At 47.0% G+C, this 72089-nt stretch overlaps 1 pseudogene; it reads right to left on the minus strand.

Annotated features, from left to right (window-relative positions):
- Positions 1-23286: 23286 nt before the first annotated feature.
- LOC147990435 (uncharacterized) lies at positions 23287-26557 on the minus strand (annotated as a pseudogene).
- Between the last annotated feature and the right edge of the window lie 45532 nt (positions 26558-72089).

A 72089-nucleotide genomic window follows, 5' to 3' on the forward strand; every position in this document is an offset into this window, starting at 1 on the left:
CTGCCGGCATTCTCCCTCTTTATGTAAACCTTGTAAAATAAGAGAGAATAGGCATAAGTATTGTGACATAATGTGTAATAACATCCCATAATGCAATAAATATTGATATAAAAGCATGATGCAAAATGGACGCATCACATCTCTTGCAGCACCTTTTTGTCGTCGTTGCTCGACGACCAAATGGAGACGAAGGCAAGGCGGCGACGGCTTCGACCTTAGAGCACTGGTGGAATGCACACGCACACACAAGGACATATGAACATTGGAGCACCGGCCAACCCCTTCATCGCCCTTGACATGCTCATGTTTTTATTGTGCTCGCTATCTGCTGCGGCCCACGTGCTCCTGCATGACATGCTTGGCGTCAATGCGCTCCTGCATGGAGTCCTACTCGTGCGTGAACCACTCTTGATCACTGTTGAGTATCATTGTTAGATTAGAAATATAGGATAGACTAGGAAATATTTTGACTTGCCGTGTACTCCAAGATGACCATGTACTCCTATATATATGGCCACGATGCTCAAGCAGTACAATCAACTATTCCACCAAATCCCTCTCTACCTTCTAACAATCACCTTGCCAGATCAGCCCCCCAGAGAACCACATCGCCTTGCCACCATGGGTCCACGGCCCTAGCTCCTGCTCTGCATCTTGTACCTCCTGCCATCGGCCGTCTAGTCCGTACCGTCATCATGTGAGTCCTAGAAGATCTCACCCACATCATCATCAGGCATGCAGCCGCCTTCACAGACAACGTGCACAGAAGGAGTAGAGGCGACTGGGGACACACTATGTCATGGGCACTCCGTACGTGCTCATGTGCATGCAGCGTGCATGCTTTTCCATTGGTGCTAGCTCTAAGGCTGAGGTTGCAGTCTCCTTCATCTCCGGCTAGTCGTTGAGAAACGACGACAAAGTGGTGCTGCAAGAGATGCGTAGGCGCCGTTGTGTGAGAGATTCACCATAGCACAATGAATCGGACGTCGCCGTAGATGGCGCACGCCTCCATGCAGCCGAGTGTGTGTGCATGCATGTGTTATTCACGTGCATTCAGCGGCCGAGTGCGTGCGCATGCATGTGTTGTGTATGTGCATTGTGTGCTCTATGTTGTGCACGTATGTGCATGAGTTAGTGCATTGGCGTGTGTTCATGTGTGGCCGCATGCGTCCTGTACATGCGTGGCTGCTTGTGTGGTTATCAATATAAAATATAAAACATCTTCAACTTAGCATCTTGATGTGTTGTCTCTAGTGGTTAGCAAATAGTTCATGTTCTTTTATTTGTTTATTCCGCTAACTGACATGTGGAACCACAAGGCAGAGAGAGAGGACATGCTATACTAGGCGCCACATAGACTGTTTGACTAGTCAACAAGTGCCATACAGATAGGATACCGAGCTATACGATGAACCAATGACTGTACAATCATCACAACTCGTATTCAGTGACCGTATTGAGCGTATTCTGAAGTCCGATGACCGTAGTGTGCTTCGGCCTCAACTTCAATTACCGTCGGTGTATTTATCTCATTTTCCTAGTCCTGCGTTTTAAGTTCCTATGAAGATAGACTTGTTTGGTTCAACCGCCTCCCTAGGTGTTTGGAGAGGATTTTGCCAGCGCGAGGCGGTTCTATAGGTGGGCAGGTGGCAAAAAATAGGGAAAACGTGCAAGGTTCCTTGCACACGCTCCACCGTGAGGTTCCTTGCTCCTTCTCAGTCGTCAGGAATATATATTCTTCCACTCTCTTTTTGATGTGAGCTTTGTTCATCCTTTTACCAACACGCGAGACATCTAGCATCAAGGTGCACATGTCATGCAAGAAAATGGAGATAATCAGATAAGCAGTGCGTAAGTGAGTCGTGCACTTTGATGGCACCTACTACGCAATATTTTTTTCTCCTCGATGGCACGTGAATAGTGCACGTACTCAACAATGGAGCACGGGATGGTATCCATGACATGGTCAGCCTTTTTTGGAGAGAGTACCTACTAAATAACTTTGATGTGTCCCATCAACTCGTAGAACGATGAGAAGCTTGCTTACTACGCCTTCTCTCGCCAACGCGTGCGTGGTGGCTCGTAGCATGAGTAGAAACTTTTGCTTACAAGCGGTGAACGTGTAGCAGTTCATTTGATGTCAGATTGCCAGAAGTACTACTGTAGTATCATCATTATTGTTCGACTTCCGGAAGAGGCGAAGAGCCAAGCGCAAGGTCACCTACTAACCTTAGGCTAGCCATAGTGGGAGTAACATAAGTAGGAGTACCTCCTTTTTTTATTCTAGAAACAACCACACGCGAATATTGGACAATAGCAGCACAGCAACTGAATCAATCGAAACCAACTAATGAACTACTACTACTCGTGATCCTTTGCTAGTATCATGTACTCCGTCTGTCCATGTATATAGGGCTTAATGTGTTTTCTGAGACTAACTTTGGCCCTGTTTGGATCCATGGGTTAGAGTTAGTTTGAACTAGTTAGGGCTCAAATAGCCCTAAAGTATCCAAACATGAGGGTTAAATTGGAGCAAGTTTCCCCAAACCCACCAAAAAAACTATCCCACCCAAGAGTCGCTAACACGTGATGAGTTAATCGACCTCAATAGACGGCAAAAACGCCAGCCCACCGCACTCTGAGAGAGACGAGGAGCAAGAAGCAATACGGGCTGGTGGATTACTAGAGCTAGGTGTCGCACGGAGGCCAAGAAATACGGTGATAGTGTGGGTTAGCCATGTATGATGTAACTACACTAGGTTGTCGTGTTTCGTACTCTTCCGGTCTACTATGGAGATGATTGGTTGATTTTATATCGCTAAACAATATAAAATATTATGACTGCAGACGCCCCACCACGAGGTTCCTTGATCCTTCTCAGTCGTCGGGAATCTATGTTCTTCCACTCTTTTTTGACGTGAGCTTTGTTCATCCTTTTGCCAACACGCGACAACTCGCAGAACAACGGGAAGCTTGCTTACTATGCCTTCTCCCTCGCCAACGCATGCGCGGTGGCTCACAGCACGAGGAGAAACTTTTGCTTACAAGCGGTGGACGTGCAGCAGTTCATTTGGTGTCAGATTGCCAGACGTACTACTGTAGTACCATCATTATTGTTCGACTTCCAGAAGAGGCGAAGAGCCAAGCGCAAGGTCACCTACTAAGAGCAAGTACAATAGTGGGCTTATAGCTCGCTTACATGGCATTTTTGCCTATGTGGAGGAGAGAGATGTGAAAAAGTAAGGGGAGTGGGATCTCATGCAAGAGCCTAGCTATATACGCATTCCTAGGTAAATGCAATAAATGTGAAGAAAGAGATAGAGAGAATATGGAAAAAGTACTAATGTAATAGCCAACCTTATAGCCCACACTATTGTACGAGTGCATATAGATGATGGCTATAGATGACATGGCGGTTCCTTGTACCCATTAGTTGGCTATATTAGTAACCATGCTTAGTCATAGTGGGCAGTAAGTTAGACTAGTAACATATGCATGTTACTAGTTTATGTTACTATCATCATAGTGGGTAGTAACATAAATGTAGTGTCATGCAAGCCTTCATTTATTATGTTGTAGACTCATTTTGCATTGGGGTGTGTTATGTTACGGTAACATATTATGTTACTACAAACACCTCTCTCCTCATTAACTCCATGCCACATAAGCATATATGTCTTGGGATGTGTTATGTTAAAAAAACCTTTGATTAACATGTGTTCAAAAAACAAAAAATGTCAAAAATTACAAAACAAAGACCTCGATATTAACTAGACAGATGGGTCACTGCAAAGGTTTATACTAAACCTTTGCAGTAACCCATCCCTCTAGTTAACATCGAGTCCACTTCCCATCCGGTCACCCATCTCATGACTACACCAGCCTCAGCACAGTTAACTTGGGAGTTCTGTTAGATGAGCTATCGGTAGGGAAGTTGGTCCTTGCTGATATAGGATGCCTCTTCGTATCCTTTATGGCATACCCAGATGACTGCCTGTTGCCGCCCAATAGTGCCACGTCCTGTGCGAATGTAGAAGCTTCCCTCCCTCGTCTAGCTGGTTCACGTGTTTTCCCCTATTCTTAGCCGCCTGCCCACCTATAGAACCTCCTCGCGCTGGCTAATTCCTCTCCAAACACCTAGGGAGGCGGTTGAACCGAACAAGTCTAACTTGTTTCTAGTGGGTACATTGACGTGACATCGGAAGGGTGTGATAGGTAACTCTGGCAAAATAATTGACTACCACATTGGCATACATGAGCATGGGGCCCACTTGTCAGCGTGCTGGACGGAGGAAGGAACGCAAGACAAAAGGAGCACGGAAGGGTGCGAATCGATTGGCTCATGTGTGATGACAACTGGAGCAATCCACTCAGATTGTACTATGTTAGAAAATTCGTGCAAACACGGCCGGTTATACTGTGAGTAGGTGACCGTGCGATTGGCTCTTAGCCTCTTCCGAAAGTTGTACAATGATGATGGTACTACAATATAAGATACTTCTGGCAATCTGACACCGAATGAACTACTACACGTCCACCACCTATATTAAGCGCACTATCATAAAGCAAAAGCTTCTCCTCATCCTGCGAGCCACGACGAACTCGTGAGCGAGGGAGAGATCGTACTAGTACTAGTAAGCAAAGCTTCTCCTCGTTTGCGAGTATACCAAACACATCAAAAGTAGTGCATTAGTCTCCAAAAAGGGTTGACCATGTGCATGGCTACCATCCCGTGCTCCGTCATTCAATGTGCGCTTCTCGTCGTTCTCCGAGTTGACGGGACACATCAAAGTTAATACGTATTTAGTACTCTCTCCAAAAAGGACCGACCATGTCCATGGCTACCATCCTGTGCTCCATCATTGAGTACGTGCACTATTCACATGCCATCGAGGAGGAAAATATTGCATAGTACTAGGTGCCATCGTAGTGCACGACTCACTTACACACTGCTTATCTCCATTTTCTTGCATGACACATGCACCTTGATGCTAGATGTCTCGCGTGTTGGCAAAAGGATGACCAAAGCTCATGTCAAAAAAGAGTGGAAGAACATAGATTCCCGACGACCGAGAAGGAGCAAGGAACCTCGTGGTGGAGCGTCTGCACTCATAATATTTTATAATATTCTTCGATATAAAATCAACCAATCATCTCCACAGTAGACCAGAAGAGTACAAAACACGGCAGCCTAGTGTAGTTATACATGGCCAACCCACGCTATCACCATATTTCTTGGCCTCCGTGCGACACCTAGCTCTAGTAATCCACCAGCCTGTATTGCTTCTCGCTCCTCGTCTCTCTCAAAGTGCGGCGGGCTGACGTTTTTGCCGTCTATTGAGGTCGGTTAACTCATAACATGTTAGCGACATGCCAAGAGCATTCTAAAAAAATTATTGTACTCTATTATTATGCCAAGAAGAGGAAACGCTTTGACCGATGGACCAAACGAGACAGGCGTGCCGTGCCGTGAGTGGGTCCAGTTTCTTGTTTTGAACTTGTTTGGTGTAGTAGTAAGAGCATCTCCCACAACTTGTCTATAACATCGTCTAAAGTAGATATAGACAACCAAGGCCCAAAAATGCGTCCCAGCAGCTCGTCCACCATGTCATCTATACGTTCACATTGTCTAAAATTTCCTTCACATCGTCCAGACTTGGACGTCATCGAGGCGTCGTCCAAAGCCCAACCGCTCGAGCCGAGACATCTTGCGCCACCATCGGGAGTCGGTGAAGAGTAGGAGCGCAACACGCCACCAACGCGAGGTCGTCGTCGCCCAGAGGCACGGTTCCTTTTTCCCAGAGAGAGAGAGCGAGGGTCGCCTATCACCTGGTGCTGGATCCTACCACCGCACTGCACCTTGTGCCGGATCCGACCACCGCGTCGCTGCCTGCCATTGTATCATGCAGCTTGGTCACCCTGGTACTGAATCCTGCGGTTGTCGCGCATCGTGGCATGGTTGGGCTAGGCGGCTGGCAGCCCAGTGCGGGAGGGAGCAAGAAGATGTGGTGGGAAGGAGGTATGGTGCTCTGCTCCGTTAGTGGATATGGGGATGAGGTTGGCAATTGGGCGATTCCGAAGAGACAACTATGATTTGATTTGAGGATGGGGTTACAAAGGAAAAAATGCACTATTGTAGTGATTCCTGCAACTATTACTTATTCAAAGGAAAAATGCACTGACTTTTGGTTCCTTTGCTATGAATGCCGTGTGTTTATATGACTTCGACACCAACCAAAGAGGAAAATTTCCTGAGCATGGTAGTTAGATCGGCAGTTATAGGATAGTATTAAAACGTAACCATTAGGATTAACCAATGCAATTATAAATCCTTTGAATTGTTGTTAAAATAGTAGTTGAATTAGTAGTTACAAAATAATATTAAAATATAAGAGAAAGAATATAGACATTCTGCTGCAAAACTGAACGTGTATACGAAGGAATCTTTATAGACCATTGTCTATATGGATATATAGACAACCAAATATACACATGCTGTTGGAGATGATCTAACACTTGGTTTTGACTATTGATAAGATTTTATATAGGGCATAATGTATTCTTCGAGGTTGCCTTTGACTATTGATAAGATTTTATATAATTCAAAAATTATATCATTCGAAAATCCTTTCACGTCCCGTTTAAAAAAAGATCCTTTCACGTACGAATTTGACTATACGCTTTGAGCAACTTGCATGTCCTATACTACTCCTATTTGGATACTCTAACTTAGCTAGAGGTTAGACTAACTCATGACTAACCCTGAACTAACTATAGCCAAAGAGGTGTTTGGATGACAGGGTTAGCACTGGTACGCGTCGGTGCTATAAAAACGGTTTTTAACCCCTTTCCGCGACGGCATTTGGAACCGTCGCCTAGTGAGTGACGGCGATAGGGGGTCCCTCCCACATGACCCAGAAACCGTCGGGGATAGGGAGCCCTGATGCATACAGTTGTCCCTATATAACCATTTCCGATATGTCGAATATCCCAAACGCTTCATCCTTGCTACTCGTTTGTGTTCGCATTGCCATCGCTGTCGGAGTTTTGTGGTTTTACCTAAAACCAGGCAGATTCCAGGCACGGGAGTTTTATGATGCCTGGCACATCACAAACAATTCATGATTATAAACCGTGCACGATAGGTAGACAATCGCACACATTTAGTTTTCCCGCACCGTATGTGATAGTGTCTAACATCACACGCGCTTTGCAAACGGCAACTGTGTGCATGCTTGCACATGTTTCCTCTCTGTGAACCATCTCAGATTATGGTGCATATCGCAAACGTTTGTGTTTTACCAACCGTGTGTGCCGTAATGACCTGCACACCGTAATTTTGCCCTAATTGAATTGCTGCTATTTAAAATTGTACCTAATTTAATCTTGAAAGTAGGATATAGCTTTATTCATATCCATCAGGTTCAAACAACCAATGCATTATTCGACTCACAGGTACATATGTTTAAGAATTACATAAGCACCAAATAAAGAATGATGAACCAGGGTTCTATACTTGTAGTATTACAAATGGTAAAGAAAGAGGTGACTGACATTCAGGTTGCTGAACAAGGTGAAGCGGAATGACCCTATTGTGCTCTCCTGGATGTAGAAGGCATGCAGGACTCTAGTCCAACCCCTTGTGATGATCAGCCGCTAATCAAGTAGTTTAAGAGGTAATCTTGAGTAAACTGCTTCAGGATCCATTACAAAAGAAAAAAAGATTCATGCATTGTCATGTAACACAACTCATTACGGGCAGTAAAAAGAAGGCTACAGGGTTCTTACTTACCATCCTGCAGTTCACTATTGTCTTGCATAAAGTGTAAACAAATAGTTCAATTGACATCTTTTGACCCATTTTAATAACAATATTTATTAGTTTCCTCACTTGATGCTGGTTCATGAATATCTCATTGCCCCATACGCAGAAAGGGTCGAAGTGTGGATCTTTGGCAATGATATATGTACCTAAAAGCACGAAGTTAATATTAGAAGCTAAACAACAATTGAAAAATGATGTAGTACAACACTCCCTCCATCCCATTATATAAGATTTTATTATAGGTATATCTAGACATCATCAGAACATTAAGGCAACACTCTTCCTTGTTGCTATGTAGCCTGGGATTGCATATTTAGTCATTCAGTACAATGCATGTTGCTATGTAGCCTCAGATATATTAAATATGGCCCTAGTTAACCTACTGATAAATGGGTTCAGATATATTCAGTGAAATGTCCGATTCGACGATTAATCCCTTATCAGCCCCAGGCTATATGGTACTAGCTACGGATATCCTAAACAGTGAGTACATATAAGCAATGCGATGAAACTAACCTCGATGGAAAACAACAGTGTTCTCAGTATTGTCCTGCATGAGTACATATAAAGGCATGTTAAGCACAACATGCTAAACATCAACCAAATATATCCATGGTAGACAACATAATCTACAAATAATAGCTTCAGTGTGCAGGCTTAAGCACACTAGTTAAACAAAACAAGAAGTGGAAAGGTGTCTTAACTGCATCAGGCATAACATTTAAAAACAAGCAAATAGTCATTCAAACTGGTATTGTGCAGGTCTACAGTACACTAGTTATTGTTAAAAAACGAAAAGGCATGTTAACTGCAATATGCTTAACCGCAACCAAATATCGTAATTCATAGTGGTATTGTTGAAACTGTTATTGATGAAATTGAACTGCACGACAAATAGTTGCACATATAGAGCATCACATTGTGAAGAACTGAAATAAACAAGTCATAAACTTCAATTTTTGCCCTTTTCTAGTCGATCCCCTAAACTTAAGGTTGTAAACTTCAATTTGATCAAGTTCAAAGCAGGTTCAACCGAAAGTAGCATGATTTCAAACATAAACATAGATAGTTTTGCATAATCGAACATAAAACATAAATTTAAACTAAGCTAAACTACTTTCGGTCGAAGTAGAGGTCGAGCCAATCCTTCCTTGTCATGTACGGTGTGCCGCAAGCCAGGTTCGGGTCGGTGCCGTCGTCGGGGTCGTTGGGGAAGGCACTCCTGCAATCGTCGATGTCGATCTCCACGTCCTCAGGGCCCACCTCGACTCCCTCCGCGCCGCTGTAGCGGCCGCCTTCGACCTCGTCATCGGAAGAGAGCATGATAACCTCGCCTCCCTCCACACCGCCATCCTCGCCGCCTTCGACCTCATCATTGGAGGAGAGCGCGATAACCTCGCCGCCCTCCACACCGGCAAATATCACCTGCTCTGCCTCCACGAGCTATGAGTGCTGCCGGCGGAGTGATACGTCTCCAACGTATCTATAATTTTTGATTGCTCCATGCTATATTATCTACTGTTTTGGGCAATATTGGGCTTTATTATCCACTTTTATATTATTTTTGGGACTAACCTATTAACCGGAGGCCCAGCCCAGATTTGTTGTTTTATGCCTATTTCAGTGTTTTGAAGAAAAGGAATATCAGACAGAGTCAAAACGGAATGAAATCAACAGGAGAAGTTATTTTTGGAAGGAAACACACCTGATGGAATTGGACCCCACGTCAGAAGATACGGGAGCTGCCCACGGGGGTGGGGGGCGCGCCCACCACCCTAGGGCACGCCCTGTCACGACCCGATTTTTCCAGACATTGATTTCCAGAAAATGACCGTCGTGCTCACCAACCCCAGGATTACTGTTAGCTGATGAGGCACCAACTTGATGCAGAAATTCCAAGCAAAAATACAAAATATGTAGTACAAGACCATTCTGGCCTGTGAGTACAACAATTGGGTTTCTAGTGGTCGATGGCGGAAGCGGTTTGTGAGTCATCAGTGTCTATGGGACTCCATTTCCCACAGGAACAGCTGACCAGGTCAACTCCTATCTTCGCGAGGCTGCTATCACCGTTGCTTAGTTTCCGGGGCTGTCACCGCAACGCTCCTCTCCAAGCAGAAATCTGGCCAAGACAATAGCCAGGGACAAGCCAGTGAGTACTTTGAATGTACTCGCAAACATTATGAACACCGGGATAATATAATTGATAATCATGCACTGAAAAATTCTATGATCACATCGTTAGTCATAAATAAAACATCTTTTATGCATGCAAGTAGGTTGTTTATATGCAACATGAATAAGCAATAATGGAGTGGGGAATAAAATGCCACAGTCGGGCGTCTGAACGACACCACCTAAAGGGCTTATAAAGTAAATAAATAACAAGCAATGCCACAGTCGGGTGTCTCAGCGACACCACATAAAGGGCTTATAAAATAAATAAATAACAAGCAATGCCACAGTCGGGCGTCTCAGCGACACCACATAAAGGGCTTATAAAATAAATAAATAACAAGCAATGCCACAGTCGGGCGTCTGAACGACACCACCTAAAGGGCTTATAAAATAAATAAATAACAAGCAATGCCACAGTCGGGCGTCTCAGCGACACCACATAAAGGGCTTATAAAATAAATAAATAAATAACAAGCAATGCCATAGTCGGGCGTCTCAGCGACACCACATAAAGGGCTTATAAAATAAATAAATAACAAACAATGCCACAGTCGGGCGTCTCAGCGACACCACATAAAGGGCTTATAAAACAAATAATCACAATGAATATCCAGGAGGTAGAACCGTCCCAGGGATACTCAATGATATAATGGGTTAGTCCAAAATAATAATAACCATAATCTTCACAAGTCACAATCCAAGTTCTGGTTTTATCAATTTTCTCCTCCGAAGACCGACACTAAGACCAACCCTTGACCCATCCCAGACTGTAATCCTTAACCATGGACACGGCTATTCGAATAGGTTTAATCTCTGCAGAGGGTGTACTCTTTACCCATGAGTAACGGATTCCTTTAGTCCATCGGGACTAATTCCGTCTATGGCCTTTTAGTTGAAAACATGCCTAACTTGCACACACCAGCTTAACTCATCGGTGTCTGGAATCACCCACGACACTTGTTAAGCAAAACTCTAAGTGGGGAAGCTACAACCTCGCGTAGCATGGGATCAAATCTATATCGCGCGCTCTAAGGGGTGGCCTTCCCTCTTGGTCCCAACCGGAAACACCCATGCCCCCTGACCAGGTGGCATGCCTACCGGCTACAACCGACATCTTCCACCATGGCCTCTCTGTACGGTGTGTGCTGGAAAAGGGGTTGACGACTTACTGAACCGTACCCTACCTGCGGCAGGGACGAGTGGTAGTACGAGGCAAATATGGGGGTTACTGGAACAAGACTCGATCTACGGCCGACTCTGGAGGCTTATAAGTTCCCTGCATGACATGTATATCAAATATATTTCAACCAACGAAATCACCACCCATTATACCTTACTATGCCATACCGGACATAACCGTCCCGACGGGGACCGGCGACAAGCTCACTCCTACCCAAGGCAGAGGCTTTCCTGGATTCCTTTCCGGCATGCATGCAAGGCACATGAGGATGATTACCATCACAAGTATATTCATTTCCAACAGCAAGAAAATCACTAATATGCCTTCATGCAAATGATCACATCGCCACATAAAATAACGAGTTCTCCGAAATGAGATGGTGTTATAAACGAGTCAACTAACACACCAAAAATATTATGCCGGGGTTCAGAATGCTTGCCTTCATGGTGTGGAAGGGTAGGGTGCACTCCAAATCTTTTGAAAGCTTTCTTCTCTTCCAAAATCCTATTTTCAAAAATATGCAAGTAACACATATTTCAAAAACAGTACAAAAAAAGTTGTTTGGAAAATTTTCAAATAAATCTCAAAATAAACTAGACATAATTTGAGGGATGTAGGAAAAAGAATCAACTCATTTGGAGTTGTATTTAAAAAGTTAGGCTCAGTCAAAGTTTTGGTCAAAATCTGTTATTTAAAATTAAAACAGAAAAAGAAAAATGTTTCTAATATACGTACACGTCGAAGGCGTATTCTGGAAACGCGCCTCCACTTATCCAGCATGGACCGAGCATGTGTCACTGACAGTGGGCCCGCCTGGCCCACTGGTCAGGTTTGACTAGTCCACCTTCCCACCTCTTCCACTGCCCGAGAAGGGGCGGAACTCCGGCGACGCTCGCCGGCGAACAGCGGCGCCGTTCGAGAAGCAGAGGTCACCCGCGGGCTCAGGGGTCTGAGGCGGTCACTCCGGTGGTCACTTTGGTCTCTGGGGTGGACGGAGCTGCCGGCGGCGAGCTCCGCAGCGGACGGTGGCCGTCGGGCGAAGTGAGTTTGGGGCTACGGTGGTTCCCGATCAAAATCGAGTAGGGGGATGGGTTCACGGGAGGAAGAGAGAGCTCCAGGTGAAGAGAACAGAGGGGGAAAGGCTCTGGTAGCGCCAGAATGGCCGGGGCAGTGGCGGCGGCTGCGGTTGCCGGAGATGGGGAAGGAGACCTCCCCGGGTCGATTGGCTGCCAATGGGGGTCCTAGGGAGATGGCTTGGGACTGCCTGCGTGCGGAGACGAGCTCGGGGCTCCTTAAATAGGCGATCGGGGTCGGTTCCGACGGTGGCCGCGGATAAGGTCGCCGGCGACCGCCATTCTGTAGCTAGGGCGTCGTGGCGGTGACGAGCGCTAGTGGACACACTTGTGGATGAGCTCGCGCTATTCCAGGGGCCAGGTGGCGAGCGGGAGAGGCTTGGGCGGCGTTGAACTGAGCAGGGGCTGTCGGCGGCCGTGGCGGCTATCTCCTGGCTTGCCAGAGCCGTGGCGAGGGGCTCTTGTCGCGTTGCGGTGAGAAGGGGAGCGCGTGGCGCGGCTCTGCAGATCGGGACAAACCCAGGGGCGCGACGCGGCGGCTCGGGCGCGGCACGTGCAAAACGCGTGCTCTGCTCACGCCTAGAGCACGCACGGAACGTGCTCGACAAAATGCCATGGCATGCTAGAGGTATCGGGTGAGGTTGGGGTTTAACAGACCTAGGTTAAAGTCATCTAGAGGCTTAGTGGACAGGTTAGTTTGATCAGAGGTGCAAGTTCACAGTGCAAATGACAAAATTCATGTCAAAGCTGTTCATGCACTCTAGGTGTTTGACAAAATGCCACAGGCACCTAGGCATTTCTTGGAGTGGCCAAAACTTCCAGAGTGGGGTCTCTTTAGATGAATAAGAGGGTGGTGAGGTTAGTTTGTGAAAAGCACAAACTTGCTAGTGCAAGTTTTGCAAAAGTGCAATTCTGGACAGGAGATAAATGGCATTATTTCATGAACCAAAAATATTCAAATGGGTGCATGCTCCTGGACTTAGGGGTCTTGTAGGGTTGACTACAAGTAGGAGAAGGCACAAGGTCACTGGAGCAAAAATAAATAGGGTTGTAGTAGAAATCACAAGGCTGGACCAGAATGAAAATGAGGTTGATTCACTCAAATTTTTCAAATAACATCACTGGGTTTTTGCATAAAGTTGAATCATATGCTACTACCAACATCCCATAATTTTGGTGGAGGCCAGAAAGAAATATTTAAATGGTTTGTAGTGCAAAATTGCACTCTGGACCAGAGAAGAAAAATTGATGCAGAGCTCAAAATATCTCATGAATAAAAGATATTTTTGTATAAAAGTGATTTAAAAATATCACATGACAACTCCAAATTTTGGTTGGAATTTTAAGTGAATTTATCAAATGGTTGTAGTTCAAATATGGCCATGTAACCTTGAAAAACCATTTTTCAAGAAAATAAAGATCAAGCAAATTAATTATGTAATTAGTTATACTGATAAAAGAAAAGTTTTTCTTGAGAGGTTAAACAAGTCCAATAACATATTTGAAAGGTTTTCACTTTAGGGAACAACTCTATGATAATAAGAAAGGGAATGTTTAAAAAAATCAAAAGGGAGTCCAAAAAATCAAAGTTTTAATTCCTGGCAAAAAATTTAATTTAATAAAACAAGGCCAAAAAAAATTTTGGGGTGTCACAACACCACCACCTTTAAGAAAAATCTCGTCCTCGAGATTTGTTCAAAGTTGTTTTAAGAAAAACTATACACAATAAAAATGTGGCTACAGTGAGAGGGCAATAAGTGGTGAAAAACCACAGTGTGAATACTGGTGCTGCGTGGAAAAATCTACGGTTCGGGACAAAAATGTGAGATTTCTACGCTGGATATAAATTTAGAATAACTTCTAAATTTAAATATACGCTGGTCGTACCCGAGAGCACAGTGCTCTCTCTGGCCGACAGGTGGACCCGGGGCCCACTGTCAGCCTCTTCTTCTCCCTCTGGTTCTCTATTCTTCCTCTCTCCCGCGCACTTTCCCGCGCTTTCTCCACCGGCGACGCCTAGCGCGTAGGGCATCTAGGCCGTACCGCGGTAGTGCGCGGCGTGCTAGCTGCCGGTGCAGCATGCACTCACCTCGCGGGCCAGCGCGCTGTCGGCACTGCTCGCGGATTCGTCTCCGAACACCGGCGATCGGCCACGAGCGGCGTTGGTGGACTTCGCCCACCGTACACCGAGCTCGAGCTATAAAACAGCCGGGGTGCCCCTCCCTTCTTCCTCACACCTGGCCTCACTTCTCCTCCTCCTTCTTCCTCCATTACTGCTTACAAAAGCTCGGGTTAGGCTCTTATGGCGGAGGCGATGCCGGACTGGTTTGCGATCCTGATATGCGGAGGGCTGGCGACACTGCTGGGGCTCTCCGTGCTCCTGTGCGCGATGATCCTCGACGATCGTCGCGACGCTGCTACTCGGGTGTTGGCTCTCCGCGGTGGTGGTGATCACGAGGAGTATATGGGGTGTGTCGGGTGCTAACTGTTGTTAGGGGGTGATTAGCTGGATGTAACACCGTTGCAAAGTTTTGCAAACAGTGTATGTGTTCAAATGATTATGGTTGTGAGTCTGCTGCCGTGGTGCTGTGTGAAATTAATTAATCCACGACGTGAGAAGGTGCAGATGTAGCAACTCAGGGAAAAGAAATCTCACTCCAGGATTTTGCGAGGGAAAAACAGTTAATTTAAAGGAGCATAAACCACAACAAAAACTACACACATTAGTAGAAGCCAAATAATTGACTCGTCGTACAAACTCAGGGTATCACACATAAGTCACACACATAAATAAATGTTGCAATAATGAACACCGCAGCGACGTCTAAAATGGAAATGGTAACTGGACGGGGTCCCTAGAAAACGTCTCTGGTACTGGGATACACTCCTCTTCTATCGGGGGAAGTGGATTGACCAGTCGATGCACGTGTCTCTCCTGGTCGGGCCTTAGTGCTCTGCCGATGGCGATCTAAGGATTTAAATCTGCGAGGCTCTGGAGATAACCCATCACACGTTGGGTTAAACGCTCTTGAGCGATGACGTACTGGACAAGGTTGGCCAGGACTGGGTCTCTCTCAATTCGTCCACCGGGAAAAGATGTCACTCCTCCGGGTGCTGCACGGCTCGGGAAGTAATAATACCCTCGTTCGCTGGCATAGGGTACCGCGAATCGAAGGCGAGCAAGCGCTTCGTATGCAATAGCTTCTATGGCCATATGTGGGGTTGGCATAGATTTCCCCACGAAGGAGACCTCCGTTGGGTCTTGGTTTGAGTTTACGGGAGGGATGTGTACTGCTGCCCAATATCTCGAGGTGGAAGGGGTAATTCTCGATTTGAACAGCTCGTACTGGGGTGGCTGGGTAGCGCCCATGGTACTGCAGGTAAAATCCTACAATATCTTGACAAAACTACCCGGGGTTGCATCTGGGGTTCTCAGATAAATGCTGGGGATCGGCATGGCAAGAAATGGTTGTGAGGGTGGTGCACAAGGTGAGAGGTGCTTGGCAAGGTCACGCGGTGGCCTTTTTATAGCACCGGAGCTGGGTCATTTTTACCGTGGTGAATGGTAAAGAAAATTTTCAGCTCTGTTCCAAGGGTCGGGGTCAAGCCACAGATTCACACATTTCACTATAGTGATATGTTACTGTGGGGGTTGTCGGGGAGATTTTTGGTAACTGTGTCTGGGATAGAAATCTTACACTGCATACTGGCGTATCCAGGCAAGGCTACTATTAAAACAGAGGCACGACAACAGGCGGCATTTAATTACAAGGCCACACGATTACAAAGCGAGGGTACACAGGGACTCGATACGACTCAGGTGACTTAGTCTACCTCGTTTACATCCAAGCGGGCATGCCTTGTGGATGTCGAGGCTTCTCCACGGGTCTCACCGTCGGAATTAGCTGGAGTGGGTTGAGGGGCTGCAGGCTCGGGGTAGCGATGAGGACCATCTCGGGGATTGTTGGCCACAACCCCGTTGGAGTGTGCTCCCAATATGCGACGAAGCACTTCTGGGGTTATCGCAGCACCTTGGCCGATGGCTGGGGCAGGCCTCAGGGACTCGATCGGGTGTCCAAACAGCACGACTAGGTTGTCGGCGTTGGGCTCGTTCTCTTCTCTCGTCGGGGCTCGACGAACCAGCTCTCCACGAGCTGCGATTAGATCAATAGTGATTTGATCGCACAGTTCCTCTAGTGCACTTACATAGCGCACTAGGTGCAACAATGCAGGATCTGTCTCGTGATCTCCGTTGGCAACTTGGGGTGGTCTACCATACCCTTCACGTCTGGGGTAGTAGTGGAACGAGCGACAGTTAACTCTGGGCGACAAGTGCCGGAGATGAACTATAGCTTCTCGAGCAGCTAGTTGGATGGCTTGTGGCTCAAAGGAAGTCGTTCTTCCGGTGAACCTGTAGGGGCGTTCGGGTGCTAGACCCCTACCGTAGATGTGTACAGTGGCCTAGAATTGACGGTTCTCACCGCTCATGGGTCCTTGGTACACAACATATTCTGGGGGCTCTTCTAACGCATAGGCACGACGGGTGAGGTTTGCGAGTATGGTCACAAAGCCTCCAAGGTTGGTTGCCGTGGTCTCATTGTGCACGACAGGGCCAGGCATTGTAGCTTGGTTTGGGGTAGAGGCTGTGCTGTGCTGTGTTGGGGCTAGCGTGCCCCTTTTTATAGGAAAAGGGGATGGAGTCTTCCTTCGCACGTTTGCGAGAAAGGACTATTTAGGATTCGGTCACTGGCGCATGAGCGACAGGTTAGGTTGATGGGTTGGGCACCGACTGCCAAAAGGTGTTGGGTCACCGTGTGGCTATCTTGCACGAGAAGCTTGGCTGGGGTTTGGTTATGGTTTGGTGGGTTGGTTTGCCTAAGTTTATAGACCCGGCTAAGATAGGATTAGCCAATGGTCAGCCTGGCTCTGATACCAAGTCTGTCACGACCCGATTTTTCCAGACATTGATTTCCAGAAAATGGCCGTCGTGCTCACCAGCCCCAGGATTACTGTTAGCTGATGAGGCACCAACTTGATACAGAAATTCCAAGCAAAAATACAAAATATGTAGTACAAGACCATTCTGGCCTGTGAGTACAACAATTGGGTTTCTAGTGGTCGATGGCGGAAGCGGTTTGTGAGTCGTCAGTGTCTATGGGACTCCATTTCCCACAGGAACAGCTGACCAGGTCAACTCCTATCTTCGCGAGGCTGCTATCACCGTTGCTTAGTTTCCGGGGCTGTCACCGCAACGCTCCTCTCCAAGCAGAAATCTGGCCACGACAATAGCCAGGGACAAGCCAGTGAGTACTTTGAATGCACTCGCAAACATTATGAACACTGGGATAATATAATTGATAATCATGCACTGAAAAATTCTATGATCACATCGTCAGTCATAAATAAAACATCTTTTATGCATGCAAGTAGGTTGTTTATATGCAACATGAATAAGCAATAATGGAGTGGGGAATAAAATGCCACAGTCGGGCGTCTGAACGACACCACCTAAAGGGCTTATAAAGTAAATAAATAACAAGCAATGCCACAGTCGGGCGTCTCAGCGACACCACATAAAGGGCTTATAAAATAAATAAATAACAAGCAATGCCACAGTCGGGCGTCTCAGCGACACCACATAAAGGGCTTATAAAATAAATAAATAACAAGCAATGCCACAGTCGGGCTTCTCAGCGACACCACATAAAGGGCTTATAAAATAAATAAATAACAAGCAATGCCACAGTCGGGCGTCTCAGCGACACCACATAAAGGGCTTATAAAATAAATAAATAACAAACAATGCCACAGTCGGGCGTCTCAGCGACACCACATAAAGGGCTTATAAAACAAATAATCACAATGAATATCCAGGAGGTAGAACCGTCCCAGGGATACTCAATGATATAATGGGTTAGTCCAAAATAATAATAACCATAATCTTCACAAGTCACAATCCAAGTTCTGGTTTTATCAATTTTCTCCTCAGAAGACCGACACTAAGACCAACCCTTGACCCATCCCAGACTGTAATCCTTAACCATGGACACAGCTATTCGAATAGGTTTAATCTCTGCAGAGGGTGTACTCTTTACCCACGAGTAACGGATTCCTTTAGTCCATCGGGACTAATTCCATCTATGGCCTTTTAGTTGAAAACACGCCTAACTTGCACACACCAGCTTAACTCATCGGTGTCTGGAATCACCCACGACACTTGTTAAGCAAAACTCTAAGTGGGGAGGCTACAACCTCACGTAGCATGGGATCAAATTTACATCGCGTGCTCTAAGGGGTGGCCTCCCCTCTCGGTCCCAACCGGAAACACCCATGCCCCCTGACCAGGTGGCATGCCTACCGGCTACAACCGGCATCTTCCACCATGGCCTCTCTGTACGGTGTGTGCTGGAAAAGGGGATGACGACTTACTGAACCGTACCCTACCTGCGACAGGGATGAGTGGTAGTATGAGGCAAATATGGGGGTTACTGGAACAAGACTCGATCTACGGCCGACTCTGGAGGCTTATAAGTTCCCTGCATGACTTGTATATCAAATATATTTCAACCGACGAAATCACCACCCATTATACCTTACTATGCCATACTGGACATAACCGTCCCGACGGGGACCGGCGACAAGCTCACTCCTACCCAAGGCAGAGGCTTTCCCGGATTCCTTTCCGGCATGCATGCAAGGCACATGAGGATGATTACCATCACAAGTATATTCATTTCCAACAGCAAGGAAATCACTAATATGCCTTCATGCAAATGATCACATCGCCACATAAAATATCGAGTTCTCCTAAATGAGATGGTGTTATAAACGAGTCAACTAACACACCAAAAATATTATGCCGGGGTTCAGAATTCTTGCCTTCATGGTGTGGAAGGGCAGGGTGCACTCCAAATCTTTTGAAAGCTTTCTTCTCTTCCAAAATCCTATTCTCAAAAATATGCAAATAACACATATTTCAAAAACAGTACAAAAAAAGCTGTTTGGAAAATTTTCAAATAAATCTCAAAATAAACTAGACAGAATTTGAGGGATGTAGGAAAAAGAATCAACTCATTTGGAGTTGTATTTAAAAAGTTAAGCTCAGTCAAAGTTTTGGTCAAAATCTGTTATTTAAAATTAAAACAGAAAAAGAAAAACGTTTCGAATATACGTACACGTCGAAGGCATATTCTGGAAACGCGCCTCCACTTATCCAGCGTGGACCGAGCATGTGTCACTGACGGTGGGCCCGCCTAGCCCACTGGTCAGGTTTGACTAGTCCACCTTCCCTCCTCTTCCTCTGCCCGAGAGGGGGCGGAACTCCGGCGACGCTCGCCGGTGAACGGCGGCGCCGTTCGAGAAGCAGAGGTCACCCGCGGGCTCAGGGGGCCGAGGCAGTCACTCCGGTGGTCACTTTGGTCTCTGGGATGGACGGAGCTGCCGGCGGCGAGCTCCGCAGCGGACGGTGGCCGTCGGGCGAAGTGAGTTTGGGGCTACGGTGGTTCCCATCAAAATCGAGTAGGGGGTGGGTTCACGGGAGGAAGAGAAAGCTCCGGGTGAAGAGAACAGAGGGGGAAAGGCTCTGGTAGCGCCGGAATGGCCGGGGCAGTGGCGGCGGCTGCGGTTGCCGGAGATGGGGAAGGAGACCTCCCCGGGTCGATTGGCTGCCAATGGGGGTCCTAGGGAGATGGCTTGGGACTGCCTGCGTGCGGAGACGAGCTCGGGGCTCCTTAAATAGGCGATCGGGGTCGGTTCCGACGGTGGCCATGGATAAGGTCGCTGGCGACCGCCATTCTGTAGCTAGGGCGTCGTGGCGACGACGAGCGCTAGTGGACAGGCTTGTGGATGAGATCGCGCTGTTCCAGGGGCCAGGTGGCGAGCGGGAGAGGTTTGGGCGGCGTTGAACTGAGCAGGGGCTGTCGGCGGCCGTGGCGGCTAGCTCCTGGCTTGCCGGAGCCGTGGCGAGGGGCTCTTGGCGCGTTGCGGTGAGAAGGGGAGCGCATGGCGCGGCTCTGCAGATCGGGCCAAACCCAGGGGCACGACGCGGCGGCTCGGGCGCGGCACGTGCAAAACGCGTGCTCTGCTCACGCCTAGAGCACGCACGGAACGTGCTCGACAAAATGCCAGGGCATGCTAGAGGTCTCGGGTGAGGTTGGGGTTTAACAGACCTAGGTTAAAGTCATCTAGAGGCTTAGTGGACAGGTTAGTTTGATCAGAGGTGCAAGTTCACAGTGCAAATGACAAAATTCCTGTCAAAGCTGTTCATGCACTCTAGGTGTTTGACAAAATGCCACAGGCACCTAGGCATTTCTTGGAGTGGCCAAAACTTCTAGAGTGGGGTCTCTTTAGATGAATAAGAGGGTGGTGAGGTTAGTTTGTGAAAAGCACAAACTTGCTAGTGCAAGTTTTGCAAAACTGCAATTCTGGACAGGAGATAAATGGCATTATTTCATGAACCAAAAATATTCAAATGGGTGCATGCTCCTGGACTTAGGGGTCTTGTAGGGTTGACTACAAGTAGGAGAAGGCACAAGGTCACTGGAGCAAAAATAAATAGGGTTGTAGTAGAAATCACAAGGCTGGACCAGAATGAAAATGAGGTTGATTCACTCAAATTTTTCAAATAACATCACTGGGTTTTTGCATAAAGTTGAATCATATGCTACTACCAACATCCCATAATTTTGGTGGAGGCCAGAAAGAAATATTTAAATGGGTTGTAGTGCAAAATTGCACTCTGGACCAGAGAAGAAAAATTGATGCAGAGCTCAAAATATCTCATGAATAAAAGATATTTTTGTATAAAAGTGATTTAAAAATATCACATGACAACTCCAAATTTTGGTTGGAATTTTAAGTGAATTTATCAAATGGTTGTAATTCAAATATGGCCATGTAACCTTGAAAAACCATTTTTCAAGAAAATAAAGATCAAGCAAATTAATTATGTAATTAGTTATACTGATAAAAGAAAAGTTTTTCTTGAGAGGTTAAACAAGTCCAATAACATATTTGAAAGGTTTTCACTTTAGGGAACAACTCTATGATAATAAGAAAGGGAATGTTTAAAAAAATCAAAAGGGAGTCCAAAAAATCAAAGTATTAATTCCTGGCAAAAAAATTAATTTAATAAAACAAGGCCAAAATTTTTTTGGGGTGTCACACGCCCCCCTGCCTCGTGGGGCCCCCGTGGCTCCCCTGACGTGCTTCTTCTGCCTATATAACTCCATATACCCTAAAACTTCCAGAACGGACAATAGATCGGGAGTTCCGCCGCCAGAAGCCTCCGTACCCTCCGAAAACCAATCTAGACCCGTTCCGGCACCCTGCCGGAGGGGGTAATCCTTCTTCGGTGGCCATCTTCATCATCCCGGTGCTCTCCATGACGAGGAGGGAGTAGTTCTCCCTCGGGGCTGAGGGTATGTACCATTAGCTATGTGTTTGATCTCTCTCTCTCTCTCGTGTTCTTGAGATGATACGATCTTGATGTATCGCGAGCTTTGTTATTATAGTTGGATCTTATGTTTCTCCTCCCCCTCTTCTCTCTTGTAATGAATTGAGTTTCCCCTTTGAAGTAATCTTATCGGATTGAGTCTTTAAAGATTTGAGAACACTTGATGTATGTCTTGCCGTGGATATCTTTGGTGACAATGGGATACCACGTGCCACTTGATGTATGTCTTGGTGTTCAACTTGCGGGTTTCGTGACATTGGGAACCTATTCATAGGGGTTGGCACACGTTTTCGTCGTGATTCTCTAGTAGAAACTTTGGGGCACTCTTCGAGGTCCTTTGTGTTGGTTGAATAGATGAATATGAGATTGTGTGATGCATATCGTATAATCATGCCCACGGATACTTGAGGTGACATTGGAGTATCTAGGTGACATTAGGGTTTTGGTTGATGTGTGTCTTAAGGTGTTATTCTAGTACGAACTCTAGGGCTGTTTGTGACACTTATAGGAATAGCCCAACGGATTGATTGGAAAGAATAACTTTGAGGTGGTTTCGTACCCTACCATAATCTCTTCGTTCGTTCTCCGCTATTAGTGACTTTGGAGTGACTCTTTGTTGCATGTTGAGGGATAGTTATGTGATCCAATTATGTTAGTATTGTTGAGGGAACTTACACTAGTGAAAGTATGAACCCTAGGCCTTGTTTCAACACATTGCAATACCGTTTACGCTCACCTTTATCATTCGTTACCTTGCTGTTTTTATATTTTCAGATTACAAAAACCATTATCTACTATCCATATACCACTTGTATCACTATCTCTTCGCTGAACTAGTGCACCTATACAATTTACCATTGTATTGGGTGTGTTGGGGACACAAGAGACTCTTTGTTATTTGGTTGCAGGGTTGCTTGAGAGAGACCATCTTCATCCTACGCCTCCTACGGATTGATAAACCTTAGGTCATCCACTTGAGGGAAATTTGCTACTGTCCTACAAACCTCTGCACTTGGAGGCCCAACAACGTCTACAAGAAGAAGGTTGTGTAGTAGACATCAAGCTCTTTTCTGGCGCCGTTGCCGAGGAGGTTAGTGCTTAAAGGTATATCTTTAGATCTTGCAATCGAGTCTTTTATTTTATTGTTTTATCACTAGTTTAGTTTATAAAGGAAAATTACAAAAAAAATGGAATTGAGTTTGTCTCATACGCTTCACCTTTTTAATATCTTTCGTGAGTATGATGGAAAGGATAATTGTGCTCAAGTGCTAGAAGAAGAAATCTATAAAATGTTTGGCACTAAATATTTTAATGATGAGCATGATTTCAATGTTGTTAGCATGAACTCCTTGAATATCCATGATTCTAATGATATGCAAAGCCACAAGCTTGGGGAAGCTATGTTTGATGAAGATGATATTTTTTGTCCCCCAAGTTTTGATGAGCAAATTTATTATGATGAAAGCATGACTTCTATCTATGATGATTATTGTGATAACACGTATGCTTTAAAGAATAATGATAACCATGAAACTTGTCATCTTGATCTTAATTTTCAATCACATGATAGTTATTTTGTTGAGTTTGCTCCCACTATTATTCATGAGATGAATTTTGCTTATGTGGAGAGTAGTAAATTTTCTATGCTTATGCATCATGAAAGTAATTCTTTATGTGATAGCTATATTGTTGAATTCATTCATGATGCTACTGAAATTTATTATGAGGGAGGAATATATGCTTGTAGCAATTGCAATAATATCAAGTTTCCTCTCTATGTGCTTAAAATTTTGAAGTTATGCTTGTTTTGCCCTCCTATGCTAGTTGATTATTGTTCCCACAAGTTGTTTGCTCACAAAATCCCTATGCATAGGAAGTATGTTAGACTTAAATGTGATAGTCATATTCTTCATGATGCTCTCTTTATGTTACAATTCTTATCCTTTATGTGAGCATCATTGAAATCATCGTGCCTAGCTAGGGGCATTAAACGATAGCGCTTGTTGGGAGGCAACCCAATTTTATTTTAGTTCCTTGCTTTTTGTTCCTGTTTAGTAATAAATAATTCATCTAGCCTCTGTTTAGATGTGGTTTTATGATTTTAATTAGTGTTTGTGCCAAGGAGAACCTTTGGGAAGACTTGGGGGAAGTCTTGTTGATCATGCTGTCAAAAACAGAAACTTTAGCGCTCACGAGAATTGCTTCCATTTTTATTTGGAGAGTTCTATTTAGTTAATTCTTCTTGCAGGTGATTAATAGATAAATTCCTCAGGTCCAGAAATTTATTTGAGAATTTCATGAGTTCCAGAAGTATATGTTTGATCCAGATTACTACAGACTGTTCTGTTTTTGACAGATTCTATTTTCGATGTGTTGTTTGCTTATTTTGATGAATCTATGAGTAGTATCGGAGGGTATGTGATGCGACCTTCAACATAAAAATGAAGGCGCGAATGCTTTCCCAATCTTTCACGGTACGGTGTCACCAGGAACGATGTGGCACTCGCGATCGGTAGATGCAATCACCACGGAAACAACACGCACACCCAAGAGAGGAAGTACGTGGACGATCCTCCATGGATCAGCAACAAACTAGAGACGGCATCTCTAATCCCTCGCCAAAAACACGAAGCAATAATTTAAGCTCCTCGATAGAAGCACACGAATTAACTCTCTATGGGGAGATACCCCGGCTTGCCAGCCTTTGTTCGACAACCAAAAATAAAACTGCCCCCTAACGATCCGATGTGATAGCTATAAATACTAGTCCAGCCGGCCGGACCGATCGGAACCGACTTGTACTACCTTCTTCTAAAAATCCTAACCGAACCTATTCTTGCTTAATTACAACCGGACAATTAGGCACGTAGGCCAATTAACCTTTCCTAAGAAAAACGTGTACATGCTGGAGTCCTTTGCTTGGACGCACACGTTACATGCATGTAGGTTTCTCTCGGTAGAAATTAACATACACACTTTTGGACCCAGCAAACGTACGGAGGCCAGGTAATCCCTTCTGCAGTTTACCTGTCCATGTTGTACAGTCTGACAATCTCGTCATTTTAACTTGTGGACGCAGTGCAGGCACAATATACTTCTCCTATCTTCCTGGCTTATTAACAAGATCAGTACTGACAACACAAGGGGTCACATCATCCTCCCTACCTTGAAAGAAAACCATCCTCGGTTTCGTCCTATACTTTGCAGATTTTTTTTGAAGACCTCGACAGTGCATTTTATATCCTTTGCATCCTTAGGAAGAATAGTGCAAAACTCACCTTTATGCATAAAAGTGTACCTGTTTGTTCACCCGTGATGAAGAGCATTAACATCATGCTGCCACGGACGCCCCAAAATAAGGTGACAAACATGTAGTGGCATGACGTCGCATTCCACCTTATCAACATAGCCATCAACAGAAAAACGAACCTTCACCTTGTGAGTTACCTTCACTTTGCCCACATCATTGATCCACTTCATATAGTATGGTTTTGGGTGCTCCCATGTTGGCAAAGAAAGAGACTCCACCACATCCTTGCTAATCATGTTGCTAGCACTGCCGCCATCAATTATTAGTTTGCACACTTCTCCCTTGATGGTACATGCAGTTTGAAAAATACTTCGCCGTTGTCCTTGTTCAACAATGGTCTTGTCATCTCGCTGGACCTTATGTGCTAGCAAACTCTCCATATCAGGATCATCTTGAGGATAACATAGTATGGTATCACCATGACCTCTTTCAATTTCATCCTCTAACTTAGGCATCTCATCTTCAGATTCTGAAATATATTCCGCATCAACAAGTAGAACCCTGCGTTGATTGGAACATTCATGCTTCATGTGTCCACGTCCTCCACACTTGTGGCAAATAATATTACGGTGATGCGATGACGTCGCACTAGATGAAACCTGAGAAACCTCCTTTGGCGCAGCCGCCACTTTGCTCTGTTCAATGCTCCCGACTTATAAGAAGGAATCGGTTTAGCACTAAACCCACCATCAATAGGAGAAGAACCATGTCGCCCACTATTGTAAGTTGGACGAGTCTCTGAAACTTGCTTCTCCAATACCCAACGTTCAACACGCTCCGCTTGATGAAGTAACTCATGGATATCATTATATTGCATTAAATCAACACGGTCGCGAATCTTTTCTTCTAACCCCTCAAAGAAACGTACCATGGTCGCCTCCACAGACTCACGCACAGCTGTATGGATCATCAAAACTTGCATCTCCTTATAGTACTCATCAACTAATTTTGTACCTTGCACTAGACGACGGAGTCTACTATGAAGCTGGCGAGTGTAGTAAGCAGGCACAAAACGTTCCCTCATGATTCGCTTCATGTCAGCCCATGTCGCTGGTCGCTCGTGAGTATGGTTCTTATTATCCCACCATACAAGAGCATACTCTGTAAATTCCATAGATGCAACACGAACCTTCTTCTCTTCGGAGTAGTTGTGACCATCAAAAATCTGATTTACGCGCATCTCCCACTCCAAATATTTCTTCGGGTCAGCACAACGTCCAGAGAATTAAGGTATGGTTATCTTGATTCGACCCAAACCATCATCCTCGTGGGCACCATTGCCGCCATAGTCACGGCGCCGCCCAGCATGGCGGTGAGCCCCAGCATCATGCCGTGGTCGGTGAGGTAAGCCTCCACGGGCATCAGAATCCTCAGAAAAATCACCATCATCGTCGTTGTCGCGGTCACGATGTTGCCGTGGTGCCACATCTCTCGCCTGAAGGCGCTGAACTGCTGCGGTGAGCCGATTAAGACTCTCAGTCACCACCCGTAGACTATCAGTGCGCTGTCGGTCGCTGGCAGTCAAACGCTCGTTCAACCTGTCCTCGACGCCTACAATATTTGCAGACAACTCCTCCACCCTTGTCCCAAGCTTCTTGTTGGCTCCCTTGATCACCATCAGATGAATACGCAAATCATCACTTATCTCCAAACCCTCCGGAAGCTCATCGACCTCCTCATGATCAGATTTGTCATGCTGCGAGTTCACCATCTTTCAAAAAGTTGAATCAAATAGCAGGATTTTTTTTTACCGTGATCAACCTTGCTCTGAATACCACTTGATGCGACCTTCAACAGAAAAACGAAGGCGCGAATGCTTTCCCAATATTTCACGGTACGGTATCACCAGGAACGATGTGGCGCTCGCGATCGGTAGATGCAATCACCACGGAAACAACATGCACACCCAAGAGAGGAAGTACGTGGACAATCCTCCACGGATCAGCAACAAACTAGAGACGGCGTCTCTAATCCCTCACCAAAAACACAAAGCAATAATTTAAGCTCCTCGACAGAAAAACACGAATTAACTCGCTACGGGGAGATACCCCGGCTTGCCAGCCTTTGTTCGACAACCAAAAATAAAACTGCCCCCTAACGATCCGATGTGATAGCTATAAATACTAGTCCAGCCGGCCGGACCGATCGGAACCGACTTGTACTACCTTCTTATAAAAATCCTAACCGAACCTATTCTTGCTTAATTACAACCGGCCAATTAGGCACGACAATTAGGCACGTAGGCCAATTAACCTGTCCTAAGAAAAACGTGTACATGCTGGAGTCCTTTGCTTGGACGCACACGTTACATGCATGTAGGTTTCTCTCGGTAGAAATTAACATACAGGCTTTTGGACCCAGCAAACGTACGGAGGCCAGGTAATCCCTTCTGCAGTTTACCTGTCCATGTTGTACAGTCTGACAATCTCATCATTTTAACTTGTGGACGCAGTGCAGGCACAATATACTTCTCCTGTCTTCCTGGCTTATTAACAAGATCAGTACTGACAACACAAGGGGTCACATCAGTATGAACCATAGAGAAGTTGGAATACAGTAGGTTTAACACCAATATAAATAAAGAATGAGTTCATTACAGTACCATGAAGTGGTGATTTATTTTCTTATACTAACGAAGCTTACGAGTTTTCTGTTAAGTTTTGTGTTGTGAAGTTTTCAAGTTTTGGGTAAGGATTCGATGGACTATGGAATAAGGAGTAGCCCGAGCCTAAGCTTGGGGATTCCCAAGGCACCCCAAGGTAATATTCAAGGATAGACAAGAGCCTAAGCTTGGGGATGCCCCGGAAGGCTTCCCCTCTTTCGTCTTCGTTCATCGGTAACTTTACTTGGAGCTATATTTTTATTCGCCACATGATATGTGTTTTGCTTGGAGCGTCACTTTATTTTGTTAGATTTTTCTTGCTGTTATTTAGAATAATGTTTTGCATATTTTATTTCAATAAAAGTGGCATTGATAGCCTTTACTATGCCTATGTTATGAGTATACATGTTGCTGTTTGAAAACAGAAAGTTTACCGCTGTTGCAATAATTCCCTAGAAAAGTCAGAATGTGATAAAATGTTGAAACCTTTTGCATATTAATATCTGATAAATTTACTACAGTGGGAATTTTATTTCATAATTTTTGGAGATAGGGAAGTATGGATGTTGCAGCATTCTTTACAGACTATCCTGTTTAGGCAGATTGCTGTTATGTTTGCATTGTTTGCATATGTTTGCTTCTTTAATGATCCTATTTGAGGATATGACTATTAAATATGCAGAGGCATTTAGTATACAATGTTGAATAATAATTTTAGTGATTTGCTACAGTAGTGTATGATAAGGTTTTTGCAATGGTTTATACTAACTTATCTCACGAGTCCTTGTTGAGTTTTGTGTGGATGAAGCTTTTGAGATTTAGGGAGACCGTGATATGAGAGGAATTAAGGAGACACAAAAGGTCAAGCTTGGGGATGCCCAAGGCACCCCAAGATAATATTTCAAGAAGTCTCAAGCATCTAAGCTTGGGGATGCCCCGGTTGGCATCCCACCTTTCTTCTTCAACAATTATCGGTTAGTTTCGGTTGATCCTAAGTTTTTGCTTCTTCAAATGATGTTTGCCCTTCTTAGATGCCATTTTATTTTGCTTTTCTTGCTGCTTGAATAGAGTACCAAGATATTAAATTATTAAATGTTAGAGAGTCTTCACATAGTTGCATAATTATTCGACTACTCATTGATCTTCACTTATATCTTTCGGAGTAGTTTGTCATTTGCTCTAGTGCTTCACTTATACCTTTTAGAGCATGGTGGTGGTTTTATTTTAGAAATAGATGAACTCTCATGCTTCACTTAGATTATTTTGAGAGTCTTAAATAGCATGGTAATTTTCTTAAAATCCTAATATGCTAGGTATTCAAGAATAATAAAATTCTCTTATGAGTGTGTTGAATACTAAGAGAAGTTTGATACTTGATGATTGTTTTGAGATATGAGGATGGTAATATTAGAGTCATGCTAGTTGAGTAGTTGTGAATTTGAGAAATACTTCTGTTGAAGTTTGTGATTCCCGTAGCATGCACGTATGGTGAACCGTTATGTGATGAAGTCGGAGCATGATTTATTTATTGATTGCCTTCCTTATGAGTGGCAGTCGGGGACGAGCGATGGTCTTTTCCTACCAATCTATCCCCCTAGGAGCATGCGCGTAGTACTTTGTTTCGATAACTAATAGATTTTTGCAATAAGTATGTGAGTTCTTTATGACTAATGTTGAGTCCATGGATTATACGCACTCTCACCCTTCCACCATTGCTAGCCTCTCTAGTACCGCGCAACTTTCGCCGGTACCATAAACCCACCATATATCTTCCTCAAAACAGCCACCATACCTACCTATTATGGCATTTCCATAGCCATTCCGAGATATATTGCCATGCAACTTTCCACCGTTCCGTTTATTATGACACGCTTCATCATTGTCATATTGCTTAGCATGATCATGTAGTTGACATTGTATTTGTGGCAAAGCCACCGTTCATAATTCTTTCATACATGTCACTCATGCATAATTGCATATCTCGGTACACCGCCGGAGGCATTCATATAGAGTCATACTTTGTTCTAGTATTGAGTTGTATCATTGAGTTGTAAATAAATAGAAGTGTGATGATCATCATTTAATAGAGTATTGTCCCAAAAAAAGAGAAAGGCCATAAAAAAGGAAGGCCAAATAAAAATAATAATAAAGGCCAAATAAAAAAAGGAGAGGCCAAATAAAAAAATAAAAAATAAAAGGGACAATGCTACTATCCTTTTTCCACACTTGTGCTTCAAAGTAGCACCATGATCTTTATGATAGAGAGTCTCTTGTTCTGTCACTTTCATATACTAGTGGGAATCTTTCATTATAGAACATGGCTTGTATATTCCAATAATGGTCTTCCTCAAAATGCCCCAGGTCTTCGTGAGCAAGCGAGTTGGATGCACATCCACTAGTTTCTTTTGTTGAGCTTTCATACACTTATAGCTCTAGTGCATCTGTTGCATGGCAATCCCTACTCACTCACATTGATATCTATTGATGGGCATTTCCATAGCCCGTTGATACGCCTAGTTGATGCAAGACTATCTTCTCCCTTTTTGTCTTCTCCACAGCCACCATTCTATTCCACCTATAGTGCTATGTCCATGGCTCACGCTCATGTATTGCGTGAAGATTGAAAAAGTTTGAGAACATCAAAAGTATGAAACAATTGCTTGGATTGTCATCGGGGTTGTGCATGATTTAAATATGTTGTGTGGTGAAGATGGAGCATAGCCAGACTATATGATTTTGTAGGGATAGCTCTCTTTGGCCATGTTATTTTGAGAAGACATAATTGCTTAGTTAGTATGCTTGAAGTATTATTGTTTCTATGTCAATATTAAACTTTTGTCTTGAATCTTATGGATCTGAATATTCATGCCACAATTAAGAAGAATTACATTGAAATTATGCCAACTAGCATTCCACATCAAAAATTATCTTTTTTATCATTTACCTACTCGAGGACGAGCAGGAATTAAGCTTGGGGATGCTTGATACGTCTCCAACGTATCTATAATTTTTGATTGCTCCATGCTATATTATCTACTGTTTTGGGCAATATTGGGCTTTATTATCCACTTTTATATTATTTTTGGGACTAACCTATTAACCAGAGGCCCATCCTAGATTTGTTGTTTTATGCCTATTTCAGTGTTTTGAAGAAAAGGAATATCAGACGGAGTCGAAACGGAACGAAATCAACTGGAGAAGTTATTTTTGGAAGGAAACACACCTGATGGACTTGGACCCCACGTCAGAAGATACGGGAGCTGCCCACGAGGGTGGGGGGCACGCCCACCCCCTAGGGCGCGCCCCCTGCCTCGTGGGGCCCCCGTGGCTCCCCTGACGTGCTTCTTCTGCCTATATAACTCCATATACCCTAAAACTTCCAGAACGGACAATAGATCGGGAGTTCCGCCGCCAGAGGCCTCCGTACCCATCGAAAACCAATCTAGACCCGTTCTGGCACCCTGCCGGAGGGGGTAATCCTTCTCCGGTGGCCATCTTCATCGTCCCGGTGCTCTCCATGACGAGGAGGGAGTAGTTCTCCCTCGGGGCTGAGGGTATGTACCATTAGCTATGTGTTTGATCTCTCTCTCTCTCTCTCGTGTTCTTGAGATGATACGATCTTGATGTATCGCGAGCTTTGCTATTATAGTTGGATCTTATGTTTCTCCTCCCCCTCTTCTCTCTTGTAATGAATTGAGTTTCCCCTTTGAAGTACTCTTATCGGATTGAGTCTTTAAAGATTTGAGAACACTTGATGTATGTCTTGCCGTGGATATCTGTGGTGATAATGGGATACCACGTGCCACTTGATGTATGTCTTGGTGATCAACTTGCGGGTTTCGTGACATTGGGAACCTATGCATAGGGGTTGGCACACGTTTTCGTCGTGATTCTCCAGTAGAAACTTTGGGGCACTCTTCGAGGTCCTTTGTGTTGGTTGAATAGATGAATCTGAGATTGTGTGATGCATATCGTATAATCATACCCACGGATACTTGAGGTGAGATTGGAGTATCTAGGTGACATTAGGGTTTTGGTTGATGCGTGTCTTAAGGTGTTATTCTAGTACGAACTCTAGGGATGTTTGTGACACTTATAGGAATAGCCCGACGGATTGATTGGAAAGAATAACTTTGAGGTGGTTTCGTACCCTACCATAATCTCTTCGTTTGTTCTCCACTATTAGTGACTTTGGAGTGACTCTTTGTTGCATGTTGAGGGATAGTTATGTGATCCAATTATGTTAGTATTGTTGAGGGAACTTACACTAGTGAAAGTATGAACCCTAGGCCTTGTTTCAACACATTGCAATACCGTTTACGTTCACTTTTATCATTCATTACCTTGCTGTTTTTATATTTTCAGATTACAAAAACCATTATCTACTATCCATATACCACTTGTATCACTATCTCTTCGCCGAACTAGTGCACCTATACAATTTACCATTGTATTGGGTGTGTTGGGGACACAAGAGACTCTTTGTTATTTGGTTGCAGGGTTGCTTGAGAGAGACCATCTTCATCCTACGCCTCCTACGGATTGATAAACCTTAGGTCATCCACTTGAGGGAAATTTGCTACTGTCCTACAAACCTCTGCACTTGGAGGCCCAACAACGTCTACAAGAAGAAGGTTGTGTAGTAGACATCACGAAGCTCTTTCATGTAGGCCTCATCGGCAGCCTCGGCCTCGAGGCGCTCCCACGCCTCGCGGTCCTCCGGCGCCATAGCCGAGCTCACCACCCTGGCTCCGGTGGAACGAGGTCGACCGGACGTGTGTCTAAGGGGAAATTGAGCCTAGCCGCCGCGCCATGGTAGCGGACCTGCCAGCGGTCGTACTCCATGGTCGCGAGCTTAGCCGTGTGGAAGCTACCGAGCCACCGGCGGGTGTGGGTCTCTCGATCTGTAATCTCGGCGACCCACGTCCCCCACCGCTGCTGCCGGACCCCGAGGTAGGACCTCATCAGCTACCGGGTCCGAGGGAGGACATGGAAGTCCTCGAACTAGCATAGGGGCGCGGCGGCGGGCAGATCAGGGGACCGGCGACAGCGGATCGAGCCCGCGGAGGACGACGGGGACACCTTGGCGGCCACCTCGCCGGCGTCGGGTGAAAAGGCCGCGATAAACCTCTTTTTGGCCATTGGCTCCTCGAGCTCCCCGGCACACAAGCAGGGGTTGAGGATGGAGGCGCCGGCGATGGCGGTGACCTACCAATGGTTTCGAGGGTTGTGTGTGTCTGTGTGAGCGGGCGTTTTGTGGAGTGTGTGGTGTGTGTGGAGGGGGGGCAAGGTGGTGTTTGAGGAAATACTGCGGCAACTGAAAATTTTACTAGGCGGGAGTAGCAAGGCGGGGCTACTAAAAATTTGGATCAAGGGCGAGCAGATATTTTTGAGATTGCGAGGGATGCAGAGGCGGGAGTAAAATGTCGGGGCTACTGAAAATTTGAATCAAGGGGCTGAAGCAGAGCGGGAGTAACAGACATCGCACACGGTCCGCACATACTAATCATGTGCTGTCAAACATTAAAACCTTCCAGGCGGTAGATATTTTCGAGATTACGAGGCAGTAATATTTTCGAGATTGCGAGGGATGCAGAGGTGGGAGTATTTGGGGAGCGAGCTAGTGTGCTTGACACGCTGGGTGTGGACTATAGCCGACGCACCTTCTCGTGTAAGCCATAGGCGTACTATACACCGATGGTGCTCCAAGATATTTTGTACTACATCTCACACGGTTGGTGATAATAAACTGTGTGGGATCTACTTGATTTGAATTACATAATGGGGTCATAGCGGCAATGGATGGTGTTTGAATTTCTAGAACTTTTATTTGCAGTGAACATGCAACTATATGTGTGTCGTAAAAGAATTGGAATTATTCAGGTTTCGTTTGGACATGTTATACATTAAACTAGTTTTATAGCTATTTCAGATGCACAATTCAAAATTAAACTACATGCACATGCTCCGATACATATAAATTGGTTGAAAGGTCAAATATGTCTCCTTGGGTGCATGCTTAGGTCCCATGCAAGAAATGGGAATGAATTTCAAACACCAGGGCATTGTTGATTGCCGGCAAAACGATGAGATACCTGGTTTTTAAATTCTAGTAAATCCAGAACTCGTCTGAAATTGATGAAACTTGGCATGGTATCATGGAGCGGCATTCAACATGTCGTGGTAAAAAAATGTCCCATTTGTGGCAGGTTTGGGTATAAGCTTCTCACAAACCAGAGCTTCTCACAACAAGCCTGATGGTTTCGATACGGAACGTGCCACCTTTGGGGATGAAACGATATCCGTTGCCTCTTATTGCTTTCAAAAAATTTCTAGTGTCAACATAGAACAAAATGAGTGTTTGTGTTAAGTTTTGGAATTTTCGTGGTTTGTTTGGACATTTTTATACATTTACTGGGTTTTCTAGGCATTTTATGTGCATAATTCAAATTTGAAATGCATGCACATGCTCCAGTGCATATAAATTGTTTGAAAAGTCAAATCTGTGTCCTTGGGTGCATGCTTAGGTCCCATGCAAGAAATGGGATTGAATTTCAAACACTAGGGGACTGTTGATTGCCGGAAAAACGCTGAGATAACTGGCTTTTAAATTCTAGTTAATCCAAAACTCGCCTGAAATTCATGAAACTTGGCATGCTATCATGGAATGGCACCCGACATGCCGTGGTAAAATTTTTGTCCCATTTGGGGAAGGTTTGGGCATAAGCTTCTCACAAACTAGAGCTTCTCACAACAAGCCTAATGGTTTCGGTACAGAACGTGCCACCTTTGGGGACGAAACGATATCCGTTGCCTCTTATTGCTTCTAAGAAATTTCTAGTGCCAACATAGAACAATGGGAGTGTCGTGTTAAGTTTTGGAATTTTTCGGGGTTTGTTTGGACATTTTTATACATTAACTGGGTTTTCTAGGCATTTTATGTGCATAATTCAAATTTGAAATACATGCACATGCTCCAGTGCATATAAATTGGTTGAAAAATCAAATCTGTGTCCCTGGGTGCATGCTTAGGTCCCACGCAAGAAATGGGAATGAATTTCAAACACCAGGGGATTGTTGATTGCCGGCAAAACATTGAGATACCTGGCTTTTAAATTCTAGTAAGTCCAAAACTCGTCTGAAGTTCATTAAACTTGGCATGCTATCATGGAATGGCACCCGACATGCCGTGGTAAAAAAATTGTCCCATTTGGGGCCGGTTTGGGTATAAGCTTCTCACAAACCAGAGCTTCTCACAACAACCTGATGGTTTCGGTACAGAACGTGCCACCTTTGGGGATGAAACGATATTCGTTGCCTCTTATTGCTTTCATAAAAATTCTAGTGCCAACATATAACAACAGGAGTGTTGTGTTAAGTTTTGGAATTTTGCGGGGTTTGTTTGGACATTTTTATACATTAACTGGGTATTCTAGGCATTTTATGAGCACAATTCAAATTTGCAATACATGCACATGCGCCAGTGCATATAAATTGGTTGAAAAATCAAATATGTCTCCTTGGGTGCATGCTTAGGTCCCATGCAAAAAATGGTAATGAATTTCAAACACCAGGGGACTCTTGATTGCCGGCAAAATTTTGAGATAGCTGGCTTTTAAATTCTAGTAAATCCAAAACTCGTCTGAAATTCATGAAACTTGGCATGCTATCATGGAATGGCACCCGACATGCCGTGGTAAAAAATTTGTCCCATTTGGGGCAGGTTTGGGTATAAGCTTCTCACAAACCAGAGCTTCTCACAACAAGCCTGATGGTTTCGGTATGTAACATGCCACCTTTGGGGACGAAGTGATATTCATTGCCTCTTGTTGCTTTCAAAAAATTTATAGTGCCAACATAGAACAACAGGAGTGTTGTGTTAAGTTTTGGAATTTTTCAAGGTTCGTTTGGACATTTTTATACATTAACTGGGTTTTCTAGGCATTTTATGTGCATAATTCAAATTTGAAATACATGCACATCCTTCAGTGCATATAAATTGGTTGAAAAATCAAATCATTGTCCTTGGGTGCATGCTTAGGTCCCATGCAAGAAATGGGAATGAATTTCAAACACCAGGGGACTGTTGATTGCCGGCAAAACATTGAGATACCTGGCTTTTAAATTCTAGTAAATCCAAAACTTGTCTGAAATTCATGAAACCTGGCATGCTATCATGGAATGGCACTGAACATGCTATGATATTTTTGGTGTCCATTTTGAGAGAAGGCGCACCCGAATAACAACCAACAAAGGCATTTTGAAAAAATAGCTGCCACTTTAATATCTCAAACGTTTGTATAATTCAAACGGTGTGTGTTCTGTTAACCATTCACATGACCCCACGTGCCTTGGTTTTAATGGCTATAGGAGGTACCGTGCGGGCAGCTGCTTGACTGAATGGGAGGCATGTGAGCGCAGTCCGGTGCGCAGGCTTATCGGGAAGTGTGCAAGTTGTTCAATGCAAGATCTGTGCATCTCTTCAACGCAAACGGTTCAGATTATGATATGCAAATTAAAGCCAGACTTCAACGCTAAGCCAAGAGACACTACGATTTGTCCAAATATGCAGCTAAAAATCAATAGCACTATCTATTTTTTGCAACTAAAATTTAGTAATTAAGCATAGATTTCATTCATACAGATTAAGCAGTCATTCTCACCAGGAAGCGAGACAACCTTGGACCGCCGCCCGCCTCGCTCCCACTGGTCTGTATTAATGGTGCCGTCGAGCGGCCGCATCCCCCATCCTTGCCACACACACACAATCCACTCTCTCCGCCTGCATCCTCGATGCCGCTTTGAGTGCTCAAAGCCGTCAGTGTATGAGGATGCCGCCGAAGCGCCCCATCGGAGGGAGTGGTGACACCGGGGCTGCTGAAGCACCGGAGCACGGCGTGAATATGGAGAAAGAGGTTTCCGTCGCCGCTGACGAGGTGGAGAACGAGGCTGCCAACAAGCGGAGGCGGGTCGAGAAAGAACCGCAAGCGACTCCAGCGGGCCTAGACTTCATCAACAACCTCCCCAATGATATGTTGATACTCATCATATCCCTCCTCGCAATCAAATATTGGGCAAGGACAGCCGCCCTTTCCCAGCGGTGGTTCCCCCTATGGCTCCTCACCCTTGTTCACCTCCTCGACGCCCACGAGCTCTGCCATAGCTATCGCTAAAGCTTGGATGCGTTCTCCCAGATCCTTGGCAGTCACCATGGCCCAATCAAAGGCCTTATCACGGACAAGTTCTGTTCCAATGGCAAGGGCTGAGCCAAGCTTGATGAGTGGTTCCGATCCCCCGCCATAGATCAGCTCGAGAAGCTCAATTTTAATGATGGGCATATGCGCTTGCTGCCAACGTCCGTGCTCCGCTTTGCGCCCATGCTACGCCTTACCTAGTTCATGAACTGCCATCCCCCCCCCCTTAATGACGCGCCCACTCTTTTTCTACCACGGCTGAAGCACCTCGAGCTCGTTGTCCTCTGCATCCCAAAGGATGACATGGAGTGCCTTCTCCGCGGCTGTATTGCACTCGAGTTCCTTCGTCTTCAGGCGATGAATTGGTCGAGTACCTTGCACATCACCTCCAGGACTCTCCGGACTATTTATGTGTGTTGCTGGTGCTGCAATGAGAGATCACAAAAGGTGGACCACAATATGGTCATTGAGGACACACCTTCACTTGAGAGATTACTTGTAGTTGATCAACAAGGTCCAACAAGAATCAATGTCATTTCTGCACTGAAATTGACAGTGGTGGGCTACTCGTCTGTCAAACACTACAACTTTCAGGTACAACAGTCGCCTTGTACCTCTCCTTCTTGATATAAACGTTATTTCTAGTTTTGAAGATGTATGTTCGTCTGTCATCCAGCAAAGCTTCACCCAGATTATGGGCACAGTGAAGGTCTTGGCACTTGAATCTGTCGCCCCCAACCTGGACCAAGTTGTCAGTTGCCTGAGATGCTTTCCGTGCCTGAAGAAGTTGTATATCGAGGTGATGTTCCTTTCCTGTTAAATGTTAACAATAAGGGAGTTCAATTTTTTGAACCTTTTCCCAAGTTTACAATGACAATGTACTATGATTTCTGAAGGAATTTTGGAGGATTTCAGGACATACACCCCCACCCCATATTGGTTGCTTGATTCATATGGTTACAATCCATAAGCATTTCTCCTTTAGATTCATTTGTACTAGTTTTCTTAGGGAATTTTTCATCCAATCCAACCTCTTGTCAAGAAGGCTACATGTTTATAGATTGTAATCAAATGCCCATGTTAATCATGTCAGATCGAAGATGGCACGTTGGTGCATTTTATAAATCCTGCAAACCAAATGGGCGTGTAGTAGTGTTCAAAACTGCATGTAGGAACTAACACGTTCTCTTCCTTTGTAGATAATAATAGGCCCGGAGGTGGATAATGTTTATAACGACAATCACATCGAATGCCTGGATCTGCATCTCTCAAATATTACTTTGAACTCCTACCGAGGCACCTTACCGGAGATTACACTAGCCAGGTTCTTTCTTGCCAGAGCAAAGGTGCTGAGGGTACTGAGGTTGAACACGCATTTAATTAGGAAAGATGAATCATATGTTGATCAAAGCTGGCAGGTACTACAGAATGGAAGAGGCTCCAAAAAAGATAAACTTCATATTGGAAGAGCATATGGCAAAGCAATTGGAAGTCATTGTGTCAAACACATACATGACTTGTTAGCTGCTGATCCCTTTTCAGAAATTACGCGGTTTGAAATGTTTGAATTTGGGCGTTGTAATATTTGACTTTGAACCTTGCAATATTTATGGTATTTGTTATATTGAACCATTTTGAAGGAAATATGCCCTAGAGGCAATAATAAAGTTATTATTTATTTCCTTATTTCATGATAAATGTTTATTATTCATGCTAGAATTATATTAACCGGAAACATAATACATGTGTGAATACATAGACAAACAGTGTCACTAGTATGCCTCTACTTGACTAGCTCGTTGATCAAAGATGGTTAAGTTTCCTAACCATAGACATGAGTTGTCATTTGATTAACGGGATCACATCATTAGGAGAATAATGTGATTGACTTGACCCATTCCGTTAGCTTAGCACTTGATCGTTTAGTTTGTTGCTATTGCTTTCTTCATGACTTATACATGTTCCTATGACCATGAGATTATGCAAATCCCGTTTACCAGAGGAACACTTTGTGTGCCACCAAACGTCACAACGTAACTGGGTGATTATAAAGGTGCTCTACAGGTGTCTCCAAAGGTACTTGTTGGGTTGGCGTATTTCGAGATTAGGATTTGTCACTCTGATTGTCGGAGAGGTATCTCTGGGCCCACTCGGTAATGCACATCACTATAAGCCTTGCAAGCATTGCAACTAATGAGTTAGTTGCGGGATGATGTATTACAGAACGAGTAAAGAGACTTGCCAGTAACTAGATTGAACTAGGTATTGAGATACCAACGATCGAATCTCGGGCAAGTAACATACCGATGACAAAGGGAACAACGTATGTTGTTATGCGGTCTGACCGATAAAGATCTTCGTAGAATGTGTAAGAGCCAATATGGGCATCTAGGTCCCGCTATTGGTTATTGACCAGAGAGGTGTCTCGGTCATGTCTACATAGTTCTCGAACCCGTAGGGTCCGCACGCTTAACGTTCTTTGACAATATAGTACTATATAAGTTATGTATGTTGGTGACCGAATGTTGTTCGGAGTCCGGGATGAGATCACAGACATGACGAGGAACTCCGGAATGGTCCGGAGATAAAGTTGATATATGGATAATAGTGTTTGGTCACCGGAAGGGTTCCGGAATTCACCGGAAGGGGTTCCGGATGTTTCCCGGAATGTTTGGGTATGAGAACACTTTATTTGGGCCAAAGGGGAAAGCCCACAAGGTTTTTGGAAAGCACAAAAGGAAGTTTTGCGGAGTCCAGGGGCCAGACGCCAGGGTCCCCGGCGTCTGGGTCCAGACGCCGGGAACCCTGGCGTCTGGCCCTGGAGTCCGAGAAGGACTCTTGCCTTTCGGGTGAAACCGACTTTGTGGAGGCTTTTACTCCAAGTTTCGACCCCAAGGCTCAACATATAAATAGAGGGGTAGGGCTAGCACCCAAGACACATCAAGAAACACCAAGCCGTGTGCCGGCAACCCCGTCCCCTCTAGTTTATCCTTCCTCCTAGTTTTCGTAATGCTTAGGCGAAGCCCTGCGGAGATTGTTCTTCACCAACACCGTCACCATGCCGTTGTGCTGCCGGAACTCATCTACTACTTCGCCCCTCTTGCTGGATCGAGAAGGCGAGGACGTCACCGAGTCGAACATGTGCAGAACTCCGAGGTGCCGTGCTTTCGGTACTTTGATCGGCCAGATCGTGAAGACGTATGACTACATCAACCGCGTTGATATAACGCTTCCGCGAACGATCTACGAGGGTACGTAGACAACACTCTCCCCTCTCATTGTGTGTGCGTAGGAAATTTTTGAAATTACTACGTTCCCCAACAGTGGCATCCAAGCCAGGTTTTATGTGTAGATGTCATATGCACGAGTAGAACACAAGTGAGTTGTGGGCGATAAAAGTCATACTGCTTACCAGCATGTCATGCTTTGGTTCGGTGGTATTGTTGGATGAAGCGGCCCGGACCGACATTACGCGTACGCTTACGCGAGACTGGTTCTACCGACGTGCTTTGCACACAGGTGGCTGGCGGGTGTCAGTTTCTCCAACTTTAGTTGAACCGAGTGTGGCTACGCCCGGTCCTTGCGAAGGTTAAAACATCACCAAATTGACAAACTATCGTTGTGGTTTTGATGCGTAGGTAAGAACGGTTCTTGCTAAGCCCGTAGCAGCCACGTAAAATTTGCAACAACAAAGTAGAGGACGTCTAACTTGTTTTTGCAGGGCATGTTGTGATGTGATATGGTCAAGACATGATGCTAAATTTTATTGTATGAGATGATCATGTTTTGTAACCGAGTTATCGGCAACTGGCAGGAGCCATATGGTTGTCGCTTTATTGTATGCAATGCAATGGCCTTGTAATGCTTTACTTCATCACTAAGCGGTAGCGATAGTCATGGAAGCATAAGATTGGCGAGACGACAACGATGCTACAATGGAGATCAAGGTGTCGCGCCGGTGACGATGGTGATCATGAAGGTGCTTCGGAGATGGAGATCACAAGCACAAGATGATGATGGCCATATCATATCACTTATATTGATTGCATGTGATGTTTATCTTTTATGCATCTTATCTTGCTTTGATTGACGGTAGCATTATAAGATGACCCCTCACTAAATTATCAAAGTATAAGTGTTCTCCCTGAGTATGCACCGTTGCGAAAGTTCTTCGTGCTGAGACACCACGTGATGATCGGCCCGTGCTTGATAGTATCTTGCTTGTCTATGTTGATTGTAGATAGATGGCCCGTGCTATTGTTCCGTTGAATTTTAATGTGTTCCTTGAGAAAGCAAAGTTGAAAGATGATGGTAACAATTACACAGACGGGGTCCGTAACTTGAGGATTATCCTCATTGCTGTGCAGAAGAATTACGTCCTAGAAGCACCGCCAAGTGCCAAGCCTGCTGCAGGAGCAACACCAGATGTTATGAACATCTGGCAGAGCAAAGCTGATGACTACTCGATAGTTCAGTGTGCCATGCTTTACGGCTTAGAACCGAGTCTTCAACGACGTTTTGAACGTCATGGAGCATATGAGATGTTCCAGGAGTTGAAGTTAATATTTCAAGCAAATGCCCGGATTGAGAGATATGATGTCTCCAATAAGTTCTATAGCTGCAAGATGGAGGAGAATAGTTCTGTCAGTGAACATATACTCAAAATGTCTGGGTATCATAATCACTTGACTCAACTGGGAGTTAATCTTCCTGTTGATAGTGTCATTGACAGAGTTCTTCAATCACTGCCACCAAGCTACAAAAGCTTCGTGATGAACTATAATATGCAAGGGATGAATAGGACTATTCCCGAGCTCTTCGCAATGCTAATAGCCGTGGAGGTAGAAATCAAGAAGGAGCATCAAGTGTTGATGGTCAATAAGACCACCAATTTCAAGAAAAAGGGAAAAGGGAAGAAGAAGGGGAACTTCAAGAAGAACAAAAACAAGTTGCTGCTCATGAGAAGAAACCCAAGTCTGGACCTAAGCCTAAGACTGAGTGCTTCTACTGCAAGCAGACTGGTCACTGGAAGCAGAACTGCCCCAAGTATTTGGCGGATAAGAAGGATGGCAAAGTGAACAAAGGTATATGTGATATACATGTTATTGATGTCTACCTTACTAATGCTCGCAGTAGCACCTGGGTATTTGATACTGGTTTTGTTGCTAACATTTGCAACTCGAAACAGGGGCTACGGATTAAGTGAAGATTGGCTAAGGACGAGGTGACGATGCGCGTGGGAAATGGTTCCAAAGTCGATGTGATCGTGGTCGGCACGCTACCTCTACATCTACCTTCGGGATTAGTATTAGACCCAAATAATTGTTATTTGGTGCCAGCGTTGAGCATGAACATTATATCTGGATCTTGTTTGATGCGAGACGGTTATTCATTTAAATCAGAGAATAATGGTTGTTCTATTTATATGAGTAATATCTTTTATGGCCATGCACCCTTGAAGAGTGGTCTATTTTTGCTAAATCTTGATAGTGGTGATACACATATTCATAATATTGAAGCCAAAAGATGCAGAGTTGATAATGATAGTGCAACTTATTTGTGGCACTGCCATTTAGGTCATATCGGAGTAAAGCGCATGAAGAAACTCCATACTGATGGACTTTTGGAACCACTTGATAATGAATCACTTGGTACTGGCGAACCGTGCCTCATGGGCAAGATGACTAAAACGCCATCCTCCGGAACTATGGATAGAGCAACATATTTGTTGGAGATCATACATACAGATGTATGTGGTCCAATGAATGTTGAGGCTCATGGCGGATATCGTTATTTTATCACCTTCACACATGATTTAAGCAGATATGGATATATCTACTTAATGAAACATAAGTCTGAAACATTTGAAAAGTTCAAAGAATTTCAGAGTGACGTTGAAAATCATCGTAACAAGAAAATAAAGTATCTACAATCTGATCGTGGAGGAGAATATTTGAGTTATGAGTTTGGTCTTCATTTAAACAATGCGGAGTAGTTTCGCAAGTCACGCCACCCGGAACACCACAGCGTAATGGTGTGTCTGAACGGCGTAATCGTACTTTACTAGATATGGTGTGATCTATGATGTCTCTTACTAATTTACCGCTATCGTTTTGGGGATATGCTTTAGAGATGGCCGCATACACCTTAAATAGGGCACCATCGAAATCTGTTGAGACGACGCCTTATGAACTATGGTTTGGTAAGAAACCAAAGTTATCGTTTCTGAAAGTTTGGGGCTGCGATACTTATGTGAAAAAGCTTCAACCTGATAAGCTCAAACCCAAATCGGAGAAATGTGTCTTCATAGGATAGCCAAAGGAGACTGTTGGGTACACCTTCTATCACAGATCCAAAGGCAAGACTTTTGTTGCTAAATTCGGACTTTTTCTAGAGAAGGAGCTTCTCTCGAAAAAAGTGAGTGGGAGAAAAGTAGAACTTGATGAGGTAACTGTACCTTCTCCCTTATTGGAAAGTGGTTCATCACAGAAAATGGTTTCTGCGACACCTACACCAATTAGTGAAGAAGTTAATGATGATGATCATGAAACTTTAGATCAAGTTGTTACTGAACCTCGTAGGTCAACCAAAGTAAGATCCGCACCAGAGTGGTACGATAATCCTGTTCTGGAAGTTATATTACTAGACCATGACTAACCTACGAACTATGAAGAAGCGATGGTGAGCCCAGATTCCAGAAAATGGCTTGAGGCCATGAAATCTGAGATGGGATCCATGTATGAGAACAAAGTGTGGACTTTGGTTGACTTGCCCGTTGATCGGCAAGCAATTGAGAATAAACGGATCTTCAAGAAGAAGACTGACGCTGACAGTAATGTTACTGTCTATAAAGCTCGACTTGTTGCAAAAGGTTTTTGACAAGTTCAAGGGATTGACTACAATGAGACCTTCTCACCCGTAGCGATGCTTAAGTCTGTCCGAATCATGTTAGCAATTGCCGCATTTTATGATTATGAAATTTGGCAAATGGATGTCAAAAGTGCATTCCTGAATGGATTTCTGGAAGAAGAGTTGTATATGAAGCAACCAGTTTTGTCGATCCAAAGGGAGCTAACAAAGTGTGCAAGCTCCAGCGATCCATTTATGGACTGGTGCAAGCCTCTCGGAGTTGGAATAAACGCTTTGATAGTGTGATCAAAGCATTTGGTTTTATACAGACTTTTGGAGAAGCCTGCATTTACAAGAAAGTGAGTGGGAGCTCTGTAGCATTTCTGATATTATATGTGGATGACATATTGCTGATTGGAAATGATATAGAATTTCTGGATAGCATAAAGGGATACTTGAATAAAAAAAATTCTATGAAAGACCTTGTCGGTGTCAAAACCGGCGGATCTCGGGTAGGGGTCCCGAACTGTGCGTCTAGGCCGGATGGTAACAGGAGACAAGGGACACGAAGTTTTACCCAGGTTCAGGCCCTCTTGATGGAGGTAAAACCCTACGTCCTGCTTGATTAATATTGATGATATGGGGTGTTACAAGAGTAGATCTACCATGAGATCAGAGAGGCTAAACCCTAGAAGCTAGCCTACGGTATGATTGTATGTTGTGATTGTTGTCCTATGGACTAAAACCCTTCAGTTTATATAGACACCGGAGAGGGTTAGGGTTACACAAGGTTGGTTACAAAGGAGGAGATATCCATATACGTATTGCCTAGCTTGCCTAGCTTGCCTTCCATGCCAAGTAGAGTCCCATCCGGACACGAGACGAAGTCTTCAATCTTGTATCTTCATAGTCTAACAGTCCGGCCAACGGAGATAGTCCGGCTATACGGAGACCCCCTAATCCAGGACTCCCACAGTAGCCCCTGAACCAGGTTTCAATGACGACGAGTCCGGCACGCAGTTGTCTTCGGCATTGCAAGGCGGGTTCCTTCTCCGAATACATGACAGAAGAAAATTGAATACGAGGATAGTGTCCGACCCTGCAAAATAAGTTCCACATTTCACCGTAGAGAGAATAATGTGTTCGCAGATCTAATCCGCTAGCTTGTTTTGGCAACATGACGTTACGTCATGGCCCGGTGATTATTCGAACCATTTCTTTTAACCAGCCCCGCACATAACGCGAGGCAGTTTTTTGACACGTCTTGTCAAAGCAGAGATCGTGTCCCCTTATTACGGTATTCTCATCAATACGGGTGTGGGTAACCCAACCGCGCCATCAATTTCGGCGCTTGGGGGATAAGAGAGTTTTACCAGGCAAGTGGGGACGCTTAGTTTTGTCCGCCCATATAAAGGGATAAGGATTCACCTTTCTATCCACGCCTTCTTCCTCCTCTGCTCATCCGCTCCCGCACACTCGAGCTCTAGCGCCCAAGTCCTCGCTTCCATCTCAACCTTCTCCAACCATGTCCGGAGCAGGAGGCAAGTGGATGGTCTCCTCCATCATGGAGGGAGACGTCAAGAAACTGAGGAGAGCCGGATACCTGCCCGACGACATCGCGCACCGGCTCCCAGATGAGGGACAACTCATCCCCACCCCCAAGCCCCATGAGAGGGTGGTATTCCTCACCCATTTCCTTCGAGGACTGGGATTCCCTCTCCATCCCTTCGTCCGGGGGCTCATGTTTTATTACGGCCTGGATTTCCACGATCTGGCCCCGAACTTTATCCTCAACATCTCGGTGTTTATCATCGTGTGCGAGGCCTTCCTCCGCATCAAGCCCCACTTCGGCCTATGGCTAAAAACCTTCAACGTCAAGCCGAAGATAGTGAGCGGCCGCCAGGCGGAGTGCGGAGGCGCCATGGTGGGCAAGATTCCCAACATCACATGGATCGAGGGCTCCTTCGTGGATACCATAAAGGGGTGGTAATCGGGGTGGTTCTATATCACCAAGCCGCGCGACCCTGCATGGGTAGCGGCCCCCGAGTTCCGATCTGGCATCCCCATGCGGCTCACCTCCTGGAAAGAGAAGGGCCTGTCCTGGGGTAATTCAAAATAGCTGACCGGACTCTAGTCATTTATTCAGAACATGGTGGACAAGAGGCTCAAGCTTGTCAACATAGTCCAGGTTATGCTCGTCCGCCGGATACTCCCGTGCCAACAACGGGAGTTTACCTTGTGGGAGTTTAATCCGACGCAGCACCGAACTCTGAACAGGCTCTTCGATACGACTCATGAAGATGCCTGGAGGGTGTTGTTCAAGAGCGCCGAGGTCCCTCCCCCCATTACTGAGGATCGCGGATTCAGCGCGAAGCGCCACGCCAGTGCGGTAAGTTGTTTTATCTTTTAGAGGATACTTGTTTTCTATATAGATTGACTCTATGCGGGATCTAAACTCCCGTAATTATGTCAGGACTGGCAGAAGATGGCCGGACAGATCGACTGTCCGGCTCCCTTGCCCGAAGGCCCCGCAGACGCTCTTCTAACGAAGATGCTGACTCCGGCCCCTTATAAGGTGCCGGAGAAGACCAAGAAGGCCAAGGGAGCTCGAAAGAGTTCCCGATGCCAGGCGTCATCGGACTCACCGTTCGATGACTCTATGGCGCACTCTTCCCCCGAAGACGAGGAAGAGGAAGAAGAGGCTCCCCCACCGACTGGGGGAGACAAGAAAAGGAAGGCCGCCCCAACTGGGGAGCCCGGAGGGTCCAAGAAGGGAAGGACTCTCCTTTCGGACAGCTCCACCGCCGCCGACGAAAGTGAAGACGAGTGGTTGCCCAGGGCCGAGCCCCAGGGGAGATCGTAAGTATTCGGATACCAAAGTAACCCATAGGATTCCTTTGTCGCATTGCTTTCCCTAACGCCGAACTCAATTGTGCAGGCCGCCCCGAGCTAATATCGAGGTATCCTCGGACGGCTCCCTGGGCTCGTCGGACATGGATAGCGATCCAGTCCCGGCCGCCACCTCCCCTCATCCAGCCGACTACGCCGAGGTGCTGTCTCAAGAGGCGCCGGATCGAGGGGGGATAGTCCCGGAGGCGCCTCAAGGCGACCTTCCGGACTCCAGGAGCCGAGGGGACGGGGTCCCCGAGAGCTCCGAGTTCGGCCCTCAGCCGAACACCGCGCCGGACCCTCCAACGGTTCCGAGCTCGGGCAGGCGGTCCCCTTCTAAGGAGGGTGAGACGCCTGTGCCGGTGACCTCTGTCCATCCAGAGGCGCCGGACACTATGTTGGAAGCGCTTCGCAGCGCTTCCATCGAGGAGGAGCACCGCACTATCATGAGTGCGGTGATCCAGAAGGTTCAGTCCGCCAAGAGCGGATTGACTGAAGCCTGTACTAGCCTTCTAACAGGCTTCGAGGTAAGTGTTTTAAAATGTAGTAGAAGTATTACTGCATAGACAGTAGCCCCTGACGCTTTGTTCGGTGTTCACAAAGAAAAGCCGAACAGAGGATCAAATAATATCGCAGGAGTCTAATATAAGTATGTCAATATGCATATGCAGGCTTCGCTGCTGGCGTCCGCCGCACTAACTGCGGAGGTCGGCATACTGAAGGAGGCCCTCGAGGGGTCCTAGAAAGAGCTCGGCCTTGCTAAGAGGCAGCTCGAGGAGAACAAGGGTAAGTAATACCCCGTATGTAGATGAGAAAAAGGACGCGATTGCTAAATGACAGGATCATTGTATGTTTGCCAGGGGCCACGCCCGAGGTGGCGACCTTGAAGCAAGCGCTGTCCCAGGCCGAAGAAAAGGTGGCCCAGGAGCGCACCGAGCGAGAGAGGCACGAGGCTCGGGTGGGCGAGGTGCAGCAAGAGCTCCAGGCTCTCGTGACAAAGCACGAGGCGTTGGAGCTTGACTTGAAGACGAGAGAGTCTGAGCTTGCCGCGGCCCGTGAGAGCGCGAAGAGTGCGAAGTCCGAGGCCCAGAAGGCCCTTCAGGAGATCGATGCAATGAAGAAGATAGCGCAGGTAAGGCTTTCTATATGCAAAGCAAGCATGTAAGGTGAATTACCGATTACTTACCAGAATCCGGAGCTCTTCAGGAGCATTCGCAGATTTGCCCCGCAGTGTGTCCGATGCCGCACTATTCTACCAGGCCGAGGACAGAAGCTCGACGGAGAAGCTATTCTGGTCTCAGTATGCTGAGGCCGAACATCCGGTGCCAATGAGCGACTAGCTGAAGTAGATGGCCGAGCTACATAAGGCAGCCGATCAGGCCATGAAGGGCTTCATAGTCCGGTTGTGGCCTGGCGACGCCCTTCCGAACAGCTTCTTCGGCCTGGTGACGCGGCTTGTGGATGTCTGCCCATGGCTGGAGGTCGTCAAGCGATCCGTCTGCATTGAAGGTGCACGCCGGGCCTTCGCCCGTGTAAAAACGCAGTGGGTCAAGCTAGACGCCGTGAAGCTGATCAAGGAGGGGCCGCCGGAGGGCAAGGAGCACCGCCACCCCGAGATGTACTACGAGGGTGTTCTGCCGGGCACCCATCTTATCGTGGATGAGTGTTCGCAAAATGTAATATTTGAATGAGACTTGCTCGTTTTGTCCTGTATGTATGAAAACTTGTATCGTATTCGCTATGCAACGCTTGTGTGAATTTAAAATATTACCTTCTGTTTGGCTGTTTATCCAACCTAAGAGATGGCTAGTCCTCGGCTTCTGCTCCCATGCCACGAGTGCCGGGGTGTTCGGGATAAACTGAGCACTCTTGTTCCCATGTTTGGGTCCTTCGAGGGAGGTGCTCAGCACAACGAACAAGGCAACCGGACTAATAATGCTTTATCACTCTCACTTAGCCATAGAATTCTATAATTTTAAATTTCGGCGAAGCCCCTGGTATTCGGAAGGCCGAATTCGGGGCGCGATACATGCCTGTAAGCCGGACGGAGCTGGCCCCTCACCCTAAGCGGCATAAGTCTTTAGGGACTCGAAAAACCTTGCTGATCAGCGACTAGTCTCTCGCCTTATCATGATAGTCAGTTTTAGCTTTCTCTACTGAGGTTCTCGGCCCGGCAGAACCGGGGCACAATCGCAGTAGTTCTCCTAGCGCTATCTTAGCCGATAGAGTGGAATGTAAGGTACCAAAACATAGGAGCCAGGCAAACCCAACATTTGACCAAAGACATGATTCGGAGCTGATGCATATAATGCTATAAGTTCGGGGTGCCGCACTTGTGAAAGTGTTCGGACTTTTCACACCATATTATGGGTACGTAAGCCCCTGGTGCATTGGCCGTACCAGAGTGTACGGTTGCTAGGCGTTATTAATGAACACATGGATATGTATATATATAACAAAAATGCGATAATAGTCGTAATGTCATGTATTGTATATTAAAAAATTGCATTAAAGCAGAGTGATACAGATAGTGTAATAAGCAAAAGAGCAGGACTATGTCCCTTCCAAGGGCGAGCTGAGGAATTATATGAAATCTATAATCCACCTGGGAATTCCGTAGTTGTCGACCTCCTTGGTTGTTGTATCATGTGTTCGGGAATAGAGCTGCCGGACAGTGTTTCCAGAGATTGAAGTCCTGGAAAAAAAAGAAAAATAACCAAACGGGAAGCCCCTGGTGCAGTTTAGGCCGCGTTTTGGGGTGTGCCGTAGTTGTGCCCCCCCCCTCCCCACCTGTGCCCATGGTATTTTTAATGCGTAATTATGTACGCGCGGCACGAACAACACCGTTGGGCTGGGATTGGGGTAGCCGCCGTATTGCTACGCGAGCTCAGATCGTGCCAGGCGGTCTGTTTGCCAATTGCCCCGAGCGTGCTTGAAGGTGTCCAGGCTTTGAAACGCCGAACTGGTAGATTGCCTTGAGAGGCTGCTTTGCGCTTCTGCTGCGAGGGCCGCGGTGTGCTCCTCTGTTCGGAGAGAGCGCTTTGTGTTTCCATTGACTGTAATAACTCTGCGAGGTCCTCGCATCTTGAGCTTGAGGTATGCGGTTCGTCCGAGCAGCGCGTGATAACCACTGCAGAACGGGACTATATCGAAGATTAACTCTTCGCTTCGGAAGTTATCCGGTGATCCGAAGACCACTTCCAGTGTAATTGAGCCTGTGCAGTGGGCCTCTACGCCTGGAATGACGCCTTTAAAGGTCATTTTTGTGGGTTTGATCCTTGAGGGGTCTATACCCATTTTGCACACTGTGTCCTGATAAAGCAGGTTCAGGCTGCTGCCGCCGTCCATAAGGACTCGAGTGAGTTGAAATCCGTCAATGATTGGGTCTAGGACCAGTGCAGCGAATCCGCCATGACGGATACTAGTGGGGTGGTCCCTGCGATCGAAGGTGATCGGACAGGAGGACCAAGGGTTGAACTTTGGGGCGACTGGCTCCAACGCATATACGTCCCTGAGCGCACGCTTCCGCTCCCTCTTGGGTATGTGGGTTGCGTATATCATGTTCAAAGTCCGCACTTGCGGGAGAAACCTCTTCTGTCCTCCAGTGTGCGGCTGCTGGGGTTCTTCCTCGTCATCGCTATGCGGCCCCTTGTCCTTGTTTTTGGCAATTAACTTGCCGGCCTGCTTGAACACCCAACAATCCCTATTGGTGTGATTGGCTGGCTTGTCTGGGGTGCCGTGTATTTGACACGAGCGATCGAGTATACGGTCCAAGCTGGACGGACCCGGCGTACTTTGTTTGAATGGCTTTTTCCGCTGACCGGGTTTAGAGCCTTTGAATCCGGCATTGACTGACGTATCCTCAGTACTTTCGCCGTTAATGCGGCGCTTATGCTTGTTGCAACGTGACCTGCTATTGCCGTCCTTGGTATCTGAGGTACCATGGTTCTTTGATATGTTATTACTGCGAGCCAACCAGCTGTCTTCTCCCACACAAAAGCGGGTCATGAGCGTCGTGAGGGCTGCCATAGATTTCGGCTTTTCCTGACCAAGGTGTCGGGCTAGCCACTCGTCTCGGATGTTGTGCTTGAAAGCCGCTAAGGCATCCGCATCCGAACAGTCGACGATTTGATTTTTCTTTGTAAGGAACCGAGTCCAGAATTGTCTAGCCGACTCTTCTGGCTGCTGAATTATGTGGCTCAAGTCATCGGCGTCTGGTGGTCGCACATAAGTGCCCTGAAAGTTGTCGATGAATGCGGCTTCCAGATCTTCCCAACAGCTAATGGAGTCCGCTGGCAAGCTATTAAGCCAATGTCGCGCTGGTCCTTTGAGTTTTAGTGGGAGGTACTTGATGGCATGTAAGTCATCACCGCGGGCCATGTGGATGTGGAGGAGGAAGTCCTCAATCCATACCGCGGGGTCTGTAGTGCCGTCGTATGATCCAATGTTTACAGGTTTGAAACCTTCTGGGAACTGATGTTCCATTACTTCGTCTGTGAAGCATAAGGGGTGTGCGGCGCCTCTGTATTGGGCTATATCGCGACGCAGCTCGAATGGGTCCTGCCCGCTGTGTTCAGCCCGGCCGGATTTGCTTTTACTGTATCCGGTGTGACATTTATCGTCTCGTAGAGTGGTGCGCCCTCGTGATCCATAGATCGATCTTGAATGCTTTGCTTTGTCCTCCAATATGTCTCGCAGGTCTGGCGTATCTCCCCATGCCTTTTTATTTGAATGGCGTTGGGGTGGAGGCTGAGCTTTTGGCTGGAGTGCCTTTCTATCGGGGCCACGAGGTGGCCGATCAGCCGTTTCATACGCTTCTTCCTCCAGTCGGGGAAGTAACCTGCGCCTTGGATAACTCTTGGAGGGACGCTCGAGTTTATATTGCTCGGCTGCGAGGACTTCAATCCATTTGTCAGCTAGCAGATCTTGATCAGCTTGAAGCTGCTGCTGCTTTTTCTTTAGGCTATTTGCCGTGGCCATAAGCCTGCGCTTGAAGCGCTCTTGTTCGACGGGATCCTCTGGTACGGCGAATTCATCGTCGCCGAGGCTTGCCTCGTCTTCGGAAGGGGGCATGTAATTGTCATCCTCCTCCTCTCCGCTGGCCACTCTATCAGGAGAGCTGGCTCCTTCATCCTCCTGCTCTAAAACTTGCTGGAGGGGGTTGTTGTTGTCTTCGGCGCTATCCGGAGTGTTATTATCTCCTGTGCCAGTATCACCACTTTTGATTTGGCGGGACTTAGAGCGGCGCCGCTGACGTCGGCGCTGCCTTCATTGGGTGTATCCACCATGTATATGTCATATGACGAGATGGCTTTCCAGTGCCCTATAGGTGCTGGTTCATGTTTGTCTCCTACATCATCGTCCATACCGTCGATGTCTTCGGAGTCGAAGTCGAGCATGTCGGTTAAATCATCGACAGTGGCTACAAAGTGGGTGGTGGGTGGGCGTCGAATTTCTTCGTCGTCCGCATCCCAATCTTGTTGGCCATAATCCGGCCAGGGCTGAGGGAGTCCTGGATTAGGGGGTGTCCGGATGGCCGGACTATACCTTCAGCCGGACTCCTGGACTATGAAGATACAAGATTGAAGACTTCATCCCATGTCCGGAAGGGACTTTCCTTGGCGTGGAAGGCAAGCTTGGCGATACGGATATGTAGATCTCCTACCATTGTAACCGACTTTGTGTAACCCTAACCCTCTCCGGTGTCTATATAAACCGGAGGGTTTTAGTCCATAGGACAACATACAGAAAAACAATCATACCATAGGCTAGCTTCTAGGGTTTAGCCTCTCTGATCTCGTGGTAGATATACTCTTATACTACCCATATCAACAATATTAATCAAGCAGGACGTAGGGTTTTACCTCCATCAAGAGGGCCCGAACCTGGGTAAAACTTCGTGTCCCTTGCCTCCTGTTACCATCCGGCCTAGACGCACAGTTCGGGACCCCCTACCCGAGATCCGCCGGTTTTGACACCAACATTGGTGCTTTCATTGAGAGTTCCTCTGTGTCGTCACCATTAGGCTTGATGGCTCCTACGATCATCAATAGCGATGCAGTCCAGGGTGAGACCTTCCTCCCCAGACAGATCTTCGTCTTCGGCGGCTTCAAACTGCGGGCCAATTCACTTGGCCATCTGGAGCAGATCGAAAGCTATGCCCCTGGCCGTCAGGTCAAATTTGGAAGTTTAAACTACACGGCTGACATCCGCGGGGACTTGATCCTCGACGGATTCGAGCCACTGTCGAGCGCGCCGCACTGCCACGACGAGCATGATCTAACTCTGCCACCGAACAGTGCCCTGGAGGCCGCACCCGCATCGGCTTCGACCCTTAATTCGGAGCCAACTGCATCGATCGAGGATGGGTGGTTGGACGCCGCCTCGGGGGCTGCGATCCCAACAGCGATCGAGCCGAACACCAGCCCCGCACTCCGCGAGACTCGTGACACCAAGGAGCCGAACTCCTCTCCGGACTCCGAACCCTCCGCGCCCCTGCCGATCGAATCCGATTGGACGCCGATCATGGAGTTTACTGCCGCGGACATCTTTCAGCACTTGCCTTTCGGCGATATTCTGAAGACACTAAAGTCTCTCTCTTTATCAGGAGAGCCCTGGCCGGACTACGGTCAGCAAGGTTGGGATACGGACGATGAAGAAATTCAAAGCCCACCCACCACGCACTTTGTAGCCACTATCGACGATTTAACCGACATGCTCGACTTCGACTCCGAAGACATCGACGGTATGGACACCGATGCAGGAGACGATGAAGAACCAGCGCCTATTGGGCCCTGGAAAGCCACCTCGTCATATGACATATACATGGTGGACACCCCAAAAGAAGGAGATGGCGATGGAACAGCGGAGGATGACCCCTCCAAGAAACAGCCTAAGCACCGGCATCAGCAGCGCCGCTCAAAATCCTGCCAAAGCAAATACGGTGATTCCAGCACGGGAGATAATAATACTCCGGAGAGTGCCGAAGAAAACCCCCTCCAGCAAGATTCAGCACAGGAGGATGGAGAATCCAGCCCTCATGAGAGAGCGGCAAACAGAGAGGTCGAGGATGATAATTATACGCCTCCCTCCGAAGATGAGGCAAGCCTCGACGACGACGAATTCGTCGTGCCAAAGGATCCCATCGAGCAAGAGCGTTTTCAACGCAGGCTTATGGCCACGACAAGAAGCCTCAAGAAAAAACAGCAACAGCTTAGAGCTGATCAAGATTTGCTAGTCGACAGATGGACTGAAGTCCTTGCGGCCAAAGAGCATAAACTCGAACGCCCCTCCAAGAGCTACCCAAAGCACAGGTTGCTACCCCGATTAGAGGAGGAAGCACTTAAACCTACATCACCAGCACTTGATACGGCCGACCGGCCACCTCGTGGCTGTGACAGAGAGGCCTCTCGGCACTCCACTCAAGCCGCACCCCGTACCAAGGCACGGGAAAATGCGCCAGACCTGCGAGATATGTTGGAGGACAAGGCAAGGCAAACAAGATCGATCTACGGATCGCGTGGGCGCCCCACGACTCAAGACGGTAACCGTCACGCCAGACACAAATCCGGTAGGGCCGAACACAGTAGACAAAGCTCATTGGAGCTACGTCGTGATATTGCCCAGTACAGAGGCGCCGCACACCCACTATGCTTCACAGACGAAGTAATGGATCATCAAATCCCCGAGGGTTTCAAACCCGTAAACATCGAATCATATGATGGCACAACAGATCCTGCGGTTTGGATCGAGGATTATCTCCTTCATATCCACATGGCCCACGGTGATGATTTCCACGCCATCAAATACCTCCCACTCAAGCTTAAAGGACCAGCTCGGCATTGGCTTAACAGCTTGCCAGCAGGATCAATCAGTTGTTGGGAGGACCTGGAAGCCGGATTCCTCGACAATTTCCAGGGCACTTATGTGTGACCACCAGACGTCGATGACCTAAGCCACGTAATTCAGCAGCCAGAGGAATCGGCCAGGCAATTCTGGACACGGTTCCTAACAAAGAAAAATCAAATAGTCGACTGTCCGGACGCAGAGGCCCTAGCAGCCTTCAAGGACAATATCCGTGACGAGTGGCTTGCCCGGCACCTTGGACAGGAAAAGCCGAAATCTATGGCAGCACTCACGACACTCATGACCCGCTTTTGCGCGGGAGAAGACAACTAGCTTGCTCGTAGCAACAATATGACCAAGAACCCTGGTAATTCGGATACCAGGGACAGTAGTGGCAGGTCGCGTCACAACAAGCACAAGCGCCGCATTAACGGCGACAATGCTGAGGATACGGCAGTTAATGCCGGATTCAGAGGCTATAAATCCGGTTAGCGGAAAAAGCCATTCAAAAGAAATCCCAGGGGCCCGTCCAGTTTGGACCGAATACTCGACCGCTTATGCCAGATACATGGCACCCCCGAAAAGCCGGCCAATCACACCAACAGGGATTGTTGGGTGTTCAAGCAGGCAGTCAAGTTAAATGCCAAAAATACCGACAAGGGGCTGCATAGCGATGACGACGAAGAGCCCCGGCCGCCGAACAACAGTGGACAGAAGGGTTTTCCCCCACAAGTGCGGACGGTGAACATGATATACGCAACCCACATCCCCAAGAGGGAGCGGAAATGCGCGTTAAGGGACGTATATGCGGTAGAGCCAATCGCCCCAAAGTTCAACCCATGGTCCTCCTGCCCGATCACCTTTGATCGAAGGGACCATCCCACTAGCACCCATCATGGCGGATTCGCCGCATTGGTTCTAGACCCAATTATTGACGGATTTCATCTCACTAGAGTCCTTATGGACGGCGGCAGCAGCCTGAACCTGCTTTACCAGGATACAGTGCGGAAAATGGGCATAGATCCCTCGAGGATTAAGCCCACCAAAACAACCTTTAAAGGCGTAATACCAAGTGTAGAGGCCAACTGTACAGGCTCAGTCACACTTGAAGTGGTCTTCGGATCTCCGGATAATTTCCGAAGCGAGGAGTTAATCTTCGACATAGTCCCATTCCACAGTGGCTATCACGCACTGCTCGGGTGAACCGCATTTGCCAAGTTCAATGCAGTACCGCACTATGCATACCTTAAGCTCAAGATGCCAGGCCCTCGAGGAGTAATTACGGTCAATGGAAACACCGAATGCTCCCTTCGAATGGAGGAGCACACGGCGGCCCTTGCAGCGGAAGTACAAAGCAGCCTCTCCAGGCAGTTCTCCAGTCCGGCCATTAAACGTCCGGACACCGTCAAGCGCGCCCGGAGTAACCTAGAACAAGACCGCCTGGCATGTTCCGAGCAGGCGTAGCAATGCGGCCCCAACCCCGGCCCTTGCAAAAATGCGACGCTAGTGCTTCGCGTACATAACTACGCTCTAGAAATACCATGGGTACAGGGGGAGGGGCACCATCACGGCACGCCCGAAACACGGCTGAAACCGCACCAGGGGCTGCCGATTTTTTAATTTTCTCTTAGTTTCAAGACTCCATTCTTCGGAAGGCCTGTTCGGCAGTTCAATTGCCGCACAAACGATGCAAGAACCAGGGAAGCAGACAAGCCATGCCACATTACGGAACTCCCAGGTGGTCTCTATCACGAGCAGTATACCTGTTTCGCATACCATTCCGCAGCCTGCCCCTGGAACAGACATGTTAGATAGTCCAACCTTTTGCTTATCGCATTATTTGTATCGTTCTGCTTTGATTGCAACCCTTTTTAATAAACAATGCATAGCTTTTGTCTATTTTTGCATTACTCTCTTTTTTACAAATATATGTTCCTTAACGACATGTTGCACCCGTACACTTTGGTACGGCCAAAATACGCCAGGAGCTTTAGTACCCCTCAATATGGTGTGAGAAGTCTGAACACTTTAACAAGTGCGGCACCCCGAACTTATAGCATTATATGCATCGGCTCCGAATCATGTCTTGGGTCAATAGTTGGGTTTACCCGGCTCCTATGTTTTGGTGCCTTACGTTCCGCTGTGTCGGCTAAGGTAGCACTAGGAGAACTACTGCGATTGTGCCCCAGTTGAGCTGGGTCGAGCACCTCAGTAGAGAAAGCTAAAACTGACTGTCATGATGAAGCGAGAGCCGGTCGCTGTTCGAGAGGTTCTTCGAGTCCCTAAAGACTTATGCCGCTTAGAGCGAGGAGTCGGCTCTGTCCGGCCAAGGCGTGGATAGCGCCCCGAACTCGGTCTTCCGAATACCAGGGGCTTCGCCGAAATTTAAAATTATAGAATTCTATGGCTAAGTGAGAGCGTTCACGCATTATAGTCTAATTGCCTTGTTCGTTGTGCTGAGCGCCTCCCTCGAAGGACCCAAACATGGGAAAAAGAGCGCTCAAGTTTATCCCTGAACACCCCAGCACTAGCGGCACGGGGGCAGAAGCCGACGACTCGCCATCTCTCAGAATTGATAAATAGCCGCACAGAAGGTAATATTTTAAATTCCAACAGCATTGCTTAGCGCATATGAACAAGTTTTCAGCGCACAGGACAAAACGAGCGAGTTTTACTCAAAAATTACATCCCTGGAACATTCATCCGCCATAAGGCAGGCACCCTTCAGAACATCCTTATAATAATTCTCGGGCTTGCGATGCTCTTTCCCCGACGGTGGCCCGTCCTTCACAAGCTTCTCAGCATCCAGCTTGCCCCAGTGCACCTTAGCACGGACAAGGGCCCTACGGGCACCTTCAATGCAGATGGAGCGCTTGATGACTTCGAGCCTTGGACAGGCCCCCACCAGCCGCCGCACCAGCCCGAAATAGCTCCCAGGCAGAGCCTCTCCAGGCCACAGCCGAACTATTAGGCCCTTCATGGCCTGTTCGGACGCCTTGTGGAGCTCGACCAGTTGCTTCAGCTGGTCGCTCAGGGGCACGGGGTGTCCGGCCTCAGCATACTGAGAACATAACACCTTCTCTGTCGAGCTACCCTCCTCGGCTCGATAGAATGCAGCGGCATCGGACACGCTACGAGGAAGATCTGTGAACGCTCCTGGAGAGCTCCGGATTCGGGTAAGTAACAAGTAACTCACGTTTGTGTGTTTGCTTTGCATAAAGAAAGCCTTACCCACCGCTATCTTTTTCACCGCATCCAACTCCTGGAGGGTCTTCTGGGATTCGGCCTTGGCAGACTTGGCATTTTCAATAGCCATCGCGAGCTCGGACGCTCGCGTCTTTGAGTCAAGCTCCAAACTCTCATGTTTTTTCATGAGAGCCTGGAGCTCTTGCCGCACCTTGCCAACCTGGGCCTCATACTTCTCCTGGTCGGTGCGCTCCGTGGCCGCCCTCTTCTCAGCCTCGACCAGCGCTTGCTTAAGGGTCGCCACCTCAGACGTGGCCCCTACAATAGCCACGATAATCCTGTCATTTTTTTGCAATTGCACCTTTTTTATGTATATTTAAACAAGGTATTTCTTACCTTCCTTGTCCTCAAGCTGCTTCTTAGCACGCCCGAGCTCTTGCTCGGACTACTCGAGGTTCTGCTTTAGCGTGTCCACTTCCGCAGTCAGTATGGCGGACGCCACCAGAGAAGCCTGCATATGCATATTGACTCCTTTTTGTTAGACTCCTGCGAATTTCATTTGATCCTCTATTCGGCTTTTCTTCCCGAACGCCAAACAGAGCATCAGGGGCTACTATCTATGCAGTAATATTATTTACACATTTTTTACTTACCTCAAAGCCTGTTAAAAGGCTAGCACAAGCTTCAGTCAGTCCGCTCTTGGCGGACTGAACCTTCTGGACTACCGCACTCATAATGGTGCGGTGCTCCTCGTCGATGGAGGCGCCTTTGAGCACCTGTAACAGATTGTCCGGCGCCTCCGGTTGGACGGGGGTCACCGGCACGGTGGGCTTGCTCCTCTTGGAAGGAGGTCGCCCGCCGGACTTTGGAACCTTTGAAGGTTCCGGAGCGGTGTCCGGCCTAGGGCCGGACTTGGAGCCCTGGGGGGGTTTATCCCCTTTACTCCTGGAGTCCGAGAGGTCGCCTTGCGGCGCCTCTAGGACCACCTCCTCCCGGCTTGGAACCTGTTGGGACAACACTTCGGCGTCGTCCGTAGGGCGGGGGGAGGTAGCCGTCAAAAGCGAATTCACATCCGACGAGTCCAGTGAACCGCTCGACGACGCGTCGAGCTAGTCTTTGGGTGGGCTGCATAATCATATTCGACATAAGGGAAAGCTGTGCAATAAAGGAATACTATGAATTACTCTGGTATCCGGATACTTACGATTTTGCCAGGGGCTTGGCCCTGAGCGGCCACTCCTCTCCGCTGTCGTCGGCGTCGGTGGAGTAGTCTGAAGGAAGGGTTTTCCCCTTCTTGGACCCTCCGGCCTCCCCAGTGAGGGCGGCCTTCCTTTTCTTCTCTCCCCCCGCTGGAGGGGGAGAGGTCTCTTCTTCCTCCTCCTCGTATTCATGGGAGGAATGCGCCTTGGAGCCGTCGGATGATGAACCTGACACCTCCTGGCGCCGGGCACTTTTTCAAGTCCCCGTGGCCTTCTTCGTGGCCTTCTTCTCTGGCACCACATAGGGTGCCGGAACCAGCAGCTTCGCCAAGCGGGCATCGGCTGGGTCTTCAGGCAAAGGAGATGGACAGTCGATCTGTCCGGACTTTGCCTGCCAAACCTGTCAAAGGTAAGGGAGCTTAGATCCCGCATAGAGTCAAACTATGAAAAACTAATACCCTGTAAACGGTACAAACAACTTACCGCGCTAGCGTGACGCTGCACGCTGAATCCGCGATCCTCGGTAGCGGATGCGGGAGCTTCGGCGCCCTTGAAAAGCACCTTCCAGGCATCTTCGTATGTCGTGTCGAAGGGCCTACTCAGAGTTCGGTGCTGCGCCGGGTTGAACTCCCACAGATTGAAGGCCCGTTGTTGACACGGGAGGATCCGGCGGATGAGCATAACCTGGACTACGTTGACAAGCTTGAGCTGCTTGTCCACCAGGGTTTGGATGCATGTTTGCAGTCCAGTCAGCTCTCCTTTGCTGCCCCACGACAGGCCCGTCTCTTTCCAGGACGTGAGCTGCGTTGGGGGTCCGGACCGGAACTCGGGGGCTGCGACCCACTCAGGGTCGCGCGGCTCGGTGATGTAAAACCACCCCGATTGCCACCCGTTCAGGGTCTCCACAAAGGAGCCCTCAAGCCATAAGACATTGGGCATCTTGCCCACCATGGCGCCTCCGCACTCCGCCTAGTTGCCACGCACCACCTTCGGCTTGACGTTGAAAGTCTTGAGCCATAGGCCGAAATGGGGGCTGATGCAGAGGAAAGCCTCGCACACGACGATAAACGCCGAGATGTTGAGGATGAAGTTCGGGGCCAGATCATGGAAATCTAGGCCATAGTAGAACATGAGTCCCCGGACGAATGGGTGGATAGGAAAGCCCAGTCTGCGGAGGAAGTGGGGAAGGAACACTACCCTCTCATGGGGCCTTGGGGTGGGGAAGAGTTGCCCCTCTTCGGGAAGCCGATACGCGATGTCATTAGACAAGTATCCGGCCTTCCTCAGTTTTTTGATGTGTCCCTCCGTGACGGAGGAGACCATCCACTTGCCTCCCGCTCCGGACATGGCTGGAGAAGGTTGAGGTGGGGAGTGCGGACTTGGGCGCTGGAGCTCGAGTGCGCGAAAATGGATAGGCAAAGGAGGAAGAAGGCGTCGGTGAAAAGGTGGATCCTTATCCCCTTATATGGGTGGACGCAACTATGTGTCCCCACCAGCCTGGTAAAACTCGCTTATCTCCAAGCGCCGTAATGAATGGCGCGGTTGGTTTACCCACGCCCGTATTGATGAGAATCCTGGAATAAGGGGACACGATCTCTGCTTCGACGAGACGTGCCAAGGAAACCGCCTCGCATGACGCGCGGGGGTGGGATAATAAAACGATTCGAATAAAGGCTTGGCTGTGGTGCGTCACACTACGGAATACGTCAGCAGATTAGATTTGTGTAAATATTATTCTCTCTATGGCAATATGTGGAAACTTATTTTGCAGAGCCGGACACTATCTTTGTGTTCAAAATCTTCTATGAAGTACTTGGAGGAGGAACCCGCCTTGCAATGCCGAAGACAATCTGCGCGCCGGACTCATCGTCATTGAAGCCTGGTTCAGGGGCTACTGAGGGAGTCTTGGATTAGGGGGTGTCCGGATGGCCGGACTATACCTTCAGCCGGACTCCTGGACTATGAAGATACAAGATTGAAGACTTCATCCCGTGTCCGGAAGGGACTTTCCTTGGCGTGGAAGGCAAGCTTGGCGATACGGATATGTAGATCTCCTACCATTGTAACCGACTTTGTGTAACCCTAACCCTCTCCGGTGTCTATATAAACCGGAGGGTTTTAGTCCGTAGGACAACATATAGAAAAACAATCATACCATAGGCTAGCTTCTAGGGTTTAGCCTCTCTGATCTCGTGGTAGATCTACTCTTGTACTACCCATATCAACAATATTAATCAAGCAGGACGTAGGGTTTTACCTCCATCAAGAGGGCCCGAACCTGGGTAAAACTTCGTGTCCCTTGCCTCCTGTTACCATCCGGCCTAGACGCACAGTTCGGGACCCCCTACCCGAGATCCGCCGGTTTTGACACCGACAAGGGTTCTCCTGACAAAGAGAGAGACCTTAGTGAATTCAGAATGTCGCCGAAGGGCGAGTGCTGAAAGATATCCGCCGCGGTGAATTCCATGATCGGCGCCCAATCGGATTCGATTGGCAGAGGCGCGGATGGTTCGGGGTCCAGAAGAGAGTCCGGCACCTTGGAGTCACGGGCTGCACGGAGATTTATGCTGGTGTTCGGCTCGATCGCCGTTGAGACTGCAAACCCTGAGGAGGTGTCTAGCCACCCGTCCTCAATTGGCGCAGTTGGCTCCGAGCTGATGCGGGCGCGGCTTCTGGAGTACCGTCCGGTGGCAGAGCTAGGTCATACCCATCGCGACCGTGCGGCGCGCCCGGCTGTGGCTCGAATCCGTCGAAGATCAAGTCCCCACGGATATTGGCCGTGTAATTCAAACTTCCAAATCTGACCTGATGGCCAGGGGCGTAGCCTTCAATCTGCTCCAGATGGCCAAGCGAGTTGGCCCGAAGTGCAAAGCCGCCGAATACGAAGATCTGTCCGGGGAGAAAAGTCTCACCCTGGACCGCATCGCTATCGATGATAGTAGGAGCCATCAAGCCTAACGGCGACGACACAGAGGAACTCTCAATGAAAGCACCAATGTCGGTGTGAAAACCGGCGGATCTCGGGTAGGGGGTCCCGAACTGTGCGTCTAGGCCGGATGGTAACAGGAGACAAGGGACACGAAGTTTTACCCAGGTCCGGGCCCTCTTGATGGAGTTAAAACCCTACGTCCTACTTGATTAATATTGATGATATGGGGTGTTACAAGAGTAGATCTACCACGAGATCAGAGAGGCTAAACCCTAGAAGCTAGCCTACGGTATGATTGTATGTTGTGATTGTTGTCCTACGGACTAAAACCCTTTGGTTTATATAGACACCGGAGAGGGTTAGGGTTACACAAGGTCGGTTACAAAGGAGGAGATATCCATATACGTATTGCCTAGCTTGCCTTCCACGCCAAGTAGAGTCCCATCCGGACATGAGACGAAGTCTTCAATCTTGTATCTTCATAGTCTAATAGTCCGGCCAATGGAGATAGTCCGGCTATCCGAAGACCCCCTAATCCAGGACTCCCACAGACCTCGGTGAAGCTGCTTACATATTGGGCATCAAGATCTATAGAGATAGATCAAGACGCTTAATTGGACTTTCACAAAGCACATACCTTGACAAAGTTTTTAAAAAGTTCAAAATGGATCAAGCAAAGAAAGGGTTCTTGCCTATGTTACAAGGTGTGAAGTTGAGTAAGACTGAATGCCCGACCACTGCAGAAGATAGAGAGAATATGAAAGATGTTCCCTATGCTTCAACCATACGCTCTATCATGTATGCAATGCTGTGTACCAGACCTGATGTGTGCCTTGCTATAAGTCTAGCAGGGAGGTACCAAAGTAATCCAGGAGTGGATCACTGGACAGCGGTCAAGAACATCCTGAAATACCTGAAAAGGACTAAGGATATGTTTCTCGTTTATGGAGGTGACAAAGAGCTCATCGTAAATGGTTACATTGACGCAAGCTTTGACACTGATCCGGAAGATTCTAAATCGCAAACCGGATACGTGTTTATATTAAACGGTGGAGCTGTCAGTTGGTGCAGTTCTAAACAAAGCGTCGTGGCGGGATCTACGTGTGAAGCAGAGTACATAGCTGCTTCAGAAGCTGCAAATGAAGGAGTCTGGATGAAGGAGTTCATATCTGATCTAGGTGTCATACCTAGTGCATCGGGTCCAATGAAAATCTTTTGTGACAATACTGGTGCAATTGCCTTGGCGAAGGAATCCAGATTTCACAAGAGAACCAAGCACGTCAAGAGACGCTTCAATTCCATCCGGGATTTAGTCCAGGTGGGAGACATAGAAATTTGCAAGATACATATGGATCTGAATGTTGTAGACCCGTTGACTAAGCCTCTTCCACGAGCAAAACATGATTAGCACCAAGGCTCCATGGGTCTTAGAATCATTACTATGTAATCTAGATTATTGACTCTAGTGCAAGTGGGAGACTGAAGGAAATATGCCCTAGAGGCAATAATAAAGTTATTATTTATTTCCTTATTTCATGATAAATGTTTATTATTCATGCTAGAATTGTATTAACCGGAAACATAATACATGTGTGAATACATAGACAAACAGAGTGTCACTAGTATGCCTCTACTTGACTAGCTCGTTGATCAAACATGGTTAAGTTTCCTAACCATAGACATCAGTTGTCATTTGATTAACAGGATCACATCATTAGGAGAACGATGTGATTGACTTGACCCATTCCGTTAGCTTAGCACTTGATCATTTAGTTTGTTGCTATTGCTTTCTTCATGACTTATACATGTTCCTATGACTATGAGATTATGCAACTCCCGTTTACCGGATGAACACTTTTTGTGCCACCAAACGTCACAAAGTAAGTGGGTGATTATAAAGGTGCTCTACAGGTGTCTCCAAAGGTACTTGTTGGGTTGGCGTATTTTGAGATTAGGATTTGTCACTCCGATTGTAGGAGAGGTATCTTTGGGCCCACTCGGTAATGCACATCACTATAAGCCTTGCAAGCATTGCAACTAATGAGTTAGTTGTGGGATGATGTATTACAGAACGAGTAAAGAGAGATGCTGGTAACAAGATTGAACTAGGTATTGAGATACCAATGATCGAATCTCGGGCAAGTAACATACCGATGACAAAGGGAACAACGTATGTTGTTATGCGGTCTGACCGATAAAGATCTTCGTAGAATGTGTAGGAGCCAATATGGGCATCTAGGTCCCGCTATTGGTTATTGACCAGAGAGGTGTCTCGGTCATGTCTACATAGTTCTCGAACTCGTAGGGTCCGCACGCTTAACGTTCATTGACGATATAGTACTATATGAGTTATGTATGTTGGTGACCGAATGTTGTTCGGAGTCCGGGATGAGATCACGAACATGATGAGGAACTCCGGAATGGTCCGGAGATAAAGTTTGATATATGGGATAATAGTGTTTGGTCACCGGAAGGGTTCCGGAATTCACCGAAAGGGGTTCCGGATGTTTCCCGAAATGTTTGGGGTACGAGAACACTTTATTTGGGCCAAAGAGGAAAGCCCACAAGGTTTTTGGAAACGCAAAAGGAAGTTTTGCGGAGTCCAGGGGCCAGACGCCAGGGTCCCTGGCGTCTGGGCCAGACGCCGGGAACCCTGGCGTCTGGCCCTGGAGTCCGAGAAGGACTCTTGCCTTTCGGGTGAAACCAACTTTGTGGAGGCTTTTACTCCAAGTTTTGACCCCAAGGCTCAACATATAAATAGAGGGGTAGGGATAGCACCCAAGACACATCAAGAAACACCAAGCCGTGTGCTGGCAACCCCGTCCCCTCTAGTTTATCCGCTGTCCTAGTTTTCGTAGTGCTTAGGCGAAGCCCTGCGGAGATTGTTCTTCACCAACACCGTCACCACGCCGTCATGCTGCCGGAACTCATCTACTACTTCGCCCCTCTTGCTGGATCGAGAAGGCGAGGACGTCACCAAGCCGAACATGTGCAGAACTCGGAGGTGTCGTGCTTTCGGTACTTGGATCGGTCGGATCGTGAAGACGTACGACTACATCAACCGCGTTGATATAACGCTTCCGCGAACGGTCTACGAGGGTACGTAGACAACACTCTCCCCTCTCGTTGCTATGCATCACCATGATCTTGCGTGTGCGTAGGAAATTTTTGAAATTACTATGTTCCCCAACACATTTCTATTCTCTTGTCTCAATGCAAATAGTTCATCTGAGTGAAATGCATGTCGTATATCGCACACACCTTGATCTGGCTATCCGTTTCTTTTGTGTTGCCTAATCACAAACAGTTCATCCGAGTGAACCGTATGTTGTACATCGCACACACCCTGATCTGGCTGACCATTTCTTTTGTGTTGCCTAATCACAAACAGTTCTTCCGAGTGAACCATATGTTGTACATCGCACACACCTTCATCTGGCTTCCTATTTCTTTTGTACCTCCTCATCGCAAACGGTTAATTGAACTGAACCGTATGCGCTGCATTGCACACGCAACTAAAATCTGAACCATGATTGATGCATCATCCATCGCAAATGTTTTGCACCTTTTTGGCGGTTTTTTACACCACCGTTTGTGATTATTGCATCGCACACAGTTTCATCAAAGGGTCTCTGATCGTAGTGTTGCATTAGCAGCATCCTGCAGTAGTGTAGATTGACAATAAATGCACTTGATGGAGAGAGAAAAGTGATTTTTTAGTGGGCCCCACGATAACTACCTCCAATTAGCACCACTTGGCTGGCGGGATAGAGAGAGAAAAGTGATTTTTCAGTGGGCCCAATGAGAATTATCTCCAATTAGCACCTCTTGGGGGGATAGTTTTTTTGGTGGGTTCGGTGCAACTTGCCCCAGTTTAACCATCATGTTTGGATACTTTAGGGATATTTGAGCCCCAACTAGTTCAAACTAACTCTAACCCATGGATCCAAACAGGGCCAAAGTTAGTATCGGAAAATGCATTAAGCCCTATATACATGGATAGACGGAGTACATGATACTAGCAAACGCTCACCATTAGTAGTAGTTCATTGGTTGGTTTCGATTTTTGATTCAGTTGTTGTGTTGCTACCGTCCAATATTCACGTATGGTTGTTTCTAGAATAAAAAAGGAGGTAGTACTTATTGTGGGAAAGGTGAAGTGATGGTTGCTTCGCCCGAGCAACTTATTACTCTAGGAATATGGGAGTACCAGCGGATTCAACAAACAGAGAAATGATGGTTGCCTCGTCCGAGCAACTTACTGTGGCGAAGGTGGGGCTCTGTGATTTGACTGCTCACTAGTCATTGCTACTGCGGCGCAATGACCAGGGTGAATCTTTCCCTGGAGTTGTGAACTCAATGTTGCTGCATGGCGGGTGGAGCCGAATGAAGGATGTCCCACATGTCGGCAAAATGAAGTTGAATTGTTTATGGCATTGCTATCAATCCTTCAGGATTTGTTTATATGTATGCATAATTTTAATGAAATTGTACTGTGATGCTATGAAGGTTTCAACTTTGGTTCCCGCAGGAAAAAAAGGTTTCAACTTAGGATTCATGTGTCCTCTTGCCTCAAGATTATCTTGTTACAACATTCCATAAAATACAAATGAAACTACCATGGCTGCTAATGCATCTCAATGGTTCACAAATCAGCACCAATATTCACACCACAACTAAAGACAAAGTTGTGAGAAGGTGTACAAATAAAGAAAAATATATAATTGATCGATGTTGTTCGTAGGCATGGCTCCATTTCCTGGGTACAGTGTTCATTGGTTGGCAGCTAGTTTCACCCAGCTTTGTAGCCAAAAAAGAGATGTATGGAGGACATCACAATCCGATCATTTTGTGCAGCTCCACTAAAATCGAGCTGACCATCCCTGTTTGCAAAGATATCCAGTTAGTGTGATTATAATAATAGTGGAACTAGATGATGAAACATAACACACACAAATAGAAGCCGATCACCTCTACGATCTCTCTTTCGTACTAACTACTTGTTGGAGAAGATTAGGCACAGAGTTGGATGAGGAGGATAGCAAAACCAATCTCCCTTTCTACAGTCCCACAGAAATGTAAAAACGTTGCCTGTGTGACATTTTGGCGGAACTGCACAAAACACTCTTAAGAAAAAAGTGATTTATGCAATTCACCAAAAGGTCACAATAGCAACAAGGTGAAATGGATAGGCCTGTTTGCAAAAGGAGGTAGAAAGGAAACAATTACTGCCCAATAACACGAGTTGAAGACCCATACGCTAACAAAAAAGAAGCATATTCCATGTAATAAGGGAAAGATAATAGCATGGTGGTTTATCAAAAATGGTTTGAGGATGAGATTGCAAGATGGAAAGTACGTCGGTCGAGATACGTTTTAAGCAAACAACTAAAGAAGATCCACATGCAGGATTTTCCACATGCAGCAACATGGGAAGATGGGCAGTGGAGCAAGGCCGGAGGAAGCTGTACCCGAGGGTTATAGGATGTAACTAGGAGGGTGCCGGCGGCCGGGAACTGCCCATATTGCGGCAACGAGCAAGTGGTGAAGGCCCTACCGCGCCAGAGCTTGGTCAGAGAGAACGACGGGTACCGCAGATCGGGACGTGCTGCTTCAGCGCCATCGAATAGAGAAATGATGCACATCCTCCCGTTTCGCCAGCGGACGGGATGTGGCCGGATCACTGACCAACGGTGAGAGAGAGAGGCCGCCGCCGCCTTGTGTGAGATGGTGTGACGAGAGACAAACCCTGGCAGGCAGGCTCCATTGTATATAGTGGAGTGGATTTTTCTTTTTTCCAGACGACAATCATTTTATATTCTGTTCGTGCCATTGAGCAATATAACTTTATTTAATACTAACTCGTCAAGTCGAACTTTGTTTCGTCTATGCGTGGTACACGACCCTCCTTCGAGTAAACAAATGCTACACGTGTCAAATTATCACGTGGGCTGCCTTTTCGTGCAGAAATGAACTCCACCATGTACCTGCGCGAGTGTGGCCAGGAACGAGACATGAGTACGTGCGTCCTGCGTGCACCTCTTCTTTAGGTGCAGGTACGTACGTGGGTGGGTGTGAGAGAGATGGTTTGTGCAAAACAGAGGCAATGTGTCGATGATATCTCAAACAAAAAACGTAACATATGCAATGTGTGTGAAATAGAGTCATGGATATATCATATATAGAGGGAGCTATCCACGAGAAGAGAGTGGAGGGATCATCGGCGTGAGATATCGATAGAATTGAAAACAGGGATGAAGTGTGTGGCTGCGTGATCGATAAAGAGTGCCATCGAATTTGTGTTTGCCCATGTCAAAGATATAGGGCGGCTGGCCTACTGCAATTTGAGAGGGCAGAGGTGCAGTTTTTCTCTGTGGCATGGATACCAACCTACAACGCTCGACTATCGGTGTGGGGGGTAGAGACCTAACTATAGAGAGGTAGATCGACTAGTATATGTGTGGAGAAGGAGAGAGACCTAGCTACGTATTGAGGGAGATCGATCGGCATCCATGCATATGTGTAGCAGAGGAATAAGGTTGGGAGAAAGACAAAGGTAGAGTGTCAGAGGTTGGCGGTGGAGTTGCTTCTCACAAATGGTGGGAGAGGCCTGCTAGACAAACGGAGGTACGAGTGCAATATCAATAAGAGAGGGTCGGGGATGTCTGCCTGTCTATGCACGTGCGTGTGAGAGACGGGTCGGGAGGTATGCAAGGATGATGAGGGGGGACGATATGGTTGTGGTAAGCATACATAAATACATAGGAAGATCAACCGTCATGTGTCCGAGAAAGGGAGAGACATAACTAGTGAGGTAAGTCTATCGGTGCATGGGGAAAAAGAATTATAGTCGGCCTAGATATATGTAGGGATATCGGTATGTATACATGCATGCATGTGTTAGAAGCAAATAAGGTCCGGAGAGACGGACAGCGGGAGAGGGGTGCGGCTAGGAGGTGGTGCGAGAGGCCTACTATGTTGAGGGGGGAGGAGTGTGCGAGTATGAGATCGATGAAAAGAGGGGCGGGAGTGTGCACCTGCGTGGAACCGCATTGGACATAGGGGGCATGGACGGTGAGAAGAGAAGAGTGGAAGTTGTGTTTGTGGTAGGCACACTTGGCTAGAGAGGTATATCGACCGGTCTGTGCCGGAAAGAAGGAGCTGAGGGGCCACACACACCGTGGGTGAACAACCTAAAGAGAAGTAACGAATGTGTGTGATGGAGGGGACGCTGAGGGAGGGTGAGAGGGGGGTGGGCGTGTGGATGCACGATAGAAAGTTAGCGCTAGCTAGCTACAAAGAGAAGAGAACCGTGAAGGTGTAAAAGACGAACAGAGATCATAATTCATTATAAAAAAAGTGGATATAGATACTTGAAGAAGATATCATAATGTATAACATTAATTATAATTTGGGATAATGTGGGGCTTTTGCAGCTCCGGGCAAAATACTTGTCATAATGTAGGGGGCGGGGCACTATACTTTGTGTGATAAACGCGGTGTACGTATGGAACATGGATTAGATTATGAATATCTAGTTAGTACATCAAATGTACTATTATTTGGAATCAACATCAAGTGTACTCAAAAAATTGAATTCGAGTTCATATAGTACACATAGTTCATATCTATCTCTATAGTAATCATGTGGTGTGGTGTTAAGGTAATACACGAATGATGGTTGAATTTGGCAACACTCATGATTGTAGATTCTTATTCAAATAGAGAAATGAATTCAAATTTGGTTCAAATTGCAGCAGTAGTATAGACATTTGGAATGCACTAAAATGTTGGTATGAGTAGGTTACATACATTATATGGCCAGCGAAAAAATTTAATTGGACATAACATGGATTCATAGCTTTGTATAGTAAAACGGGACAAGACTCTCTCTTTGTGGTGTGAATAGGTTTATTTTTTTCGTTTTTTCCATTGAGGGAAGTGTGAATTGATTTGGTACTTACAAGTACAATATTACATGTTAGGATTGTCCCTAAAATTCAACCCGCGCCTTGTTATATCCCGAAAATTCAGATATCGTGCTCCCAACTCGTGCCTTCACAACCCGCGCCTTGCTATCCCGAAATTACAACGCGCGCGAAAACTCCCTCCAGCTGCCAAATCCCGACATGCGAAATCCCCCTTCTAACCCTAAGCCAAAAGGGCCGCTAGTTCAAATCGGTGGGGCTACTTTTGTAACACACCCTACATTTTGGACAAGCGCGTCCCTAAGTCATGGTTCCCCCCTCCCATCGCCCCCTTTTCGCCATTCGAAATCTCGGGTCGCCATAACCTCTCCGCTCCAGCTGCGAAACCCCACCCTCCTCCGTCCGCCACCTCACTGCTGCCTAGCCGGAGCCTCTTCCCCGACGATGTCGTCCACCGCAACAGCTCGACGTCCCTCATCCACCTCCCCGGATGAGGATCCTCGTCCATCTCGTCGTCCCGCTGGTTCAGCCGCCCCGTCCTCCACCTCCAAGGAGTTGCTCCGATGATCGCCTCGTCTATCGCGGCTGCTCCATCCCCACAGCGCCGCCTTAACCTGCTCCACCGGAACCGCATCATCCTCATCGACTCCTCGGACGAAGCCGAGGCCTACTCGGCGCCACCGAAGAGGTTGTACACTCATCGCATCGCACCTTCTCCTTAACTCGACCTCCCGGCACCGATGGTGCTCCATCCTGCACCCCCATGGCGCGGCTACCTTGAAGTCGGCACCGCGGGCGACATCTCCATGGCAGCTCTCTGTAACATCCCAATTTTCCTAAATTAGGATGTTAATAGATCATACATATGCATCTCATATTTTTCTATGCATTTTTGCTTTTTCAGAATATTCAAATCATTATGCAACAAAAAGGCAATTTATTGGACTGGAGATAACATGACTTCTCCCCTATTTTAAAAATGTTCATAATGTGCAGAATATTATTTCCAGTTCATTTGATATGTTCTGGTAATTTTTGCAATCTTCAAGATATATATTTGTCTGTTTTATTGCTGTTTGAGTGACCTATGCATCAAAAGGATTTTACAAAATTGCATTAGTATTGGAACTAGTGTTCCTGTATTTTATAGCTATAGGGCTATTTTTACTGTGTGCCTAGGTATTTTTATTTAGATTTTATACTGTGTATTTTATTTAATTATTTTGTTTTCTGCTGCTATCCTTAAAAAAGAAGCTAGCATCCAGCATGCAGCGCTGCACCGCGGCCCAACAGGCACCCGCACAACTGTGGCCCACCAACCCCTGCTCCTCTTGCCCGGCCCACTTCCCGCAAAGCCGTACGCGGCAGCCAGCAGCGCCACGTGCGATCCGCCATCGCCTTGGGCCACTGACCGGGGGGACCCGTACCTGACCCGCACCCAACCACACCGTTGCACTCGACCCTCATCGCCCCTCGCCTCCCGTCGCTGACCAGCGGGACCCACGCCGCCCCACTCTTCTTCCCCGAGTCGGCCACACACGCACCCGAGCGCGAGCGCGAGTCGAACTCGAGCATCGGGCCACCCTGCACACGCCCGAGACGTCTAGGATGAGCCCAAGCCCTCGAGGAACCCCCGAACCCCTGCCTCGTTCTTCCTCGTTGTCGCACGCGTCGGTTAGGGCGAAACCGAAATCGCCTGGTGCTCCACCGTCCACCGTCGTTCGCCGGGCGGTTACGCCACTGTAAGAGCCCGCCGAGCTTCACCTCCTGCACCCTTCGATTTCCCTCTCAATGACGCACCCGCCTGACATCTCCTTGTTGCCGGACACGTGGCATAGGGAGAGGAACGACTGACCCACCGCCGCTGGAGCATCCGCGGTTCACGTCGCCGCCGCCGCCTACGGAGGGAGCTTCGCCGCGGTCCGACACCACCACCGCCTCCGCCACTCACCGCCGCACCCGCCCGTACCTTCGCCTTCGCCGGAGAGCCACCGCAGCAGCGCCGCCGCCTACGCCCAAAGCCGCCGCCGTCTTCCTCTGTTTTCAAGTGAGCACGCACGTGCATGAGTTTTTTGGCCAATCACGTGCTGCCACATGGCACATCACTACAGGAGTTCACTACAGCGCCCAGGCGTTTTCTGTTTTCTTTTTCAGATTTCAGCCAAAACTTCTAATAGCTATATCTTTTAGCATAAATATCTAATTTAGGTAATTCTTTGTCGTGTGAACTCACAAAAACCAGTACTTTATCACAGTACCAAAATCTCACATGTTTGCACAATTCAAATTTGAATTCGTTTGAATTCGAATTAAATCTTTCAGAGGCCGTATCTTTTAAACCGTGTATCGGAATCGATTATTTTTTTCGCGTTGTGACCGTAGTGCATTTAGGTGTTGTTAAGCTTCTGTTGTTGAGTTTTTAAAATGGTTTTCTTGCTGTTGGTTTTG

Source organism: Triticum urartu, chromosome 1A (assembly GCF_056163025.1).
Source record: "Triticum urartu cultivar PI428250 chromosome 1A, HENAU_Tu73, whole genome shotgun sequence".
NCBI classification, from domain to species: domain Eukaryota; kingdom Viridiplantae; phylum Streptophyta; class Magnoliopsida; order Poales; family Poaceae; genus Triticum; species Triticum urartu.